Source organism: Neopsephotus bourkii, unplaced genomic scaffold (genome assembly GCF_033783945.1).
Source record: "Neopsephotus bourkii isolate Nb327-2 ecotype Australia unplaced genomic scaffold, CSIRO-AGI_Nbou_v1 NB_1332, whole genome shotgun sequence".
Taxonomy (NCBI): Eukaryota; Metazoa; Chordata; class Aves; order Psittaciformes; family Psittacidae; genus Neopsephotus; species Neopsephotus bourkii.
In genome coordinates this window covers 1-58,585 of record NW_026901812.1, presented here as the reverse complement: position 1 = coordinate 58,585, position 58,585 = coordinate 1, and the positions used below count along the sequence as shown (strand labels likewise).

At 51.3% G+C, this 58,585-nt stretch overlaps 2 protein-coding genes and 2 gene segments (V, D, J or C); 2 read left to right on the top strand and 2 right to left on the bottom strand.

Annotated features, from left to right (window-relative positions):
• Positions 1–13,947: 13,947 nt before the first annotated feature.
• TOX4 (TOX high mobility group box family member 4) lies at positions 13,948–24,045 on the top strand. The gene is made up of 11 exons (XM_061366423.1): positions 13,948–14,055; positions 15,083–15,203; positions 15,333–15,442; positions 16,279–16,575; positions 16,837–16,840; positions 18,079–18,281; positions 21,382–21,453; positions 22,126–22,317; positions 22,399–22,461; positions 23,091–23,242; positions 23,979–24,045. Exons 1-11 carry the CDS (start codon positions 13,948–13,950, stop codon positions 24,043–24,045), a joined length of 1,389 nt encoding a protein of 462 aa, XP_061222407.1.
• Positions 24,046–25,478: 1,433 nt separating this feature from the next.
• LOC133219244 (N6-adenosine-methyltransferase catalytic subunit-like) lies at positions 25,479–34,889 on the bottom strand. Its single transcript, XM_061366422.1, has 11 exons — positions 34,763–34,889; positions 33,335–33,570; positions 32,684–33,076; positions 31,630–31,805; positions 30,995–31,232; positions 28,912–29,099; positions 28,155–28,193; positions 27,482–27,590; positions 26,702–26,767; positions 26,485–26,597; positions 25,479–25,605 (listed from the first exon to the last, which is right to left on the bottom strand). Exons 1-11 carry the CDS (start codon positions 34,854–34,856, stop codon positions 25,494–25,496), a joined length of 1,764 nt encoding a protein of 587 aa, XP_061222406.1. The 5' UTR covers positions 34,857–34,889; the 3' UTR covers positions 25,479–25,493.
• A 9,934-nt stretch (positions 34,890–44,823) lies between these two features.
• Positions 44,824–45,430, bottom strand: LOC133219243 (immunoglobulin heavy variable 3-64D-like). The segment is given in 1 exon segment: positions 44,824–45,430. A coding segment is annotated over 1 exon segment (600 nt).
• Positions 45,431–49,046: 3,616 nt separating this feature from the next.
• Positions 49,047–50,096, top strand: LOC133219242 (immunoglobulin heavy variable 3-23-like). The segment is given in 3 exon segments: positions 49,047–49,106; positions 49,243–49,557; positions 50,032–50,096. Coding segments are annotated over 3 exon segments (426 nt in total).
• The last annotated feature ends 8,489 nt before the right edge of the window (positions 50,097–58,585 follow it).

The window sequence follows — 58,585 nt, the reverse complement described above, 5'->3', positions numbered from 1 at the left end:
TATGGGGCTGGGGATGGGTTCTGGAGGTGGTTATGGGGCTGGGGATGGGGTCTGGAGGTGGTTATGGGGCTGGAGATGGGGTCTGGAGGTGGTTATGGGGCTGGAGATGGGGTCTGGAGGTGGTTATGGGGCTGGAGATGGGGTCTGGAGGTGGTTATGGGGCTGGAGATGGGGTCTGGAGGTGGTTATGGGGCTGGAGATGGGGTCTGGAGGTGGTTATGGGGCTGGAGATGGGGTCTGGAGGTGGTTATGGGGCTGGAGATGGGGTCTGGAGGTGGTTATGGGGCTGGAGATGGGGTCTGGAGGTGGTTATGGGGCTGGGGATAGGGTCTGGAGGTGGTTATGGGGCTGGAGATGGGGTCTGGAGGTGGTTATGGGGCTGGAGATGGGGTCTGGAGGTGGTTATGGGGCTGGAGATGGGGTCTGGAGGTGGTTATGGGGCTGGGGATGGGGTCTGGAGGTGGTTATGGGGCTGGAGATGGGGTCTGGAGGTGGTTATGGGGCTGGAGATGGGGTCTGGAGGTGGTTATGGGGCTGGAGATGGGGTCTGGAGGTGGTTATGGGGCTGGAGATGGGGTCTGGAGGTGGTTATGGGGCTGGAGATGGGGTCTGGAGGTGGTTATGGGGCTGGGGATAGGGTCTGGAGGTGGTTATGGGGCTGGAGATGGGGTCTGGAGGTGGTTATGGGGCTGGGGATGGGTCCTGGAGGTGGTTATGGGGGTGGTTATGGGGCTGGAGATGGGTTATGGGGCTGGGGATGGGTCCTGGATGCACCTCCAGCCCCATAGACACCAATGGGGGTGCTGGAGCCCCATACCTGGACACTGGGCTCCTCCTCCTGGCGCGGGGAGGGCGCGGGCAGGGCCTCGGCATCGGAGGTGTCCGAGGACGCGTTCCGCTTCCGCTTCTTGCCCACCACTGGGGTGATGGTGCTGGGGGGGCAAGGGGGGCAATGGGGGTCAATGGGGGCTATGGGGGTCAATGGGGGCTATGGGGTGCAATGGGGGCTATGGGGACACAATGGGGGCAATGGGGGTCAATGGGGGCTATGGGGTCAATGGGGACACAATGGGGGCAATGGGGGTCAATGGGGGCTATGGGGGTCAATGGGGGCTATGGGGGTCAATGGGGACACAATGGGGGCTATGGGGACACAATGGGAACACAATAGGGTCAATGGGCACACAATGGCATCAATGGGCACATAATGGGGTCAATGGAGCTCAATGGGGTTAATGGACACACAATAGGGTCAATGGAGCTCAATGGGCTCATTGGGCACACAATAGGGTCAATAGAGCCCAATGGGCACACAATAGGATCAATCAACCTCAATGGACTCAATGGAACTCAATGGGCACACAATAGGTTCAATGGAGCTCAATGGGCTCATTGGGCACACAATAGGGTCAATGGACCTCAATGGGCACACAATAGGGTCAATGGAGCTCAATGGGCTCATTGGGCACACAATAGGGTCAATGGACCTCAATGGGCACACAATAGGATCAATCGACCTCAATGGACTCAATGGAACTCAATGGGCACACAATAGGGTCAATGGACCTCAATGGGCTCATTGGGCACACAATAGGGTCAATGGACCTCAATGGGCACACAATAGGGTCAATGGAGCTCAATGGGCACACAATAGGGTCAATGGAGCTCAATGGGGCCAATGAAACTCAATGGAGCTCAATGGGCTCAATGGACCTCAATGGGGTCAATGGAACTCAATGGGGTCAATGGAACTCAATGGGCTCAAAGGAGCTCAATGGAGCTCAATGGGCTCAATGGACCTCAATGGAGCTCAATGGGGTCAATGGACCGCAATGGAGCTCAATGGGGTCAATGGAACTCAATGGACCTCAATGGGGTCAATGGACCTCAATGACCCCACCAACCCCACACCACCCCCATACCCCCCATACCCCCCCTTACCTCGGCTTACTCCTCCCTTTACTCCTTCCCCCACCGTGCCCTTTCCCCTTCCTTCCACGCTCCTCCTTGGCTCCCCCAGTGCTCCCAGTGCTCCCAGTTCCCCCAGTCCGCTCCCCTTTCCGCCTCCTCTTCCTGTCGGCGCCCTCCTCCTCGGGGCGCACGGGGGGCAGCTCGTCCTCATTGAGCACCCGGGGGATGTTCTGCTCCCCGCGGGCCCGCGCCCGGGCGATGGCTTCGGCCACGATGCGGTTGGCTTTCTCCTGCTTCCGCTGGTGCTCCAGTTTGCGACTGGTGTCGGGGCTCGGGCGGACTGGGGGAACTGGGGTAACTGGGGGGATTGGGGGCGGGTCGGGGGTGGTGAGGACTTTGACGACGGAGAGGCCGGAGGTGCTGCCTGGGGTGGTGGTGGCCTGGGAGGGGAGGGGGATAAAGGGGTTATGGGGGACTCAGTGGGGTTATGGTGGAGGCAATGGGGACGTAATTGGGCAAAACCCCCAAATCCAACCCAAAACCCAATAAATTCAACCAAAACCCCCAAAATTCAACCCAAAACCCCATCTTTTCCACCAAAAACCCCCCAAATCCAACCCAAAACCCCCAAATCCAACCCAAAACCCCATCCTTTCCCCCAAAACCCCATCTTTTGCCCCAAAACCCCATCTTTTCCCCCAAAACCCCCCAAATCCAACCCAAAACCCCCCAAATTCCACCCAAAACCCCCCAAATTCCACCCCAAACCCCATTTTTTCCTCCAAAACCCCCCAAATTCACCCCAAAAACCCCATCTTTAGCCCCAAAACCCCATCTTTTACCCAAAAACCAAAACTCCCCCAAATTCAATTAAACCCCATCTTTTCCCCCAAAAACCCCATCTTTAGCCCCCAAAACCCCATCTTTTACCCAAAACTCCCCAAATTCACCCCAAAAACCCCATCTTTTCCCCCAAAAACCCCATCTTTAGCCCCCAAAACCCCATCTTTTACCCAAAACTCCCCAAATTCACCCCAAAAACCCCAACTTTAGAACCCAAAACCCCATCTTTTACCCAAAACTCCCCAAATTCACCCCAAAACCCCATCTTTAGCCCCCAAAACCCCATCTTTTACCCAAAACCCCCCAAATTCACCCCAAAAAAACCATCTTTAGCCCCAAAAACCCCATCTTTTACCCAAAACTCCCCAAATTCACCCCAAAAACACCATCTTTAGCCCCAAAAACCCCATCTTTAGCCCCAAAATCCCCATCTTTTACCCAAAACGCCCCAAATCCAACCCAAAACCCCATCTTTTCCCCCAAAACACCCCCAATTCAACCCAAAACCCCCCAAATTCACCCCAAAACCCCATCTTGTACCCAAAACTCCCCAAATTCACCCCCAAACCCCATTTTTTCCCCCAAAACTCCCCAAATTCACCCCAAAAACCCCATCTTTACCCCAAAAACCCCATCTTTTACCCAAAACCCCCCAAATCCAACCCAAAACCCCATCTTTTCCCCAAAACCCCCCAAATCCAACCCCAAAAACCCCATCTTTTGCCCCAAAAACACCCCCATTCAACCCAAAACACCCCAAATTCAACCCAAAACCCCATCTTTTCCCCAAAAACCCCATCTTTAGCCCCCAAAACCCCATCTTTTGCCCAAAAACCCCAACTTTAGCCCCAAAACCCCCCAAATCCAACCCTAAACCCCCCAAATCCAACCGAAAACCCCATTTTTTGCCCAAAAAACCCCAAATCCAACCCTAAACCCCCCAAATCCAACCCCAGACCCCATTTTTTGCCCCCAAACCCCCCAAATCCAACCACAAACCCCATCTTTTCCCCCAAAACCCCCCCAATTCACCCCAAAAACCCCATCTTTTGCCTAAAAACCCCATCTTTACCCCCAAAAACCCTATCTTTTGCCCAAAAACCCCAACTTTAGGCCCAAAACCCCCCAAATTCAACCCAAAAACCCCATCTTTCCCCCACAAAACCCCATTTTTTCCCCCAAAATGCCATCTTTTCCCCAAAAACCCCATCTTTTCCCCCAAAAACCCCCACATCCAACCCAAAACCCCAATTTTTGCCCCAAAAACCCCATCTTTTACCCAAAACCCCCCAAATTCACCCCAAAAACCCCATCTTTTCCCCCAAAACCCCCATTTTTCCCCCCAACCCCCCCTCACCTGCGGCTGCAACACCACCTTCAGGGGCACGGTCACCCTGTGCCCCCCCCCAGGCACCACCTGCGGCACCGAGGACACGGTGATGGGCGCCCCACTTTGCGTCCCCCCCCCTCCCCCACTTGGGGGGCCCGTTTGGAACACTTGGATCTTCTGTGGGGCACCCCCTTGATGGGCCCCGGGGGGGGGCTGGACCTGGAGCTGGATGGTGACCACCTTGGTAGCGGTGGGGTTGGTACTTGTGGGGCAGGAAGGGGCTTTGCTCTGCCCCATAGCTCCCAGTTGGTTGCCCTGCAGGACCAGTTTGCCGGGGAGGGTGCCCAGTACGACGTGGCGGTGGTTGTGGGGCGCGGTGGGGCCGGGGGGTTGTTGGAGGACCAGGGTGATGCGCTTGGAGTCGGGCTGGGAGGGGGGGAGAGAGGTTATGGGGTGGGGACACCATAAGTCATCATGGGAACCCCATAAGTCATCATGGGAACCCCATAAGTCATCATGGGGCCCCATAAGTCATCATTGGGGACCCCATAAGTCATCATGGGGACCCCATTAAGTCATCGTGGGAACCCCATAAGTCATCACTGGGGACCCCATAACTCATCATGGGAACCCCATAAGTCATCATTGGGGACCCCATAACTCATCATGGGGCCCCATAAGTCATCATGAGAACCCCATAAGTCATCATTGGGGACCCCATAATTGAGCCCTATGGAGGTTCTTCACCATGGCAATCCCATAATGGAACCATAGGGACCCCATAACTCATAATGGGGACCCCATAACTCATAATTAGCACCCCATAACTCAACCCTATGGAGGTTCTTCACCTTGGAGACCCCATAACTCATCATTGGGACCCCATAAGTCAACCCTATGGAGGTTCTTCACTATGGTGACCCCATAACCCATCATGAGAACCCCATAACTCATCATTGGGAACCCCATAATTGAACCCTATGGAGGTTCTTCACCTTGGAGACCCCATAACTCATCATTGGGACCCCATAACTCATCATTGGGGACCCCATAATTGAACCCTATGGAGGTTCTTCACTATGGGGACCCCATAACCCATCATGGGAACCCCATAAGTCATCATTGGGGACCCCATAACTCAACCCTATGGAGGTTCTTCACCTTGGAGACCCCATAATGGAACCATGGGGACCCCATAAGTCAACCCTATGGAGGTTCTTCACTACGGGGACCCCATAACTCATCATTGGAGACCCCATAACTCAACCCTATGGGGGTTCTTCACCTTGGAGACCCCATAACTCATCATGGGAACCCCATAAGTCATCATTGGGGACCCCATAACTAAACCCTATGGAGGTTCTTCACCTTGCAGACCCCATAACCCATCATTGGAGACCCCATAACCCATCATGGGAACCCCATAACTCATCATGGGAACCCCATAACTCATCATGGGGACCCCATAACTCATCATGGGGACCTCATAAATCAACCCTATGGAGGTTCTTCACCTTGGAGACCCCATAACTCATCATGGGAACCCCGTAAGTCATCATTGGGGACCCCATAACTCAACCCTATGGAGGTTCTTCACCTTGGAGACCCCATAACTCATCATGGGAACCCCATAACTCATCATTGGGGACCCCATAACTCAACCCTATGGAGGTTCTTCACCTTGGGGACCCCAAAACCCACCCCTATAGGTCCCATACCGCCCCCCCCCGCCCCCATAATAGCACCCCTCACCTGATTAGCTGTCGCCACCGTAGCTCCTCCCCCTTTCCCGCCGCTCACCCCGGCCTTGACGGGCTGCAGCACCAATTGCTTGACGGGCCGGGCGGCCTGGACCAATCGGTGCACGGTGGCGGTGGGCGTGGCCACCGAAGCACCGCCCCCTGGCCCCGCCCCCACGACCGAGACCCCTGCCCTCAATGGGGCCGCCCCAGCCAGGACCTTGGCCAGGGTCACCTTCGGGCCGCCATTGGTGGAGGAAGGGGCGGGGCTTGTGCCGTCGGGGGCGGGGCTTGCGACGTCAGCGCCCACGTGGGGCTTCAGGAGGAGGAGCTTCGGGGGGTTGGGGCAAGATGGCGGCGGAGGGGGCGGGGCCGACACGGCCGCCCCCGTGGCGCCCATGAAGGGGTTGAGCTGGCCAATCAGCTCCTGCTCCGGGGGGTCCGGGGGCGGGGCTAAGGGGTCCTCGGCGGGAGGGCCAATGGGAGGAGGGGGCGTGGTCAGGGCGTCGTCCGCCATTGGTTGAGGAGGGGGCGGCGGGGCGGGGCCGAAGGCGTCGTCGGCCAATGGGTCAAGGGCGAAGAGGTTGGGGTCGTCGAAGAGGTCCATGATGGGGTCGGCCATGTTGGAGGCGGCGGCCAATGGGAGCGCGGGGGCGGGACTTGAGGCTGCGGGGAGAGAGGGGATTGGTTAGAGAGGGAGCGGGAGGGAGCCAATGGGGGGAAGGCAAGGGGGGGGGCCTTGGGGGGACCAGTAATGGGGCAATGGGGGGCAATGGGAGCCCAGTTATGGGGCAATGGGAGCCCAGTAAGGGGGATACTGGGGTTCCCACTAAGAGGGCAATGGGACCCTCTTAACAGAAGTAAGCGGGGCTCCCAGTAACACGTAACTGGGGGTACTGGGTGTCCCATTAATGGGGCACTGGGGTCAATGGGACCCCATTAATGGTGTGCACCGGGGCTAATGGGACCCCCCAATAGGAACTAATGGGATCCCATTAGTAGTTAATGGGACCCCATTATTGGGGTGCACTGGGGCTAATGGGATCCCCCAAAAGAAATTAATAGGACCACATTAATAGGTACTGGGGTTAATGGAACCCCATTAAAGGTTAATAAGACCCCATTAATGGGTACTGGGACCCCCATTTACAACTGGGGTTAATGGGACCCCCATTAGGAGTTAATGGGACCCTAATAGGAGTCAATGGGACCCCATTAATGGGGTACTGGGACCCCCATTTACAACTGGGGTTAATGGCACCCCCATTAAGAATTAATGGGACCCCAATAGGAGTCAATGGGACCCTATTAATGGGGTACTGGGGTTAATGGGACCCCAATAAAAGTTAATGGAACTCCAATAGGAGTCAACGGGACCCCAATAGCAGTCAATGGGACCCCATCAATGGGGCACTGGGGCCAATGGGACCCCATTAATGGGGTACTGGGGTTAATGAGACCCCAATAGGAGTTAATGAGACCCCACTAACAGTCAATGGGACCCCATTAATGGGGCACTGGGGCTAATAGGACCCCAATAGGAGTTAATGGGACCCCACTAATGGGGTACTGGGGTTAATGGGACCCCAATAGAAGTCAATGGGACCCCATTAACGGGGCACTGGGGCCAATGAGACCCCATTAATGGGGTACTGGGGTTAATGGGACCCCAATAGGAGGTAATGAGACCACACTAACAGTCAATGGGACCCCATTAATGGGGCATTGCGGCTAATAGGTCCCCAATAGGAGTTAATGGGACCCCATTAATGGGGTACTGGGGTTAATGGGACCCCAATAGGAGTTAATGAGACCCCACTAACAGTCAATGGGACCCCATTAATGGGGCACTGGGGCTAATAGGACCCCAATAGGAGTTAATGGGACCCCACTAATAGGGTACTGGGGTTAATGGAACTCCAATAGAAGTTAATGGAACCCCAATAGGAGTCAATGGGACCCCATTAAAGGGGCACTGGGGCTCATGGGACCCCATTAATGGGGTACTGGGGCTAATGGGACCCCAATAGGAACCAATGGAACCCCAATAACAGTCAATGGGACCCTATCAATGGGGTACTGGGGCTAATGGGATCCAATAGGATTAATAGGACCCCAACAGCAGTCAATGGGACCCCATTAATGGGGTACTGGGGTTAATAAGACCCCAATAACAGTCAATGGGACCCCGTTTAGGGGGCACTGGGGCTAATGGGACCCCAATAGGAGTCAATGGGACCCCATTAATGGGGTGCACTGAGGGTAATGAGAACCGCATTAATGAGGCACTGGGGCTAATGGGACCCCATTAACGGCCTGCACTGGGGCAAATGGGACCCCCCAACAGTAGTTAATGGCACCCCATTAACGGGGCACTGGGGCTAATGGGACCCCATTAACGGGGCCCTGGTGTTAATAGGCCGCTATTAATAACTAATGAGCCCCCATTAATTACACGTCGTTATTAACCCCGGTTCCCATTACCGGGGTACCACAAACACCCCCCTCCCCTCTTTACCTCATAAACGGTGGGGGGGGAGGGGGAATCTCCCTGCCCCCCCCCCTTCCCTTCCCCTCCCCTCCTCCCCCATAACCCCCTTACCTGCAATGTGGGGGAGGGGTGGGGGGGTCCCCGGTGCCCACGGGGGGGGGTGGGGGGAGGGGCGGGGGGGTATTTCCGTGTCCGTTTTCCTGCCCCCCCCCCTCTATTTCCTCTTTGGCTTCCTCCTCCTCTATGGCGCGGCCTCACCCCCGGCGCGCTGCGAACAAGGCCCTGATCCGCCCCCCCCGCTTCCTCTCCCGTGATGGACGCGTCTAAACCCCGCCTCCCGCCTCTCATTGGCTGAGCGCGCTGCCCGTCAAGCGCTGATTGGCGGAGAGCGCGCCCGAAGCCGGAACACCCGCCTTGAAGGCGGGGAAAGGGGGGGCGGGAAGGAGGGGAGCAGGCAGCGCCGCGGGCAGCCCGGCCGCCATCTTGTTACCTCAGGCCGCCATTGGCGCGTTAAAAGCAACGGATGGAAAGGGGGGAAGCGGCCCCGAAACCGCCTCGTTTCGGCCCAAAATCAACGCGGTTCGACACAAAAGAGCCTCGTTTCGACACAAAATGCACCCGCGAGCGGTTGGGAGGGGGGGAAAGAGCGGAATAAGCGGCACACCACCCCCCCCCACACACACACATACAATCGGTTTGAGCTGAGGTAAATGGGGTCGGAAAGCACGGAGTAAGTGCGAAAAGCAGCGTTTTCCGTAAGGATTTGTGTGAGAAAAGGGCGTTTGGAGGGGATTTGGGGCAAAGAGGAGCAAGAAGCAGCCGAAATGAGACAAAACCGCCCCAAACCCCCCTTTTTGGAACGAGAAAAGCAATCGAAGTGCACAATCCACTGCTTTCTGTGGTAAAATGCGCTCAAAAGAGGAGTTTTGAAGCCCCAAATGGCACCAAACCCCCCCCAAATGGACTTTTTCCATCAAAACCCCACAAAAGTTGACTTTTTTCACCAAAATCCTCACAAAAAATGGACTTTTCAGTGGGGAAAGTGGAGGAAAGTTCCAGAATTCGCCTTTTATGAGGGAATTCGAGTGGAAATTGCCTCAAGACCACGCTTTTCCACCCAAAAAGCAGCTGCAAACTGCACCCAAGTCCCTCAAAACGCTCGTTTTTGGGACCAAAATGACCAAAACCGCCTTTTTTTACCCATTTTGGAGGGCATCTGGGGCACAATTGAGGGGGAAAAGCTTTTGAAAGGAGGAAATGGCACCAAAATGCCCTAAAATCGTCCATTGTGGGGGGGAATTAAAGGTGGAAAAACCCCAATTCGTCCCAAAAATGACAGATTCGGTCCAAATTTTCCCCCAAATCCCTAAAAAATCCCATTTTCAAGCACCAAAAACGGCTCCAAACAGGCCAAAACACACCAAAATTCACCTTTTTGGGCAAATTTGGGCAGGAAACCTCACAATTAGACACCCAAAGCCCCAAATTCTGATGGAAATTCGGGTCTGAATCACTGAAATTACGGAAAATGGCCTTAAAAAGCCCCAAAATCCACCCTTTTTTTGGGTGAAACTGTGTGAAAAGCATTAAAAATTATAAATCTGGGTGAAATTTGGGGCAGATTTGGTTAAAATTGGGTGGAAATGAAGCAGAATTCACCAAAACTCAGCAAATCCAGCTCCGAATCCATGCCATTCCCTCAAATTCCATAAAATTCACTCTAAAATGCAGTGGATTTACATGAAAATTGAGCAAAATTATCTCAAAACACCAAAAATTTCCCTAAAATTCACCAAATTTCCTCCAAATTCATTGAACTTAATCAAACTTTCACCAAATGCACTGAAAATTCATCAAATTTGCACTAAAAATCATCAATTTCACTCAAATGGCATCAAATTCACTGAAAATTCAGCAGGTTCCCTTCATATTCACTGAGTTTGACCCAAAATTCATCAAATTCGCTGAAAACCCAGCAAATTTGCTTAAAGAATCATCAATTTCATTAAAACTTCCTTAAAATCACTAAAAACTCAGCAAATTCACTCTGAAATTCATGTAATCCACTGCAAAACTCATCAAATTCACTAAAAAGCCATTAAAATACCTCAAAATTACTTGTTTTTTACCAAAATCCCACTTTTTCTTACGCAAACAATGAAAAAACCCTTTTTTTAGCTTTTCTAACAGAAAAACCCATCTCCCTCCCCAAACCAGCATCAAAATGGGGCTGAAAAGCCCGTTTTACCCATTTTGCTGCCTCCAAAACTACCATTTTTTGTTAAAACACCCCCAAATCTTCCCTTTACGCCCCAAATTTGAGGGGTTTTCAACCAAAATTGAGCTTTTTGGTAACAGGGAGAGGAAAAGAGGGAATTTTTGCCCAAAAAGACACATTTTGGGGGGGGAAATGGGTTGGAAAAGGAGGAAAACCCTTAAATTTGGGGGAAAATGGGACATTTTGGTGGGTCTTGCCCAATGGTGATGATGGCCACCCATTGGCCACCAATCCTCACCTCTGCCTGCCAATGACGTCACAGGAGCCAGGACGAGCCATCAGCCAATGGGAGCTCTCGTTCCTATGGAGGGAGGTATGATGTCATACAGGGGGCGGAGCCAACTCCAGCCCGTATATCCCCCCCATAGACCCCTATATACCCCCCTTAGGCCCCTATATAGCCCCTATAGCCCCCCATATCGCCCCATAAGTGCCCTATAGCAAGAGGTACCCCCCTTTCATTGCCCTATATTCCCCATATAGACCCTATATCCCTCTTAAGCCCCACATAACCACCCTATAGACGCCCATATCCTCCCATAGTCCCCCTATGTACCCCACATAGAGCCCCCAAATCCCCCCCATAGCTCCCTATTCCCCCAATACATCCCCTATAGGCCCCTAACCCCCCCATAGATCCCTTATGGGCCCCTACAGCTCCACTAAAGGCCCACATATCACCCCATAGCTCCCCTATGTTATCCCATATTCCCCTTATAGCACCATATAACTCCCCATAGGGCTCTATAGTGCCCCATATCCCCCCTATAGCCCCATAAATCCCCTATATAACTCTCTCATAGGCCTCTATAGTGTCCAATATCCCCCATAGAGCCCCATACACCCCTCTATAGGCCTCTATAGTGCCCCATATCCACTCTATAGCGCCCCATACCCCCTATATAGGCCTTTGTAGTACCCCATATTTCTCCTATAGAACCCTATACCCCCCCATAGGCCCCTATAGTGCCACATATCCCACCTATAGTGCCCCATAGCCCCTATATAGGCCCCTATAGTGCCACATATTCCCCTCATAGGCCCCTATAGTGCCCCATATCCCCCTTATAGTGCTCCATATCCACCCTGTAGTGCCCCATATCCCCCCCATAGGCCCCTATAGTGCCCCAGATGCCCTCTATTGTGCTCTGTATCTCCTATATAGATCCCTATAGTGCCCCATAGCCCCCCTATAGCTCCCCATAGACCCCTATAGTGCCCCATATCCCCCCTATACTGCTTCATATTCTCTCCATAGACCCCTATAGCACCCCATAGCCTGCCTATACTACCCCATATCCCTTCCATAGACCCCTATAGCTCCCCATATCCCCTCCATAGACCCCTATAGCACCCCATAGTCCCCCTATACTACTCCATATCCCCTCCATAGACTCCTATAGCACCCCATAGCCTGCCTATACTACCCCATATCCCTTCCATAGACCCCTATAGCTCCCCATATCCCCTCCATAGTCCCCTATAGCACCCCATAGTCCCCCATACTACTCCATATCCCCCCATAACCCTATAGCACCCCATAGCCTGCCTATACACCCCATATCCCTTCCATAGACCCCTATAGCTCCCCATATCCCCTCATGACCCCTATAGCACCCCATATCCCCCTATACCTCCATATCCCCCCATAGACTCCTATAGCACCCCATAGCCTGCCTATACTACCCCATATCCCTTCCATAGACCCCTATAGCTCCCCATATCCCCTCCATAGACCCCTATAGCACCCCATAGTCCCCCTATACTACTCCATATCCCCTCCATAGACCCCTATAGCACCCCATATCCCCCCCATAGCGCCCCATATTCCCCCCCATAGGCCCCCTCCCTCCCTTTATGTCGCCCTCGATGACGTTACCGGCCGACTTCCCGCGCGCGCCATGACGCCGTCACGCGCCCCGCGGGGGCCGCTCTAGCCCCGCCGGCGGGCGCCGCCTCTACTGCTCCTCCCGCCGGCTTCCGGTCCGGGATCTCCCCCCCCCCCCCCCTTCCTATTCCCCTTCCGCCCTTTACTCACTTCCGCTTTCGGGCGGCGCTCTAGCTCGGTCCTCCAACCACGTTAGTGTACGGGCGCGCCGCATGGTCTCTATGGTATTGAAGGGACAGGAAGAGAAGGAGCGGGCTTCCGGCGCGGCGCGCTGAGGGGACGGAGGGCGGGCGACGGAGGAGCAATGGAGGTGAAGGGGAATGGGGCGGGAATGGGGTGTTAATGGGGGTTATGGGGCTGGAATGCGGGCTATGGGGTGTTAATGGGGGCTATGAGGCGTTAATGGGGGTTATGGGGCGGGAATGCGGGCTATGGGGTGTTAATGGGGGCTATGGGGCGTTAATGGGGGTTATGGGGCGGGAATGGGGGCTATGGGGTGTTAATGGGGGTTATGGGGCGTTAATGGGGGTTATGAGGCGGGAATGGGGGCTATGAGGCGGGAATGGAGGCGGGAATGGGGGCTATGAGGCGGGAATGGGGGCTATGAGGCGGGAATGGGGGCTATGAGGCGGGAATGGGGGCGGGAATGGGGGCTATGAGGCGGGAATGGAGCGGAATGGGGGCTATGAGGCGGGAATGGGGGCTGTAGGCGGGAATGGGCTATGGAGCAATGAGGGCGGGAATGGGGGCTATGAGGCGGGAATGGGGGCTATGGGGGCTATGGAGGCGGGTATGGGGGCTATGAGGCAATGGAGGCGGGAATGGGGGCTATGGGGCGGGAATGGGGGCTGTGAGGCGGGAATGGGGGCTATGAGGCGGGAATGGGGGCGGGAATGGGGGCTATGAGGCGGGTATGGGTGGCTATGGAGTGTCTATGGGGAGCTATGGGGTGGCTATGGGCAGCTATGGGGGGCTATAGGGCAGCTATGGGTGTCTAAGGGGGGCTATGGGGTGGCTATGGTTGTCTATGGGGTGGCTATGGGTGTCTATGGGGCAGCCATGGGTATCTATGGGGTGGCTATGGGGTGGCTATGGGTGTCCAAGGGGGGGCTATGGGTGGCTATGGGTGTCTATGGGTGGCTATGGGTGTCTATGGGATGTCTATGGGTGGCTATGGGGTGGCTATGGGGGGTCTATGGGTGGCTATGGGTGGCTATGGGGTGGCTATGGGGGGTCTATGGGTGGCTATGGGGTGTCTATGGGTGTCTATGGGGTGGCTATGGGGCTGCTATGGGTGTCTATGGGTGTCTATGGGTGGCTATGGGGTGTCTATGGGTGGCTATGGGGTGGCTATGGGGCTGCTATGGGTGTTTATGGGTGTCTATGGGTGACTATGGGGTGTCTATGGGTGGCTATGGGGTGGCTATGGGTGTCTATGGGTGTCTATGGGGTGGCCATGGGGCTGCTATGGGGCACTATCCCAGTGCCGCGCTGCTCTCCCCACAGTTCCCGGGGGGCAGTGACAATTACCTGGCCATCACCGGCACCGGGCACCCCTTCCTCACCGGCGCCGAGGTAAGGCATGGGGCGGGACCCATAGGGACCCATAGAGACCCATAGGGACACATAGAGACCCATAGGGACCCATAAAGACCCATAGATCCTATTGTTTCCTATTGTCTCCATAGATCCTATAGGGAGCCCTAGAACCCTATTAAACCCATTGCCCCACAGACCCCCATTGCCCCCATGGACACTTTAAACCCCCATAGATCTCTGTTGCCTCGTTAACCCCATAGACCCCCATTGCCCCATAGACCCCTAGTGCCCCATTGACCCCCATTACCCCCATAGCCCCCTATTACCCCATAGACCCCCATTGCCCCCTTACCCCAATTACTCCATCACTCCCATATCCCCCCATAGCCCCCATTCCCTCTATACCCCCATTTGCCCTACAGCCCCCATTCCCCCCATATCCCTCCATATACCCCCATTGCTCCCCTATGCCCCAATGCTCCCTATATCCCCCCATATACCCCCCATACCCCCCTATATCCACCCCTATACCCCGATTTCCCCCCATCCCTATATCCCCCCATAGCCCCCCCATAGCCCCCCCATAGACCCCCATAGACCCCCCATATCCCCCCATAGACTCCCATAGAGCACTATGGCGCCCCCTAGCGGCCACCCCGTGCCGCGCTCCCCAGCACCATTGACACTCAATGGAAGCGGCTCCCCATAGACCCCCATAGACCCCCATAGACCCCCCATAGACCCCCATAGCCCCCCATAGACCCCCATAACCCCCCATAGAACCCCATAGACCCCCATAGACCCCCCATAGACCCCCATAGACCCCCATAGACCCCCCATAGACCCCCATAGACCCCCCATAGACCCCCCATATCCCTCCCATAGACCCCCATATCCCCCCCATAGACCCCCATATCCCCCCCATAGACCCCCATATCCCCCCATAGACCCCCCATAGACCCCCATATCCCCCCATAGACCCCCCATATCCCCCCCATAGACCCCCATACCCCCCCCATATCCCCCCATATCCCCCCATAGACCCCTCTATCTCTCCCCACAGACGTTCCACACCCCGAGCCTGGGGGACGAGGAGTTCGAGCTGCCCCCCATCTCCCTGGAGCCCGACCCCTCCCTGCCCGTCTCCGTGGGGCACTTCGAGGACCTGGGGGAGCCAGGAGGAGGGGGGGGAGGGGCACCCACAGGGAGCGGGGGAGGGGCTGCGGAGCCCCCTTTCCCTGCCCCTCCCCCGCCGCCGCCCCCCTCCCATCATCACCATCACCACCATCACCACCATCATCAGCCCCCCCCCCCCAACAGCGGCAGCACCGGGCCCTATGGGGGGGTGCAGGCCTTGGATATGGCCATGGGGCACGGGCTCATGGAGCAAGGAGCGGGGCTGCTGGCGGGGGGGCTGGCCATGGTAATGGGGGCGATGGGTATGGGGGGATAAGGGGGGGATAAGGGGGGGATATGGGGGTCTATGGGGGTCTATGGGGGGTCTATGGGGGGTCTATGGGGGTGTCTATGGGGGGCTATGGGGGGTCTATGGGGGTCTATGGGGCTCTATGGGGGTCTATGGGGGTCTATGGGGAGCCGCTTCCATTGAGTGTCAATGGTGCTGGGGAGCGCGGCACGGGGTGGCCGCTAGGGGGCGCCATAGGGCTCTATGGGGGTCTATGGGGGGAAATAGGGGGTTATAGGGGATATGGGGGGGTTATGGGGGATAAGGGGGGATATGGGATGGGAATGAGGGGGAAATGGGGTGGGATATAAGGGGGATAAGGGGACAATGGGGTGGGGGGGGATATGGCATGGGATATGGGGTGGGATATGGGGAGACATAGGGGGGAATTGGGTATGTGGGGAAATAGGGGGGAAATGGGGGGGAAATGGGTTTGGGGGTCACAAGAGGGATTTTGGGGTGGAAAAAAGGTTTTTGGGGTGGAAAAAAAAACAAAAAACACAAAAAAAAAAACAACCACAAACACAAAAAAACCCACCACAAACCACACCCCAAACAGAAAAAAGCGTTTTTGGGGTGGAAAAAGGCATTTTCAGTGGGAAAAAGCGCGTTTTTGGGGTGGAAAAAGGGGTTTTGGGGTCACAGGCATTTTTGGGGTAAAAAGGGGCATTTTTAGATGCCACAAAGCCGGTTTTGGTGCAAAAAAAGCTGTTTTGAGCACCCCAAAGGCGTTTTTGGCCCCCAAGGGCATTTTTGGGGTGAAAAAAGACATTTTTGGGGTGCCCGTCCCGCAGGAGCTGGAGCACACCATGAGCCCCCAGTACAGCACCGCCCCCCCCGTCACCATCGACGTCCCCATGGCAGCCCTGAGCCCAGGGGGGCTGCTGGCCCCGGGTCAGCTGACCACCATCGACCAATCAGAGCTCAGCTCTCAGCTGGGGCTCAGCCTGGGAGCCAATGGGACGCCGGGATCTAGCGGGGGTACCCCCCCGCCCAGCCAATCAGCACCGGCGGCACCGGAGGAGCGGATCTCGCCCCCCCCATCGCCTGCAGGCTCCGGGCATGAGGAGGAGGCCGAGGAGTTCCGGAGGGTGAGGAGCCCCAAAATGGCCTAAAATTGGCCCAAAATGGCCTAAAATTGGCCCAAAATGGCCTAAAATTGGCCAAAAATGGCCCAAAATTGGCTTTTTTTCGGGGAAAAACGCCCCAGGTTTTGGGGGATTTTCGTTGAAGTGGTTTTGGGGGTGAAAATGATGGTTTTGGGGCCAAAATGATGGTTTTGGGGCCAAAAATGATGGTTTTGGTGCTGAAAATGGTGTTTTGCTGCCCAAAATGGTTGTTTTTATGCCCAGAATTGTGGATTCCTTTATTTTTTGTCAGTTTTCCCCATTTTCTTCTTGTATTCCCCAATGCACTTCAGTTTTCCTCATTTTTCCCCAATTTCTTTTGGTTTTCCCTTATTTCCTTTGGCTTACCTCTTTTTTTCCCCCATTTCCTTTGGATTTTCCCAATTTTCTTTGATTTTCCCCAATTCCCTTCGATTTTCCGCCATTTTTTTCAATTTCTTTGCAATTGACCCCATTATCCCCCATTTCTTCTGATTTTGTTTGATTTTCTTTAATCTTCCCCAATTTTTTTCAATATTTTTGTAATTTTGAGTTTCCTTCTAATTTTTTTATTGTTTTCCGTAATTTCTTTCTAATTTTTTATTATTTCCCCTAAATTTCTTCTATTTTTTTCTAATTTTTTTCTAATTTTCCCCAATTCCCTTCAAATTTTTGTTATTTTCTCAATTTCTTTCAACATGTCATAATTTCTCTCCATTTTCTTCTAATTTTTCATAATTTCGCCTATTTCTTTGTAACATTTTCTAATTTTCTGAGATTTCCTTTTTATTTCCTCCAATTTTTTTCAATTTTTCATAATTTTCGCCAATTCCCTTTTATTTTTTGTTATTTCCCCAATTCCCTTCTAATTTTCCAAAATTTTCCCTGATTTCTTTCTGTTTTTTGTTATTTCCCCAATTCCCTTCTATTTTTTTCTAATTTTGCCCAATTCCCTTCTAATTTTTCATAATTTTTCCAATTTTCTTCTATTGTTTTATTTCTCTTCTTCCCTTCTAATTTTTCATAATCTTACCCAATTATTTCAAATTTTCCATAATTTCCTTTTGGCTTTTTGTCATTTCCGCAATTCTTTTGTAATTTTTCTAAAATTTTTCGTTATTTCTTTCTATTTCTCTTAATTCCCTTCTAACTTTTCATAATTTTCCCTGATTTTTTTTTCTTATTTTCCATAATTTCCTTCTGATTTTTTGTCATTTCCTCAATTCCCTTCTCTTTTTTTGTTATTTTCCCCAATTCCCTTCAAATTTTTCAAAATTTCCCTTAATTTCTTTCTATTTTTTGTTATTTCCCCCAATTCCCTTTTAATTTTTCATCATTTTCCCTAATTTCTTTCTATTTTTTCATTATTCCCCCACTTCCCTTCTAATTTCTCATTATTCCCCACCCCCTTCTCTCCCCTCCCCCCACAGCCCCCCAGCCCCCTCCCCCCTCCCCCCTTCCCGCCCCCTCCCCCCCCTCACCCCACAGACCCCCCCCGCCGAGGGAAGCCCCCCAAGAAGGCCAAGAAGAAGAAGGACCCCAACGAGCCCCAGAAGCCGGTGTCCGCCTACGCCCTCTTCTTCCGGGACACCCAGGCCGCCATCAAGGGCCAGAACCCCAACGCCACCTTCGGGGAGGTCTCCAAGATCGTGGCCTCCATGTGGGACAGCCTCGGGGAGGAGCAGAAACAGGTCCGGGGGGTACTGGGAGGTACTGGGAGCACTGGGAGTGGCGTTCGGGGCATCATTGGGGTCATCATTGGGGTCATGGGGGCCCAGAACCCCAACGCCACCTTCGGGGAGGTCTCCAAGATCGTGGCCTCCATGTGGGACAGCCTTGGGGAGGAGCAGAAACAGGTCCGGGGGGGCACTGGGAGGTACTGGGAGGTACTGGGAGCAATGGGAGAGGGACTGGGGTCATCATTGCGGTCATTGAGATCATTGGGAGCAGCACTGGGAGCACTGGGAGCGGCACTGGGAGCACTGGGAGCGGCACTGGGAGCACTGGGAGCAACACATGGGCATGGGAGCAACGTTCGGGGCCCATTGGCCTCATTGGGACATGGGACAGCATTGGGGTACTGGGAGCAGCACTGGGGCGTCAGGGTCATTGGGTTATTGAGATCATTGGGAGCGGCACTGGGAGCACTGGGAGCAACACTGGGGTCATTGGGGTCATCATTGGGGTCATGGGGGCCCAGAACCCCAACGCCACCTTCGGGGAGGTCTCCAAGATCGTGGCCTCCATGTGGGACAGCCTCGGGGAGGAGCAGAAACAGGTCCGGGGGGGCACTGGGAGGTACTGGGAGCACTGGGAGAGGCACTGGGGTCATCATTGCAGTCATTGAGATCATTGGGAGCAGCACTGGGAGGGACACTGGGAGCACTAGGAGAGGCACTGGGAGCACTGGGAGCGGCACTGGGGTCATTGGGGTCATCATTGGGGTCATCATTGGGGTCATGGGGGCCCAGAACCCCAACGCCACCTTCGGGGAGGTCTCCAAGATCGTGGCCTCCATGTGGGACAGCCTCGGGGAGGAGCAGAAACAGGTCCGGGGGGTACTGGGAGGTACTGGGAGCAATGGGAGAGGGACTGGGGTCATCATTGCGGTCATTGAGATCATTGGGAGCAGCACTGGGAGCACTGGGAGCGGCACTGGAGGTACTGGGAGCGGCACTGGGGGCACTGGGAGTGGCACTGGGAGCACTGGGAGCAGCGTTCGGGGCACCATTGGAGTCATTGAGGTCATTGGGATCAGCATTGGGGTCATTGGGAGCAGCTCTGGGGTCGTCATCGGGTCATTGGGGTCATCATTGGGGTCATCATTGGGGTCATCATTGGGGTCATTGGGGTCATCATTGGGGTCATGGGGGCCCAGAACCCCAACGCCACCTTCGGGGAGGTCTCCAAGATCGTGGCCTCCATGTGGGACAGCCTCGGGGAGGAGCAGAAACAGGTCCGGGGGGGTACTGGGAGGTACTGGGAGCACTGGGAGCAATGGGAGCGGCGTTCAGGGCATCATTGGGGTTATTGAGATCATTGGGAGCAGCACTGGGAGCACTGGGAGCGGCACCGGGAGCACTGGGAGCAGCACTGGGGGCACTGGGAGCGGCACTGGGGGCACTGGGAGCACTGGGAGCGGCACTGGGAGCACTGGGAGCGGCACTGGGAGCACTGGGAGCGGCACTGGGGTCATTGGGGTCATCATTGGGGTCATCATTGGGGTCATGGGGGCCCAGAACCCCAACGCCACCTTCGGGGAGGTCTCCAAGATCGTGGCCTCCATGTGGGACAGCCTCGGGGAGGAGCAGAAACAGGTCCGGGGGGGTACTGGGAGGTACTGGGAGCACTGGGAGAGGGCATATTGGGGTATTGAGATCATTGGGAGCAGCACTGGGAGCACTGGGAGCCACGGGAGCACTGGGAGCGGCACTGGGGGCACTGGGAGCGGCACTGGGGTCATGGGGGTCATCATTGGGGTCATCATTGGGGTCATGGGGGCCCAGAACCCCAACGCCACCTTCGGGGAGGTCTCCAAGATCGTGGCCTCCATGTGGGACAGCCTCGGCGAGGAGCAGAAACAGGTCCGGGGGGGGACTGGGAGGTACTGGGAGCACTGGGAGCGGCACTGGGGTCATCATTGGGGTCATTGAGATCATTGGGAGCAGCACTGGGAGCACTGGGAGCGGCACTGGAGGTACTGGGAGTGGCACTGGGGTCATCATTGGGGTCATCATTGGGGTCATGGGGGCCCAGAACCCCAACGCCACCTTCGGGGAGGTCTCCAAGATCGTGGCCTCCATGTGGGACAGCCTCGGGGAGGAGCAGAAACAGGTCCGGGGGGGTACTGGGAGGTACTGGGAGCACTGGGAGAGGCACTGGGAGCAGCGTTCGGGGCATCATTGGGGTCATTGAGATCATTGGGATCAGCATTGGGGTCATCATTGGGTCATTGGGGTCACCATTGGGGTCATTGGGAGGGATCTGATGAATTTTGGTGAAATTTGGTATAATTTTGGTGGAATTTTGGGGGATTTGATAAATTCTGGTGGGAGCTGGGATTTGATAAATTTGGGTGAAATTTGGGGCAATTTTGGTGGAATTTGGGGAGATTTGATGAATTTGGGTGAGTTTTGGTACAATTTTGGCAGAATTTGGGGTGATTTGATGGATTTGGGTGAAATTTGGCACAATTTTGGTGGAATTTTGGGAGATCTGGTGAATTTTGGTGGAATTTGGTGCGATTTTGGTGGAATTCTGGGCGATTCAATGATTTTGGCTGGGATTTGGTACAATTTTGGTGGAATTCTGTGAGACTGACGAGTTTTGGTGGAGTTTTGGTGAAATTTTCAGCAATTTGACGAAGTTTGGTGGAATTTTGTGCGTTTTTTGTGGAATTTTCATCGATTTGATGCATTTTGGTCAAATTTGGTGCGATTTTGGTGGAATTTCCAGCAATTTGATGAATTTTGGTCAAATTTGGTGCGATTTTGGTGGAATTTTCAGCAATTTGATGAATTTTGGTCAAAGTTGGTGCAATTTTGGTGGAATTTTCAGCGATTTGATGAATTTTGGTCAAATTTGGTGCAATTTTGGTGGAATTTTCAGCAATTTGATGCATTTTGGTCAAATTTTGTGCGTTTTTTGTGGAATTTTCAGCGATTTGATGAATTTTGGTCAAATTTGGTGCGATTTTGGTGGAATTTTCAGCAATTTGATGAATTTTGGCCGAATTTCATTCAATTTGGGTGGCATTTGGCCAAATTCCATCTGATTCCCCCCCTTTTCCAGGTGTACAAGAGGAAGACGGAGGCAGCCAAGAAGGAATACCTGAAGGCCCTGGCCGCCTACCGCGCTGTGCTGGTGCGTCCCATGGGGCCGGGATTTGGGCTGAATTCATCACTTTTTGGGGCTACTATGGATGGAATTAACAGTTTTTTAACACCAATGAGTTTTGGGGTGAATTCATCCCAATTTGGGTCCCCCATTGTTATAACCATTCCTTACCCACCATAGATGCATTGTATGTTAAATCCACCCCAATTTTGGGACAAATTCCCCCCTTTTTGGGTCCCCCATTGTTACAACCACTTCTTCCCCACCATGGATGTGTTTTGTGTTAAATCCACCCTAATTTTGGGTCAAATTCCCCCCTTTTTGGGTCCCCCACCCCCATTTTACCATTAATCTCCTTTTCCCCCCCTTTTTCTCTTCCAGACCTCCGACGCCCCCGACACCGACACCCCTCCCCCACCCCCACCCCCTTCCTCCCCCCCCTCCCCCACCCCATCCCCATCCCCCTCCCCCTCCTCCCCCCCCATCACCCAACTCCTCCTTGCTCCCTCCGTCCTCGCCGTCATCCCGGTCCCACCGCGACCCCCACCGCCACCAGTACAACCAGTACCACCAGTACAACCAGTACCACCAGTACCGCCGCCGCGCCTCCACCCGCCACCATTACAACAGATGCCCCCGCCGGTCCCCGCTCCTCCCATCCAAGGGGGGGCGCTGTTGCAAGCTCCGCCCCCTCTCCAGGCCATGCAGCATCCGGTCCCCGTTGCCACGGCATCCGCGGTTGCCACGGCGACGGCGCCCCCCCCCCGCCTGCGCCTCACGTTGCCCGTGGCAACGCCAGCGCCGGGGACCCCCCCCCTGCACATCAAGATCCTGCCCCCCCTCCGCGTGCTGGCGGCGCCGGTGGTGACGTCATCATCGGCATCGGCACCAGTACCACCAGTACCGGCACTGGGAGGAGGAGTGGGGGGGGAGGGGAAGGATGGAGAGGATGGAGGAGAGAAGAAGGAGGAGGAGGAGGAGGAGGAGGAAGAGGAGGAGGTGGTGGAGATGGTGGGGGGGGAGTTTGGTGGAGAGGTGAGGAATGGGGGGGGGATAGGGGGGAAATTGGGGGATTTTGGGGGGAAATTGTGGATTTTGGGGGAAATTGTGCATTTAAAGGGGAATTTTGGGGGTGTTTGGTGGGATTTTGGGGGAAATTGTGGATTTGGGCGGAATTGGGGGGAATTTGGTGGGATTTTGGGGGGAAATTGTGGATTTGGGAGGAATTTGGGCTGATTTGGGGGGAATTTTGGAGGAATTATGGGGAATTTGCTGGATTTAGGAGGGATTTGGGGGGAATTTGGTGGAATTTGGGGGGAAATTGTGGATTTGGGAGGAATTTGGGCTGATTTGGGGGTGTTTGGGGGAAACTGGGTGGGAATTTTGGGGGGAAATCGTGGATTTGGGGGTTTGCTGGGATTTTGGGGGAATTTTGAGGAATTTTCGGGGTGTTTGGTGGAATTTGGAGGGAAATCGTGGATTTGGGAGGAATTTGGGGGGAATTTGGGGGGAAATTGTGGATTTTGGAGGGAATTTGGGTGGATTTGGGATTTCCATAGGATTCATTGGGATCCAATGGGATTTAATGGGGTTCAGTGGGATTTTAATGGGGTTCAATGGGGCTCAATGGTCCCCGATGCTGTTCCCATCCCCCCCCCCCGCAGGCCGAGTCCCCCCCGGGCCTGGCCGTGGAGCTGGTACCCGAGGACCCCCCCCCCGCACGCTGCATCCGGGCGGGATGCGGGAACGCGCCCGTGGCCAGCGGGGACTGGGATGAGGAATACTGCAGCAGCGAGTGCGTGGTCAGGCACTGCCGGTGGGTACCCAAAACACCCAAAAACACCCCAAAAACACCCCCAAAACACCCAGAAACACCCAAAAACGGCCTCAAAACACCCAGAAACGGGCAAAAATGGCCCCAAACCAGCTCCAAAACACTCAAATGAGCAAAACCAGCCCCAAAACACCAAGAAATGGCCAAAAATGGCCCCAAAACACCCAGAATGAGCAACATCAGGCCAAAAACACTCAGAAACGGGAAAAAATGGCCCGAAATCACCCAAAAACGACCCCAAAATCCCCAGAAATGAGCAAAACCAGCCCCAAAACACCCAGAAACCGCCAAAAACTTGCAAAACCAGCCCAGAAACAGCTAAAAATGGCCCCAAACCACCCCAAAACAGCCCCAAAACACCCATAAATGAGCAAAACCACCCCAAAATGGCCGCAAATATCCAGAAATGAGCAAAACCAGCCCTAAAACCCCCCCAAAACAGACAAAACCACCCCTAAACCACCCAGAAACGGCCAAAAATGGCCCCAAACCACCCCAAAACAGCCCCAAAACACCCATAAATGGGCAAAACCAGCCCAAAACCCCCCAAAACAGACAAAACCACCCCCAAACCACCCAAAAACGGGCCAAAAACCCCCTTTTTCCCCCAAAACCCCCTTTTTCCACCCAAAACCCCTTTTTTCCCCCAAAAAAAAGCCCTTTTTAACCAAAAACCCCATTTTTAACCAAAATCGCCCTTTTTCGCCCCAAACCGCAGGGACGTGTTCCTGGCCTGGCTCGCCGCCCGCAACGCCGGCCCCAACAGCGTCGTCTTCGTCAAGTGAGCCCCTCCCCCACCCCCCCCATAGGCACTCATGGGGCGCCCTCCACCCCCCCATAGACCCCCCCTTTGTGCCCTGGTTCGTATTAAAGGGGTGCAGGAGCCTTCGGGTGTGGTTGGGGGGGAAAAAGGGCCAAAAAAGGGGGGTTTTGACCCAAAAATGGGGCTTGGGGACCGAAAAATGGGGTTTCTCGACCCAAAAATAGGGGGGGTTGAGCCAAAAACGGGGTTTTTAGTCCCAAAAATAGGGGGTTTCACCCAAAAATGGGGCTTGGGGACACAAAAATGGGGTTTTCGACCCATAAATAGGGGGTTTCGACCCAAAATGGGCGTTGGAGGCCTAAAAATGGGGCTCGGGGACCTAAAAATAGGCGTTTTCACCCCAAAAATGGGGTTGGAGACCCAAAAATGGGGCTTGGGGAACTAAAAATGGGGGGTTTTGACCCCAAAATAGGGGGTTTTGACCCCAAAATGGGCTTGGGGACCTAAAACTGGGGAGTTTCACCCCAAAAATGGGTCTGGAAGGGCCAAAAATGGGGGGGGTTGCCCCGAAAATGGGGCTTGGGGGGGCTAAAAATGGGGGAGTTGACCCAAAACTGAGTGGTTTTACCCCAAAAATGGGGCTTGGGGACCGAAAAATGCGTGTTTGCACCCCAAAAATGGGTCCTGGAGGACCAAAACTGTATCTTTTGGCACCAAAACCGGCCTTTGGAACCCCAAAAATGGGCTTTCTAGCCCCAAAACTGCATCTTGGAGGACAAGAAACAAGGTATGGAACCCCAAAAATGGGCTTTTTAACCCCAAAACCAGGTCTTGGAGCACAAAAAACAGGGTTTGGATCCCCAAAAATGGGGTTTTTAGCCCCAAAAATGGGATTTGGATGCCCCAAAACGAGCTTTTTAGCCCCCAAAACATTCTTTTTTACCCCCAAACCAGGCTTTAGACCCCAAAAATGGACATTTTACACCCCAAAATGGGCTTTCTAGCCCCAAAATGATCTTTTTCACCCCTAAATCCAGATTTTATAGCCCCCAAAATGTTCTTTTTCACCCCAAAACCAGGCTTTAGACCCCTACAATGGAATTTCTAGCCCCCAAAAATGGGCTTTTTAGCCCCAAAATGATCTTTTTCACCCCAAAACCCTGCTTTTCTAACCCTAAAAATGTTCTTTTTCACCCCAGAAACCAGTCTCTGAACCCCCCAAAATGGGCTTTTTAGCCCCCCAAAATGGGCATTTTAGCCCCAAAAATGGGCTTTTTAACCCCAAAAATGGGGTTTTTAGCCCCCAAAACGATCTCCCCCCACCCCACCTTTTGTCACCCCAAAACTCTCCTTTTTCCCCCCAAAACCCCCTTCCCCCCCATAACAAACACACCCGGAGCCTTCCCCCCGCATTGCCCTTTATTGCGGCCCCAAAATCGCCGTTTTTTGACCCAAAATCGGGCCCCCAAACTAGAGGTTTTTGGGCTTGGAGATGACGCCGTCGGGGTAGAGCCGCTTGAAGTGAGCGACCACGTCCGGGTCCAGCAGGTGGATCCCGTCCAGCTGGTTCCCCAGCGTGATCCTGGTAATTAATTAATAGCCATTAATAACCATTAACTATCTCATTAGCATCGTTAATTAACTCATTAGGGTCATTAATGAGGTAATTGGGGTCATTGATTCATTAATGATGGTCATTCATTCATTAGGGTCGATCATTGATTCATTGGGGGCATTCCTTAGCTAGGGGCATTCATTCATCTATCAGTCTATTAATAGGTATTAATTAGTCATTCATTAGTTCTTGAATAGCCATTACTGAGCTATTAACAAGCTATTAATTATCCATGAATTAGTTCTTGAATAGCCATTACTGAGCTATTAATTAGCCATTAATTGGTTATTAATTAGCCATTACCGAGCTAATAACAAGATATTAACAATTAATTAGTTCTTGAAGAGCCATTACTCAATTATTAATTTGTCATAATTAGTTACTGATTAGCCATTACTGAGCTATTAATTAGGCATTAATTAGATCTTGAATAGCCATTATTGTGCTATTAATTAGCCATTAATTACTAATTATCCATCATGAGCTATTAGCAAGCTATTAATTAGTTATTAATTACCCATTACTGAGGTATCAGTTACCCATTAATTACTAATTATCCATCTGACCTATTACCAAGCCATCAATTATCCATTAATCACCCATTACCAACCTATCAATTCACCCTCATTAATTATCCATCACCAATCTATTACCGATCCATTAATTCTCCATTAATTCCCTATTAATTCCCCATTACCGCACTATTATCACCCATTCCCAACCTATTTATTACCCACTATAGATTAACCATTATCGCGCTATTAAGCACCTATTAGCGAGCTATCAATCCCCCGTTAATCAGATGCTAATGAGATGTTAATTATATGCTAATGAGATGCTAATTACCAGTTGGGCTGGACGTTGTGGGGCCGCCCGAAGAGCTCGATCTTGCGCGTGCCGGGCGAGAGCCTCTCGATCATCCCATAGATCTCATCCGGCTTGTGGCTCGTCGACCGCACCTGATTGGTCGACACCGACGCCCTCATTAGCATATGCAAATGACGCCGCCAATGACGTCATCAGCGGCGGCGGCTGTGATTGGCTGGGGTTTAAAGGGCGTCACCTCGGCCACGATGACGTCGCAGTCCAAGCCCCGGTTGAAGCCTTGGGGGTTGCCTTTCACCCCGACCTCATAGGGAAAAATGGGGGGTTTTGACCCAAAATGAGACAAAATCTGCATTTCCGAACCCAAAATCTGCCTTTCTGTACCCAAAATCGGCCTTTCTGTACCCAAAATCTGCCTTTCTGAACCCAAAATCTGCCTTTCTGAACCCAAAATAGGCCTTTCGGAACACAAAATCCCCCTTTTCCACCTCAAAACCCCACTCTTGGACCCAAAATCCCCCTTTTCCACCCCAAAAGCCCAGTCCAGGACACCAAAATCCCCCTTTTCCACCCCAAAATCCCCCTTTTCCACCCCAAAACCCCCCTCTTGGACCCAAAATCCCCCTTTTCCACCCCAAAACCCCCTCCCAGACCCAAAATCCCCCTTTTCCACCCCAAAACCCCCCTCCCAGACCCAAAATCCCCCTTTTCCACCCCAAGACCCTAAATCCCCCTTTTTCACCCCAAATGACCCAAAATCGCCATTTTCACCCCAAAAGACCCCAAATCCCCCTTTTTCACCCAAAAGACCCAAAATCCCCCTTTTTCACCCCAAAAGAACCAAAATTCCCCTTTTTCATTCCAAAAGACCCAAAATCCCCCTTTTTTCACCCCAAAAGACCCAAAATCCCCCTTTTTCACCCCAAAAGACCCAAAATCCCCCTTTTTCACCCCAAAAGACCCCAAATCCCCCTTTTTCACCCCAAAAGACCCAAAATCGCCCGTTTTCCCCCCATACCAAGCAGTGCTCCTTGCCGTGGTTGAGCCAGTGCCCGGTGCGGCCGGTGCGGATGATTCGCTGCAGCTGATTGGTCTTCACCCAGATGATCTCATCCACCCGCTCGTACCTGCCCGTTTGGGGGAAAAAACCGCGATTTTGGGTCATTTGGGGTGAAAAAGCGATTTTGGGTCATTTGGGGTGAAAAATGGCGATTTTGGGGTGTAAAAAGGTGATTTTGGGTCATTTAGGGTGAAAAAGGGCAATTTTGGGTCATTTGGGGTGAAAACGGCGATTTTGGGGTGAAAAAGGGTGATTTTGGGTCATTTTGGGTGAAAAAGCAATTTTGGGTCATTTTGGGGTGAAAAAGGGTGATTTTGGGTAATTTTGGGGTAAAAACTGATTTTGGGTCATTTTGGGGTGAAAAATGGCAATTTTGGGGTGAAAAAGGGCGATCTTGGGTCATTTGGGGTGAAAAAAACGATTTTGCGTCATTTGGGGTGAAAAACGATGATTTTGGGTCATTTGGGGTGAAAAAAAGCGATTTTGCGTCATTTGGGGTGAAAAACGGTGATTTTGGGTCATTTTGGAGTGAAAAAGGGCTATTTTGGATCATTTTGGATGAAAAAGCGATTTTGGGTCATTTTGGGGTGAAAAACGGTGATTTTGGGGAGCTCAGAACATCAAAACTCACCCCCAGAGGTTGAGGCATTCGCGGCCCAGCTCCATGGCCCTGTGGAGAGGAGGGATTGGGGTCACCAAGGGGGTTTTGGGGTCAAAAAGGGGGGTTTTGGGTCAATAAAGGGGTTTTTGGGGTGAATAAAGGGGGTTTGGGGTGAATAAAGGGGATTTGGGGACAATAAAGGGGGTTTGAGGGTATCTAAGGGGGGTTTGGGGCCCTGATGGGGTTGGGGGACCCCAATGGAGGCCCCAATGGAGACCTCAATGGAACCCCCCAATGGACCCCCCGAATGGACTCCCCAATGGAAGACCCCAATGGAAGACCCAAATGGACCCCCCCATGGAAGAACCCAATGGAGACCTCAATGGAACCCCCCAATGGACCCCCCCAATGGACCCCCCCAATGGACCCCCCAATGGAAGACCCCAATGGAGACCCCAATGGAGACCCCAATGGACCCCCCCAATGGAAGACCCCAATGGAAGATCCCAAATGGAAGACCCCAACGGACCCCCCTAATGGACCCCCCAATGGAAGACCCCAATGGACCCCCCAATGTAAGACCCCAATAGAAGACCCCAATGGCGACCCCAATGGAAGATCCCAATGGAAGACCCCAATGGAGGATATCAATGGACAACCCCAATGGACCCCCCCATTCTAAGACCCCAATGGAAGATCCCAATGGAAGACCCCAATGGAACCCCCCCATTCTAAGACCCCAATGGACCCCCCCCCCCCCCCCCCGCCATTTCAGTGGGGGTCAGACCTTCCGGTGACCCAGAGGAAGAGGAAGCCCTCATCCTGCAGGCCGGGGATGTTGAGGCGCCGCATCTCATCGTCGGTGAGGGTCCCATAGGGCAGCTCCATGTGGATGTCCCAGGGGGGGTCGGCCATCACCACCGAGAACTTACCCAGGATGCTCACGTCCAGGTACCGGATGTCGCAGCAGATCCACTGCAATGGGGGGGGGGAAATGGGGGGGGGGGGGGGGGAGGGGAAATGGGGTGGGGGAGGGGCAACAATGTGAAAAATACAGAGGTGGTGCGCGGGTGGAATTTTAAGAAAATTACAATGGAAATGGGGGTGGGGGAGGGGCAAAATTTGTGAAAAATACAGAGGGGGTCGTGCGCGGGTGGAAATATTTTAATAAAATTACAATGGAAACGGGTGGGGGAGGGGAAATGGGGTGGGGGAGGGGCAACATTTGTGAAAAATACGGAGGGGGTCGTGCGCATGTGGAGGAATTTTAAGAAAATTACAACGGAAACGGGTGGGGGAGGGGCAACATTTGTGAAAAATACGGAGGGGGTCGTGCGCGGGTGGAAAAATTTTAATAAAATTACAATGGAAACGAGTGGGGGAGGGGCAACATTTGTGAAAAATACGGAGGGGGTCGTGCGCGGGTGGAGAAATTTTAAAAAAATTACAATGGAAATAAGTGGGGGAGGGGCAACATTTGTGAAAAATACGGAGGGGGTCGTGCGCGGGTGGAGAAATTTTAAGAAAATTACAACGGAAATGGGGGTGGGGGAGGGGAGGGGCAACATTTGTGAAAAATACGGAGGGTCGTGCGCGGGTGGAGGAATTTTAATAAAATTACAACGGAAACGGGTGGGGGGGGAGGGGCAACATTTGTGAAAAATACAGAGGGGGTCGTGCGCGTGTGGAAAAATTTTAAGAAAATTACAATGGAAATGGGTGGGGGGGGAGGGGCAACATTTGTGAAAAATACAGAGGGGGTCGTGCGCGTGTGGAAAAATTTTAAGAAAATTACAACGGAAACGGGTGGGGGCGGGGCAACATTTGTGAAAAATACGGAGGGGGTCGTGCGCGGGTGGAAAAATTTTAAGAAAATTACAATGGAAATGGGGGGGGGAGGGGCAACATTTGTGAAAAATACGGAGGGGGTCGTGCGCAGGCGGAGGAATTTTAAGAAAATTACAACAGAAATGGGGGTGGGGGAGGTGAGGGGCAAAAATGTGAAAAATACGGAAGGGGTCGTGCGCGGGTGGAAAAATTTTAAGAAAATTACTATGGAAACGGTTCCAATGCTGATGGGTTCGGTGAAATTACTCGGAATTTATCAATATCCAGCAAAATTTGTCAAAATCCAACAGAATTTCAATAAAGTTACAATAGAAAGCGCTCGAATTCTGATGGATTCATCAAAATCGATCAGAATTTATCAATATCTATCAAAATTTATCCAGAATTCCAACCAAAACCTCTCAAATTCTGACGAATCCATCAGAATTTCTCAAAATCCATCAAAATTTCTCAAAATCCATTAAAATTTACCCAAAATTACAACAGAAACCTCTCAAATTCTGACAGATTCATCGAAATCCATCGGAATTTATAAAAATCTAGCAGGATTTCTACAAATCCATCAGAATTTCAACAAAATTCCAACAAAAACCTCTCAAATTCTAATGAATTCATCAAAATTCATCAGATTTTGTCCAAAATTACAACAAAAACTTTCAAATTCTGCTGAATCCATCAAAATCGCACAAAATTTCTCAAAATCCGTCAAGGTTTCTCAAAATCCCTGCAAATTTCTCCAAAATTTCGATCAAAACCTCTCAAATTCTGACAAATTCATCAAAATTTCTCAGAATATCTCAAAATTTCTTCAAATCTGTCAGAATTTTCCAAATCCATCAAAATTTCCCCAAAATCCGAACCAAAACCTTTCAAATTCTGCCGAATCCCTCAAAATCCCTCCCAATTTCTCCCCAGTTCCAACCCAATCCCCTCCCAATCCCATCCCCATTGATCCCCATTGATCCCCATCCCCATTGATCCCCATCCCATTGATCCCCATTGATCCCATTAACCCCCATTACCTGCGGTGGGAAGAGCCGATCGGCCCCAGCATCGCTCCCCCCGGGGGGCCGGACCAGCTCCTTGGGGGGGGGGCTCCGGGTCTGCCGTGGGGCAGAGGTGTGGGGCGGGCTATGGGGCGGCGCTATGGGGCCGGCGTCGATCTCGTAGTGCACGTACTTGCAGGTGTCCATATGGAAGCAGGTGTTGAGGAAGGAGCAGTCCCCAAGGGACTCGTCCGTGTGCTTGTTGATGATGCGGCTATGGGGCAGGAGGGGGGGTTTTGGGGTGAAACCAGGGGGTTTTGGGGCCGTTTGGGGGTGTTTGGTAATAGGGAGATGGAGCTGTGGGTCTGTGGGTGGAGAATGTGGGTCTATGGGTGGAGAACATGGGTCTATGGGTCTATGGGTGGAGAACATGGATCTATGGGTCTATGGACATCCCTATGGACATCCCTATGGGTCTATGGGTGTCCCTATGGGTCTATTGGTGTCCCTATGGGTCTATTGGTGTCCCTATGGGTATCTCCATGTCGTTATGGGTATCCCTATGGGTCTATGGGTATCCCTATAGGTCTATGGGTGTCCCTATGGATCCCTCCCCATAGATGCCCCTCCCCCCATTGCTGCCCCTCCCCCCGTCGCCCCTCCCCCCTCACCGGAAGTGCAGCCTCGGGCAGGGCCTCTGCCCCCCGCTCCCCCTCACGCACTCCTCCTTGGTCCCGTGCTCGCAGAACTCCTGGACCTGGGCCCGGCCCCGGGACCGGAACTTGTCCACCATGGATTGCTCCTTGGCCGTGGTGCTGTGGAGCAGCTCCAGGATCTCCTGGCTCACCTGCCCCATAGGGAGACACAGCCCTGCCCCATAGACACAGCCCTGCCCCATAGACACAGCCCCAGAGACCCCATTCATGGATCCCCATTGATGGATCCCCATTGACCATGTATCCCCTTCCCATGGCGGCCATCTTGGATGTGTCCTCCTCATGGCAGCCATCTTAGATATGTCTGCCCCCCATGGCTGCCATCTTGGATGTGTGTCCCCCGTGGCGGCCATCTTGGATATGTGCCTCCCCCATGGAGGCCATCTTGGATATGTGTCCTGATGGCAGCCATCTTGGATATGTGCCCCCCCTGGCGGCCATCTTGGATATGTGCCCCCCCATGGCGGCCATCTTGGATATGTGCCCCCCATGGCGGCCATCTTGGATATGTGCCTCCCACATGGCGGCCATCTTGGATATGTGCCCCCATGGCGGCCATCTTGGACCTGTGTCTCCCCCATGGCGGCCATCTTGGATATATGTCCTGATGGCGGCCATCTTGAATATGTGTCTCCCCCATGGCGGCCATCTTGGATATATGTCCTGATGGCGGCCATCTTGGGTATGTGTCTCCCCTATGGCGGCCATTTTGGATATGTGCCTCCCCCATGGCGGCCATTTTGGATGTGTGTCTCCACGGCGGCCATCTTGGATATGTGAGTGTGTGTCCCACGGCGGCCATCTTAAATGTGTGTCCCCATGGCGGCCATCTTGTATATGTGTCCCCCCCCCACGGCGGCCATCTTGTATATGTGTCCCCCCCACGGCGGCCATCTTGTGTACGCGTTCCCCCCCCTCCCCGGCGGCCATCTTGTATATGTGTCCCCCCCACGGCGGCCATCTTGTATACGCGTTCCCCCCCCCCCGGCGGCCATCTTGTCCCCCCTACCTTCTTGCTCTGCTGCTCCTTAGTGGACTGCTGACTCAGGAGGCTCTCGATCTCCAGGTCCACGTCCGACGCCATCTTGCGCGCTCTCTTCACCCCCTCCTTCCCTTCCCCTCCTCCTCCTCCTTCCCCCATCGTCGCCGTGGCAACGCCGCCATCTTGCTCCGCCTTCCTCCTCCTCCCCCCCGCCGCCGCCGGCGGTGACGTCATCATCATGGCGCTCAGCTTGGAGCGGTCGGCGTAGGTCACCACCATGATGGGGGCGGAGCCGGAAATGACGTCATCGGTGGGCGGGGCTAAGAGCCCCCGGCGCACCTCGATGAGCTCCTGGGCCGCAAACTTCTGCAGGAGGCTCTCAACGGCGTGCCGGGGCGGGGGCGGGGCCGTGACGTCATCCTGTGGGCGGGGCAATGGGAGGTCATCAGGCCACGCCCCCCTTTGAGGGAATGGCGGCATCCTATGGGGACCAATAGAACCCCATCTATGGAGGTGATGTCATCCTATAGGGACGAATAAACCCCATCTATGGAGATGATGTCATCATACATTAACCACGCCCCCCCCATAGACCCCTTCTATAGCTGCCTATAAGACAGGAAGGCAGGAAGTGGTGACCCCAAGATGGCCGCCGCGGCAGGAAGTGACGTCACTCACGGCGGCCATGACGCGGCAGAGGGCCTCGGCGTCGGCCGGCAGCGGGAGGGGGGGGTCGGCGAGGAGGAGGAGGAGGCGGCGCTCGAGGGCGGGGTCGCAGGCGGTGACGTCATCGGGGGCGGGGCGGCGCGAGGATGACGTCAGCGATGACGTCACTGAGGAGGAGGAGGAGGGAGGGGGGGAGGAGGAGGAGGGAGGTGGAGGGGCCGGGCTGGAGGTGCGAGGGGGGGTGGGGTCTGGGGGGAAGACGGGGAGGGGCTCATTAATAGGGGTTAATGAACACCCTCATTAAGCCAGGACCCCCCAGTGAGGGCATTTAAGCCTCATTAAGGGCCATTAAGCCCCTAATTAAAGCCATTAACCCCCTTAACCCCCCTAATTAACCTTATTGACATTAAACCCCATTAATGGCTATAAACCCTGTAATTAAAACCACTAACCCCCTTAACCCCCCAATTAACCGTATTAATTGCCATTAAACCCCATTAATGGCTATAAACCCCCTAATTAATGCTATTCAGGGCCATTAACCCCCATAATTATCCTTATCAATTGCCATTAGCCCTCATTAATGGCCATTAGCCTCTTAATTAATCCTCATTAATCCCATTTACCTCATTAAACCCCTTAATTAACCCCATTAACCCCATTAATTCCCCCCTTACCCCTCATTAACCCACTTAATTCCCCCATTCCCCCTCATTAACCCCATTAATTACCCCCTTACCCCTCATTAACCCCATTAATTGCCCCATTCCCCCTCATTAACCCCATTAATTCCCCATTCCCCCTCATTAACCCCATTAATTCCCCATTCCCCCTCATTAACCCCATTAATTGCCCCATTCCCCCTCATTAACCCCCTTAATTCCCCCATTCCCCCTCATTAACACCATTCCCCCTCATTAACCCCATTAATTACCCCATTCCCCCTCATTAACCCCATTAATTGCCCCATTCCCCCTCATTAACCCCATTAATTCCCCCATTCCCCCTCATTAACCCCATTAATTCCCCATTCCCCCTCATTAACCCACTTAATTCCCCATTCCCCCTCATTAACCCACTTAATTCCCCATTCCCCCTCATTAACCCCATTAATTCCCCCATTCCCCCTCATGAACCCCATTAATTACCCCATTCCCCCTCATTAACCCCATTAATTGCACCATTCCCCCTCATTAACGCCATTAATTACCCCCTTACCCTCATTAACCACATTAATCACCCCCTTGCCCCTCATTAACCCCATTAATTCCCCCATTCCCCCTCATTAACCCCATTATTTGCCCCATTCCCCCTCACTAACCACATTAATCACCCCCTTACCCCTCATTAACCCCATTAATCGCCCCCTTACCCTCATTAACACCATTCCCCCCTCATTAACCCCTTAATTACCCCTCATTAACCCCCCCCGTTAATCACCCAGCGGGTCCTGCTTCCTCCGCCGCTGCAGCCGCTCCCGCAGCGAATCCAGCTGCTTCTTATGGGCCTGGATGGAGCTCCACGTGTCCGACATGGCGCCGGCACCGGGATCAACGGGATCGGGCACCGGGATCAACGGGATCGGGCCTCTGCGATCCCGGGATGCGGCCTAACCGGGGTAGGCCCCGCCGCCTTCCCCTCACGGAGCCGGAAGCGGAAGTGACCGCTGGGGAAGGCGGATCGTCATGGCAACGGGCCGCCATCTTTAGAGCTGGCAGCGCCTCAGTAACGGCAGCCGCCATCTTGAGGGCTGGCGCTTATCGTCATAGCAACGACCGCCATTTTTGAAGCTGGCGCTTATCGTCATGGCAACGGTCGCCATCTTTAGAGAGGGTGCAGCCGCTTTACGCCGTCTCTTTCGCGACAGCCGCCATCTTGAGGGCTGTCGCGTATCGCCATGGCAACGGCCGCGCTCCCCTATCTCCATAGCGACCGCCGCCATCTTGAATGTTATCGCCTGTCTCCATACCAACCGCCGCCATCTTGAATGCTATCTAGAGCTCCATAGCGACCGCCGCCATCTTGAATGCTGCCTAGATCTCTATAGCGACCGCCGCCATCTTGAATGTTATCCACTATCTCCATAGCGACCGCCGCCGTCTTGAATGCTACATAGATCTCCATAGCGACCGCCGCCATCTTGAATGTTATCCCCCATCTCCATAGCGACCGCCGCCATCTTGAATGCTACCTAGATCTCCATAGCGACCGCCGCCATCTTGAATGTTATCCACTATCTCCATAGCAACCGCCGCCATCTTGCGCATCGTCTCCGTGGCAACGGCCGCCATTTTGTACCCTGAGAAGCCCCCCCCCACCCCCAAAATAAGCCCAGCGGGGGGGGAGGGGCTGTTTAATGGCTTTAATGGCCTAATCTATGGTTATGGGGGGGGGGATGGGGTGCAGGGGGGTCTCCATCACCCCCCATTGTCCTACTGGTCCCCTTCCACATCCATGGGGGGGTCCTGCTCCATTGGGGCCTGTGGGGAGAGGAAGGGGGGGGTCAGTGCTGCTGTGCCTCAGTTTCCCCCCATTGCCCCCCCTTTTCCCTTTATTCCCAAGGGATTTTCCCGAAATTTCACCATTTTCCCAGTTTTTTCCCAATTTCCACCCAAATTCCTTCATTTTCCCCACAATTTTCCCGAAATTCCCTCCAATTCCCCACAATTTCCCCAATTTCCCTTAGATTTCCACCCGAATTTCCCCCAAATTTCCCCCCAATTTTCCCCAAAATCCCACCCATATTTCCCCCAAATTTCCCCCAAACTCCACTCAAATCCCATCCAAATTTCCCCCAATTTTCCCCAAATTTCCCCCAAATCCCACCCATATTTCCCCCAAATACCACTCAAAACCCACCCAAATTTCCCCCAAATTTCCCCAATTTTCCCCAAATCCACCCCAAATTCCCCAAATTTCCGATTTCCCCCAATTTCCCCCAATTCCCACCCAAATTTCCCCCAAATTCCACTCAAATCCCACCCAAATCCCCCAAATTTACCCCAATTTTTTCCCCCCAATCCCCCCCCACCCCCCTTCCCCTCCCCCATCCCCCTCTTACCTCCCCTTCCTCCTCCCTTCCTCCTCCTCCTCCTGGTGCCTCCTGCCCCTCCCCCCTCTCCGGGCCCAGAGGGGGGCAGGGGGCGGGGGGGGGCCCCCCCCACGGCTGCCATTGGGCTCCCATTGACGTCAATGGGGATGATGATGGGGGGGGGGAGGGGAGGAAGAGCGGCCATGATGGGGTGGGGGCAGGGCCCCCCTTGCACCCATTGGCCCCCGACAGCAGCCGCAGCTTGGGGAAGGCGGCGAGGGTGAGGGGGGGGCTCCCATTGGCTGGAATGGGGCTCCCATTGGGTTGAATGGGGATCCCATTGGCTGGAATGGGGCTCCCATTGGGTTGAATGGGGCTCCCATTGGGTTGAATGGGGCTCCCATTGGCTTGAATGGGGCTCCCGTTGACTTGAATGGGGCTCCCATTGGCTTGAATGGGGCTCCCATTGGCTTGATGGGTGCTCCCATTGACTTGGGTGCTCCCATTGGCTTGTTGGGTGCTCCCATTGACTGGAATGGGGCTCCCATTGGCTTGAATGGGGCTCCCATTGACCTCATGGGTGCTCCCATTGACTTGATGGGTGCTCTCGTTGACTTGAATGGGGCTCCCATTGACTGGAATGGGGTTCCCGTTGACTGGAATGGGGTTCCCATTGACTTGATGGGTGCCCCCATTGACTGGGGCTCCCCCATTGACCTCATGGGTGCTTGGGTTGACTTGTTGGGTGTCCATATTGACTTGATGGGTGCTTCCATTGACTTGAATGGGTCTCCCATTGACTTGTTGGGTGCTCCCATTGACCTGTTGGGTGCTCCCATTGACTTGCTGGGTGTCCATGTTGACCTCTTGGGTGCTCCCATTGACCTGCTGGGTGCTCCCATTGACTTGATGGGTGCTCCCATTGACTTGAATGGGGCTCCCATTGACTTGCTGGGTGCTCCCATTGACTTGAATGGGGCTCCCATTGACCTGCTGGGTGCTCCCATTGACTTGCTGGGTGTCCATGTTGACCTCTTGGGTGCTCCCATTGACTTGCTGGCTGCTCCCATTGACTTGCTGGCTGTCCCCATTGCCTTGTTGCTTGCCCACGTTGCCCAGTTGGGTGCCCCCATGGCCATGGCCGGCCCCACCATGATGCTGGGCACCCACCTTCACTTCCTGGGGGCTCCCATTGACCTCTTGAGCAGCCACAATGCCACGGTGAGGGGCCACGGTCACCTCTTGGTTGCCCCCATTGACTTGCTTGCCTCCATTGACCTGTTGGTTGCCCCCATTGACTTGGTTGCCCCCATTGAGTGGTTGGTTGCCCACACTGACATGTTGGTTGCCCCCGTTGATTAGGTTGCCTTCATTGAGCGGTTGGTTGCTCCTGTTGACTTGGTTGCCCCCATTGAGCGGTTGGTTGCCTCCATTGACTTGGTTGCCCCCATTGAGCGGTTGGTTGCCTCCATTGACTTGGCTGCCCCCATTGAGCGCTTGGTTGCCTCCATTGACTTGGTTGCCCCCATTGAGTGGCTGGTTGCCCCCATTGGCCTGTTGGTTGCTCCTATTGACTTGGTTGCTCCCATTGACTTGGTTGCCTCCATTGACCTGTTGGTTGCCTCCATTGACTTGGTTGCTCCCACTGACTTGGTGGCCCCCACTGAGTGGTTGGTTGCCCCTGTTGACTTGGTTGCTCCTATTGACTTGGTTGCCCCCATTGAGTGGCTGGTTGCCCACATTGACTTGGTTGCCCCCGTTGACTTGGTTGCCCCCATTGAGTGATTGGTTGCTCCTGTTGACTTGGTTGCCCCCATGGAGTGGTTGGTTGCCCCCGTTGACTTGGTTGCCCCCATGGAGTGGTTGGTTGCCCCCATTGACTTGGTTGCCCCCATTGAGTGGCTGGGTGCTCCTATTGACTTGCTTGCCCCCATTGACTTGGTTGCCCCCATGGAGTGATTGGCTGCTCCTATTGACTTGGTTGCCCCCATTGAGTTGCTGGTCGCTCCCATTGACTTGGTTGCCCACATGGAGTGGCTGGTTGCTCCTATTGACTTGGTTGCCCCTATTGAGTGCTTGGTTGCCCACATTGACTTGCTTGCCCCCATGGAGTGATTGGTTGCTCCCATTGACTTGGTTGCCTCTGTTGAGCAGTTGGTTGCCCCCATTGAGCGGTTGGTTGCTCACATTGACTTGGTTGCCCCCATTGAGCGCTTGGTTGCCCCCATTGAGTGGCTGGTTGCTCCTATTGACTTGCTTGGCCCCATTGACTTGGTTGCCCCCATTGAGCGCTTGGTTGCCCCCATTGACTTGGTTGCCCCCATTGAGCACTTGGTTGCCCCCATTCCCCTCCGCCCCCTTCCCCACCCCCCCCCCCAGTCCCCCCCGCCCCCCGTGCTGCGCAGGCAGCGGCCCCAGCCCCACAAGCGTGGGGCGCTGTCGCTGACCCTTGCCAGCGGCGCGGGACGGGGCGCAGCGGCTGTGGGCTATGGGGCAGCGGTGGGGCAGGAAGGGGGCCTTGTGGGGCAGGGCGTGCAGGGTGCCCAGGAGGAGGAGCTGGCGGGAGATGTCCTCGGTGAGCTGGAGCTGGTGGAGCTGGCGCTGCTGCAGGACGCGGAGCTCCTCCAGGATCAAGGGCAGGTTCAATGGGGAGGGCAAGGGGTGGGGGGGGCTGTGGGGCGGGCGCTGTGGGTCCGAGTCCATGGTGGGGGGGGGAGCTGGGAGCATGGGGGGGGGGGAATGGGATGGGGGAGACAGGAAAGGAGGGGGGTTAGGCCCAAATTTAGGTGGTTTATACCCGAAATTAGGTGGTTTAGGCCCAAAAGTAGGTGGTTTAGGCCCAAAAGTAGAGGGTTTAGACCCAAAATTAAGGTTTCCACCCCAAGAAGCAGTTGTTTGACCCCAAAATTAGGTGGTTTAAGCCCAAAAGTAGGGGGTTTAGGCCCAAATTTAGGTGGTTTAGGCCCAAATTTAGGTGGTTTATACCCGAAATTAGGTGGTTTAGGCCCAAAAGTAGGTGGTTTAGGCCCAAAAGTAGAGGGTTTAGACCCAAAATTAAGGTTTCCACCCCAAGAAGCAGTTGTTTGACCCCAAAATTAGGTGGTTTAAGCCCAAAAGTAGGGGGTTTAGGCCCAAATTTAGGTGGTTTAGGCCCAAATTTAGGTGGTTTATACCCGAAATTAGGTGGTTTAGGCCCAAAAGTAGGTGGTTTAGGCCCAAAAGTAGAGGGTTTAGACCCAAAATTAAGGTTTCCACCCCAAGAAGCAGTTGTTTGACCCCAAAATTAGGTGGTTTAAGCCCAAAAGTAGGGGGTTTAGACCCAAAATTAGGGGGTTTAGGCCCAAAATTAGGGGGTTTAAGCCCAAAATCAGGGGGGTTACCCCCCACATTAAGGTTTCAACTCCAAAAAGCAGTTGTTTGACCCCGAAATTAGGTGGTTTAGGCCCAAAACTAGGGGGTTTAGGCCCAAAATCACCAAAACCACAATTATCCCCCCCAAAAAAACTGACATTTTCCACTCCAAAATCACCTTTTCCCCCACAAAAACCACCATTAACCCCCAAAATCCCTGTTTTTCGCCCCAAATCAACATCACTGCCCCCAAAGCACCACTAAGCCCCAAAATCACCTTTTTTCACCTCAAAAATCACCATTAACCCCCCAAAATCACAGTTTTCCCCCCAAAATCACCATTTTCCCCACAAAAAAGCATCGTTTCACAGCCAAATCACTATTACACCCCCAAAAACAACGTTTCCCCCCCAAAATCCTCATTTTTCACCCCAAACGACATGTCCAGCCCCAAACTCCCCCTTTTTCACCCCAAAACGACCATCAACCCCCAAATCCACATTTCTCCACTCAAATCCCCATTTCCAGCCCCAAAATCCCCCTTTTTCACCCCAAAACGACCTTCCCCCCCCCCAAAAGGGATGGATAAGGGGGGGTCCCACCTCCAGGCTCAGCCATTCCTATGGGGGTCCCCTGGGTGCCCCCCCCCACCCCATAGGAGGAAGAGGAGGGGACCTAGGCGGATGTAAAGGGGGGGGGAGCCCCCCCTATGATGACGTCATTAAGGGGAGGGGGAGTTTTGGGGTGAAAATGGGGGGAAAAGGGGTTTTGGGGGGGTCTAAAGGGGGTTTTGGGGTAAGAAACATCATTTTGGGAGATTTAAACCCACTTCCGGGGTATTAAACTTGCAGTTTTGGGGTGAATAAGCTTCTTTTGGGGGTTTTAAATGAATTTTGGGGGCATTTATCCTTATTTTAGGTGTGTAGATCTTTATTTTAGGTTTATTCAGCCTTATTTTAGGGTGATTTGTCCTTATTTGAGGCTGATTTATCCTTGTTTTACTTATTTTAGGGGAATAGCAACTTCTTTGGGGGCTTAAATACCGTTTTGGGGGGAATTAGTCTCATTTTCGGGGGGTTTCAACCCCTATTTTGGGGATAAAACCCCTATTTTGGGGATAAAAACCCTATTTGGGGAGGTTTAAATCCCTATTTTGGGGGTTTAAATCCCTATTTTGGGGGTTTAAATCCCATTTTTGTGGGTTTAAATCACTATTTTGGGGGTTTAAAACCCATTTTGGGGAGTTTAAATCCCTATTTTTGGGTTAAAACCCCTATTTGGGGGATAAAAACCCTATTTTGTGGGTTTAAATCGCTATTTTGGGGGTTTAAATCCCTATTTTGGGGGTTTAATACCCTTTTTTGGGGGTTAAAATCCCTATTTTGGGGGTTAAAAACCCTTTTGGGGTGGTTCAAATCCCTATTTTAGGGGTTTAAATCTCTCTTTTGGGGTTAAAAACCGTATTTTGGGGATTAAAATCCCTATTTTGGGGTGCAAGGCCTACTTTGGGGGTTTAAACCCCTATTTCTGGGTTAAAAACCCTATTTTGGGGGTGTTTAAATCTCTATTTTGGGGGTTAAATCTCAATTTGGGGGTTTAAAAACCCTGATTTGGGGTTAAAAACCCTCTTTTGGTGGGTTTAAAACCCCATTTGGGGGTTCAAATCCCTATTTTGGGGGGTTTAAATCCGTATTTTGTTGTAAAAACCCCTATTTTGGGAGTTTTAAACCCAATTTGGGGTCAAAACACCTATTTTGGGGGCTTTTTAGGCCTATTTTAAGCATTTATAGCCATTTTCTTGAGGGGAGCTGATTTTTTGGGGTGGTATCTTTATATTTGGGGGGCACCTCTTTTGTTTTGGGTGCTTTAGTCCCTATTTTAGGGCACAAACCCCTTATTTTGGGGCACAAACCCCTTATTTTGGGGCCTAAATTCCCTGTTTTAGGGCATTAAATCCCTGGTTTGGGGCCTTAAACCCTTTTAAGGTAAAACCTGAGGGTTTTGAGGGTTTTTTCATCATTTGGCCTTCATTTTTGGGGCTAAACCACCTCTTTTGGATACTTTTACCCTTATTTTGGGGCTGGTTATCCTGATTTGGGTGGGTTCAACCCTTGGGGGGGGGGGTGTTAATCAAACAACAGCCACAACCAAGCTTATTTCGGGGGGTTACCCCCCCATTTTGGGGCTGAAAACCACAATTCGGGGCGATAAATCCCTCGCTTTTGACGTAAATCCCTCCCTTTTGGGTTCAAACCCCTTATTTTTGGGGCACCTTTCTTACCTTAATGACGGGGGGGGGGGCGTCTCTCTCAATCGGGGCTTCTTTAGAGCACCTAAAGCAAGGCGTGAGGTAAACGGGGTGACCCCAACATCCTCTTAACCCCCCCCCATAGACCCCAAAGGACCGCGGCCCCCCCCACAACCCCGCGGCCTACCTGGGCCTACCCCCCCCAAATGAGGCCTACGACCCCCAAGTGAGTCCTAGGACCCCCCAAGTGAGGCCGGGACCCCCCCCCAACCCCATCTTCCCCCCTCACGAACCCCCCCAAACCCCCGTCCCCCCTCACCTCACGCCCACCCGGAGCCCGTTGCTAAGGGAAATGGCGGCGTCGCTAAGGGCGAGCCCCGCGGTTGCCACGGGCGACGGCGCGGTTGCCAAGGAGACGGGGAGGAGGGAGGGGAGGCTCTTCCGGCTTCCCCGCCGAGGCCACGCCCCTCGCCGCGCCCCGCAGCCAATCGGAGCGCGTTGCTAGGCAGATTAAGGCGCCATTTTGTGAGGCGAGCCGAGCGCCGCTCCCCACAGCCCCCCCCCTCCATTTTAACGGTAAATAATGATAAAATTCCAGCTAATAAACGCCTAACACACCTATAAAATAGCGAATAAACGCCAATAATGCAGGCATTTTCCTTCTAAGAATCGCCATAAAGGGCAATTCCTCCTCATTAATTCCCATTAATAAAGCGAGATCGCTTTCTAACGCTAATAAGTGCTTCTAATAATTAATAGAAACCTAATGATGTACAATAGAAACGAATCATTTCTAATAGAAACCTGTTAATTCCTCATGTAAACCCCGTTATTTCTAATATTATAATAATAATAATCTTTATTATTGATAAAATAACGATATATCATTGTTTTAGTGCTATTAATGAAAATATCGCGATAAAACAGGGAGATTAATGGTAATTAAACAATTATTTAACACTGTTAACGATAATAATGCTAATAAACGGTACTAATAACGCAAACACTAATACCGATGCTAATATTAATACTAAAACCAGAATAAGAGCAAGAAAAGAGACTAATGGAGCTAATAATAGTTATTTTCGTACCCAAATAATCGGCTAATAAGTAGAAATAATAGATTAATACGCTAAAAGAATAGGGAATAAAGGAGCGGGGTCATAGGAGGACCGGATAATGGGTCTAAATCCGGCGAATTGGTGAGTATTACCCCTAAAAAACAGCGATTCCCATCAAATAAAGCGAAAAACAGCAATTAATACCGTTAATAATCAACAAAACCCCGTCGATTTATGGCAATTATTAGCATTAATCGAGCCCAATTAATAGCGCTAATAGCGATCACCCAGGAGCGACGGTCCCGTCCGCGCCGGCCCCTTTTTGGGGCCAAACCCGCCCGTTTTGGGGTTTTCCCGCGCAGCTGCTGCTGCCAAAATTAACCACGAAGGGCCCCGAAACCCCAAAAAGGGCCTTTTTCAGCCCAAAAATAGGCCCCGGCTGCGGCTTTCGGCCCCTTGGTCCCAGCACCTGCTCTCGGCACCTGAGTTTCGGGGGCAGGACAAGCGTGAACCCCCCCATTAGGGCTAATAATGGAGTCTATTAGGGCTAATAACGGCCCCCGGCCCCCTAACTGAGAGCTAATAACGGGGGTCATTAGGGCTAATAATGGAGTCTATTAGGGCTAATAACGGCCCCCAGCCCCCTAACTGAGAGCTAATAACGGGGGTCATTAGGGCTAATAATGGAGTCTATTAGGGCTAATAACGGCCCCCGGCCCCCTAACTGAGAGCTAATAACGGGGGTCATTAGGGCTAATAATGGAGTCTATTAGGGCTAATAATGGCCCCCGGCCCCCTAACTGAGAGCTAATAACGGGGGTCATTAGGGCTAATAATGGAGTCTATTAGGGCTAATAACGGCCCCCGGCCCCCTAACTGAGAGCTAATAACGGGGGTCATTAGGGCTAATAATGGAGTCTATTAGGGCTAATAACGGCCCCCGGCCCCCTAACTGAGAGCTAATAACGGGGGTCATTAGGGCTAATAATGGATCTAAGGGCTAATAACCCAGCCTAATGAGAGCTAATGGGGGTCATTAGGGCTAATAATGGAGTCTATTAGGGCTAATAACGGCCCCCGGCCCCCTAACTGAGAGCTAATAACGGGGGTCATTAGGGCTAATAATTGAGTTCGTTAGGTTTAGGGTGCGATTTATCCCCCATGCCCACCGAATTAGGGCTGATTATTGAGCCTATTAGGGCTAATAATTGGCTTTATCTGGTTCCCAAGTACATTCGTCCCCCAACCCCGCTAAACTGGGGGCAATAATTAAGCCTATTAGGGCTAATAATTAACTTTATTAGGCTTGTCATTCGTTCTCCACTGAATTAGGGCTAATTATTAAGCCTATTAGGGCTAATAGTTAAGTGTATTAGGCTAATGATTCGATTTATCCACCATTCCCACCGTAGTAGGGCCAATAAATAAAACCATTAGGGGTTGTTATTACATTTATCCCTCACCCACACTCCATTAGCGCCAATAATTAAGTCCATTAGGGCTAATAATTAACATTTTTAGGCTAATAATTCCGTTTATCCCTCATTACCACTGTATTAGGGCTAATAAATACGAGCATTATGGCCTATGGTTAATTCGTCCCCCATCCCCGCTATATTAGGGGTAATGATTAAGCCTATTAAGCCTAATGATTGACTTTATTAGGCTAATAATTCTATTTATCCCCCATTTTTGCTGTATTAGGGCTAATAAAGAGAAACATTAGGGCTTATAATAAATTCATCCCCCATCCCCGCCATATTAGGGCTAGTAATTAATCCTATTAGGCCTAATAATTAGCATTATTAGGCTAATAATTCGATGTATTCTCCATCCCTGCTATGTTACGGTTGATAATTAAACCTATGGTGGTTATGGTGATGGTTATGGTGCTGATTATGGTGATTATGATGGTTATGGGGGTTATGGTGCTGGTTATGGTGGGTATGGTGCTGGTTATGATGGTTATGGTGGTTCTGATGGTTATGGGGGTTATGGTGGTTATGGTGCTGGCTATGTGTACACCATCAGCACCACCATAACCAGTACCACCAGTACCACCAGCACCACCACCAGCACTCTTCCCACAGTAGTAAGTGCCCGTGTCCTGCTCCGTGAGGCCGCTCATCTGCAGCGTGACCGTGCCCTGGGGGTTGTCCCTGCTGATGCTGGCTCTGCCCTTCACCGATGGCGCGTACCAGGTGCTACCTCCATTGCTGTTAATGCCAGCGACGAACTGGAGCCCCTGCCCCGGTGCTTGGCGCATCCATCCCATGCCGTAGGAGCCGAAGGGGAAGCCCGAGGCCTTGCACAGGAGCCTCATGGAGCCCCCGGGCCTTTGGAGGCCGCCGCCGCTCTCCTCCAGCGTCACGGCCGCCCGCAGGGCTGCGAAGGGACAAGGAGGAGGCATTGAGGGCACGGGGACCAATCACAACCCTGCCCGCATCCCCGCGGACCAATCAGATCCCTGCCCGCATCCCCATGGACCAATCCCATCCCCATCCCCATCAGCATGGACCAATCCCATCCCCATCCCCATCAGCATGGACCAATCCCATCCCCATCCGCATCAGCATCATCATGGACCAATCCCATCCCCATCCCTATCAGCATCCCCATGGACCAGTCCCATCCCCATCCCCATCCACATGGACCAATCCCATCCCCATCCCCATCAGCATGGACCAATCCCAACCCCGTCAGCATCCCCATGGACCAATCCCAACCCCAACCCCATCCCCATCAGCATCACCATAGACCAATCCCACCCCCATCATCATCAATGGGTCCAGGTCCTACCTGGGGGGGAGGGTGGCTCCGTGGATGTGGGGAAGGGCCCATAGGGAGCCAATGGGGGCTGTTGGGGGGGAACCTGTGGAGGTTTGGGTCCATGGATGGAGATTGGGGTCAATGGATGAGGATTGGGGTCCATGGATGGAGATTGGGGTCCATGGATGGAGATTGGGGTCCATGGATGAGGATTGGGGTCCATGGATGAGGATTGGGGTCCATGGATGAGGATTGGGGTCCATGGATGGAGATTGGGGTCTATGGATGGAGATTGGGGTCCATGGATGGAGATTGGGGTCCATGGATGGAGATTGGGGTCCATGGATGGAGATTGGGGTCCATGGATGAGGATTTGGGCTTCCCCTTTGGCTCCTACGCCATGGCCTGGATGCGCCAAGCACCGGGGCAGGGGCTCCAATGGGTCGCTACCATTAACAGCAATGGAGGTGGCACCGGCTATGGGGCAGGGGTGTGGGGCAGAGCCAGCATCAGCAGGGACAACCCCCAGGGCACGGTCACGCTGCAGATGAGCGGCCTCACGGAGCAGGACACGGGCACTTACTACTGTGGGAAGAGTGCTGGTGGTACTGGTGGTACTGGTGGTACTGGTTATGGTGGTTATGGTGCCCCATACCAGGTGCTACCACCATTGCTGTTAATGCCAGCGACGTACTCGAGCCCCTGCCCAGGTGCTTGGCGCATCCATCCCATGCCGTAGTTGCCGAAGGGGAAGCCCGAGGCCTTGCACAGGAGCCTCATGGAGCCCCCGGGCCTTTGGAGGCCCAATCACAACCGCAGCAGCATCCCCACGGACCAATCAGATCCCTGCCCGCATCCCCATGGACCAATCAATCACAACCCTCCTGTCCCCATCCCCATCAATGGGTCCGGGTCCTACCTGGGGGTGAGGGTGGCTCTGTGGATGTGGGGAAGGGCCCATAGGGAGACAATGGGGACTGGTTGGGGGAAACCTATGGAGGTTTGGGTCCATGGATGGAGATTGGGGTCCATGGATGAGGATTGGGGTCCATGGATGGAGATTGGGGTCCATGGATGGAGATTGGGGTCCATGGATGGAGATTGGGGTCCATGGATGAAGATTTGGGGTCAATTCATGAAGATTTGGGTCCATGGATGAAGATTTGGGTCAATTCATGAAGATTTGGGTCAATGGATGAAGATTTGGGTCCATGGATGCAGATTTGGGTCCATGGATGAAGATTTGGGGTCAAAGGATGAAGATTTGGGTCAATGGATGAAGATTTGGGTCCATGGATGAAGATTTGGGTCCATGGATGAAGATTTGGGGTCAAAGGATGAAGATTTGGGTCCATGGATGGAGATTTGGGTCAATTCATGAAGATTTGGGTCAATTCATGAAGATTTGGGTCCATGGATGAAGATTTGGGTCAATGGATGCAGATTTGGGGTCAATTCATTTAGATTTGGGTCCATGATGAGGGCCCTGCACTGATTGCAATTAAGGGTCCCTATTAATTAATGCATTAACGAAGGCAGCCTCAGGCTCTATATTAAGGCTTGTTGTGACCCACACCACCCCCCATAGGGCCCCATGGGGCCTCCCCATTCGTCCTTTAATGAAGGAAGCAGCTGCCACGAAGCCCCATGGGGCCCCCATTAATTAATTAATTAATTAATTAATTAATTAATTGACCCATATAAAAGGCATCGCAATCATAAACAGCTGCGATTCAAATGTCATGTGTCAAAGGGTCAGATATAAATTAATATCGGATTAGTATTGATATCAATTAATCGGGAATTTAATGAGAGTAAATAATGTATTTAATTAATGAGTGTAAATAGATTAATAAATAGAATTAATGAGAGGAAATGGATTAATGTATCTGCTCAATGAGTGTAAATACATGAAGTTTCTATTAATCAACCGTGTATTATTAAGCATTAAACATTGTTAATAATGATTAAACGTTGGTAATAATAGTAATTGGTATGTCTTAATAATGGTTAATAAACGGGAATTAATTAATTATGTTATTAAAAATAGATTAAGGGGATAAAAAGCAATATAGGATCGAATTAAATGTATAAATATTTGAGGCAAACATAGGGATTTTTGTAAAATACAAATACTGAATCAATCAATATATAAAATTATCTAATTAATTAATTAATTAGGAGTTTATTAAGACCCATTTCCCAAAACTCCCTGAAATTCCCATTAAACCATTAAAACTGGTGAATAAATCACTATTAATTGATAGCTAGTTTGATAGCTAGATTGATCATTGCTAGATTAAGGAGTTGTGATTAATTAATGAATTAATCCGCAATTAATACCGCATCGATAGCACAATCCATTAATTAATCGGCAATTAATCCCACATCCAGATCACAATTAATTAATGAATCCACAATTAATCCCTTGTTGCTATCTCAATCGATTAATTAATCTGCCGTTAATTCAACGTCGAGATCGTAATCAATTAATTAATTAATTAATATGCCATTAATTCCCTGGCGTTATAACTGTCAATTAATTAATTCACCCTCAATCGATTCCATGTCGTGATCACAGTCGATTAATGAATCTGCAATTAATTGCATGCCCATAGCATAATGAATTAATTAATTAATCTGCTGTCGGCTCCACATTGCTATCACGATTAATTCACTAATTAAACTGCAATTAATCCCATGTCGATACCACAATTAATTAATTAATTAATCTGCCATCGGCTCCATATTGCTATCACGATTAATTAACTAATTAAACTGCAATTAATTCCACATCACAATCACAATTAATTAATTAATTCATTAATTAAACTGCCATTAGTTCTGTGTGGACACCACAAATCATTAATTAATTAATTTCCCATTAATTCCACGCTGCTATCACCGTTAATCCATTAATCTACCATTAATTCCATGTGGATTTCCCAATTAATCAATTAACGAATTGATACTTCCATACCCGGTCCCAATTCATTGATTAATCAATGTGCCATCAACCCCATGCCTATTTCCCAATCGATTCCAATCCCAATTAATGGATTAATCAATGTGCCATCAACCCCATGCCTATTTCCCCATCAATCAATTAATTAATCCACCATTAATCCCACATGTAATTAAACGATTAATCACCCCCCCCATTAATCCCACCCCATTACCCCACAACCCCGCCCCCTTTCTTAACCCCCCCTCCCCCTATGCAAACCCCATTCCCTTCATAACCAGTGCTCCCCATCACCACCACCACCACCACCACCATGGCCTTCCCCATCCTCCTCCTCCTCCTGCTGGCCTCCATCCCAGGTAACACCCATCGACGGCGACTGGCTTGCGATTGGTCCGCGGGGATGCGGGCAGGGATCTGATTGGTCCGCGGGGATGCGGGCGGGGTTGTGATTGGTCCCCGTGTTCTCAATGCCTCCTCCTTGTCCCTTCGCAGCCCTGCGGGCGGCCGTGACGCTGGAGGAGAGCGGCGGCGGCCTCCAAAGGCCCGGGGGCTCCATGAGGCTCCTGTGCAAGGCCTCGGGCTTCCCCTTCCCCTCCCACCCCATGGCTTGGATGCGCCAAGCACCGGGGCGGGGGCTCCAATGGGTCGCTACCATTGACCCCAATGGGGGTGGCACCGGCTATGGGGCAGGGGTGTGGGGCAGGGCCTCCATCAGCAGGGACAACCCCCATGGCACGGTCACGCTGCGGCTGAGCGGGCTCACGGAGCGGGATGCGGGCACTTACTACTGTGGGAAGGGTGGGCACGGTGGGGATGGGGTACGGGGGGCCCCGGCATTAATGGGGGGGTGCTGGAGCGTGGTGCCTGGGGGGGGGGGGGGGGGAGGGGAAATGGGGTGGGGGGGGCAGTGGGTGATGATGGGGACCCATTGGAGGGGGGTCAAGACCCATTGGAGGGGGTTCAAGATCCATTGGGTGGAGATGGGGAGCTTTTATCCCCATTTCCCCTCCTTTTATCCCCATTTCCCCTCCTTTTATCCCCATTTCCCCTCCTTTTATCCCCATTTCCCCACCTTTTATCCCCATTTCCCCTCTTTTATCCCCATTTTCCCCCTTTTATCCCCATTTCCCACCTTTTATCCCCATTTTCCCCCTTTTATCCCCATTTCCCATCTTTTATCCCCATTTCCCACCTTTTATCCCCATTTCCCCACCTTTTATCCCCATTTTCCCCATTTTATCCCCATTTCCCCCCTCAATCCTTATCTTCATCCCTTTCCAGATGCCCTCCTCCTCCTCCCCATGCTTCTGATGGAGAAACGGGTTAAAACCTCCATCCGGACCTAAAACAAGAGGGATTTTGGGGCTAAAAACCCCATTTTCTGCCCATTTTGGGCAGCTTTGGACCCTTTGGATGCGCTTGAGGGTGAGCTCGGCCCCATAGAGGGGGATATTGTCCCAGTCTGTACCACTGTGGGTGCTGGTACTGGTTGGGGTGCTGGTGCTAATCACAGTGGTGCACACCATGACAAAAATCGGCCCTTTTTGCCCCAAATTTTTGCCCATTTTTGCCCCTTTTTGCCCCAAATCAAACCCAATTTCTCCCCTTCCTCTCTAATTCCCCACCAAACCCATGCCTTTTTTGCCCTTTTTCCCCTTTTTAGCCACTTTTAACCACCAAAATGCTGATATTTCACTCCCACCCCCCTTTTTCACCCCAAAATTGTCATTTTCTTGCAGTTTAAACCCATTTCTGCCTTAATTTCAGGGTTATTTTCCAAGTTTTGGCCAATTTTCCACATTTTGGCCAATTTTCCGTCCAATATCCTCTTAACTGTCCCATTTTTGCCCTTTCCCCCCCCCAAATTTTGCCCTTTTTTCCCCGTTTAATTTATGCCTCATGACCAAAAATATGAAGTTTTGTCTTATTTCGATCGATTTTACCCCCATTTTGGGGCTTATTTCACCTTTTTATTCCAATTTTTAGGGGGAAAACCACTAAAATCTCGATTCTTTGGAGCATGAGGTGGGAAAACTTCAAATTCACCATAAAATTCTCACGTTTTGGACCAAATTTGACGATTTTGGCATCCGGAACAGCCGGAATTTCGTTCTTTTTGGTCTTTTTTTAGTGAAAATCGGCCCGAATTGGTTAAAATGGAGGTTTTAGCCCCAAAATGAGGCAGGGGAGGGGTTTTTGTCTGGGGGGGCACTGGTTTCCTATCATTGGGGTACTGCTGGTTGGATCGACTCCTGGGGCCAGGGCACCGTCGTCACCGTCTCCTCCGGTAAGTCCTCGTCCCACCACCCCAGTTTGACCAATTTTGCCCTTTTTCACCCCAAATTTCACCCGGGGGGGGGGGGGAATGTTCATTTTGGGGTGAAAAAGTCCGGTTTTGGGTGTTTTTTGGAGGGAAAGGGTGATTCGAGGGGCCAAAAAGTCCGTTTTGAGGTGGTTTTGGCCGGGAAATAGGCATTTTGGGCTGAAAATGGCCATTTTGGGGGTGTTTTAAGAAGGGAAAATTGATGTGGAGGTGATTCAGTGGCAGATTTAGGGTAAAAAATGTCGATTTTGGAGTGTTTTTTAGGTGAAAAATCAATTTGGAGACGATTTAAGGGTCAAAAATGGGCTAAAAAGTCCATTTTTAGGGTCTTTTTCAGGAGAAAAACCGTTTTGGAAGTGATTTAATGGTCAAAAATGGGCTAAAAAGTCCACTTTTAGGGTCTTTTTTAGGAGAAAAATGATTTGGAGGTGATTTAATGGTCAAAAACAGGCTAAAAATCCGCTTTTAAGGTCTTTTTTTAGGAGAAAAAATGATTTGGAGGCGATTTAAAGGTCAAAAACAGGATAAAAAATCCATTTTTAGGGTCTTTTTGGGGAGAAAACTCATCCAGAGGTGATTTAATGGCAGATTTGGGCCATAAAAGGTTATTTTTAGGGTATTTCCTTTTTTTTGTGGAAAAAAAACAGAACTGAGGGCAATTTGTTGGCAAAAATGTCCCAAACCCCCAGATTTTAGTGGTTTTTTTGGGGGGGGGGGAATGAAATTTGGGGTCAAAAAGGCAGAATTTGGTTGAAAAAGGAGAAATTCATATTATAGATAGATTTTTGATCAGAAACGAGCCAATCTCTCCATTTTTGGGTCGTTTTGGGGGTAAATTCGCTGTTAAAGCCCCACTCCCTCCTTTTTTAGCCCAGATTTGCTTTAAAACGGGGGATTTGGGGCCATTATGAATTATATCCCAGTTTTCCCCTCTTTTTACCCAAATTTCCCCATTCTTCTGCTTATTAATGAATTTTCCATCGTTTTATTGCATTTCTGAACGGATTCTAACAGGGAATTGGGAGTTTTGGGGCAGCAAAGTGAGGTTTTAAGGGGAAATCCTCAAATCAGGCGATTTTCCCCCGAAAAAACCCAATTCTTGCCCAAAATCGGGGCGAAATGAAGTTATTGGAGGGGTTTTAGGGCAAATTCTGGGTAATTTGGGGCTGTTTGATGGATTTAATGTTATTTTTAATGATGGGGAAATATACATATGATATAATATATAATATATATTTAGATGTAGATTAAATAGAGGTGGAAATGCAGTGACAAAAACGGGGTCAAAATTTAGGTTAAAAAAGGGGAAATTAGGTAAAAATGAGATTTAAACTGATATAAAATCGGGTAGATAAAGGCTACAGATGAAAATAGATAGAAAACAGGTAGGAAAATGGGTTAAAATCGATGAAATAGGTTAAAATGTGTGAAACTACACAAACTGATGGAAATTGAGAAAAAGGGGTGAAATGGGTCGAAAATTCGGTAGAAAATGGATGAAACGGAACAAAAACAGAGGGAAAACAGGAAAATGGGTGAAAAAATGGAAAATTCGGTAAAAAAAGGATAAAATAGGTAGAAAAATGGGTATAAAATGGACATCAAACCTAGATTAAAATGGATCTGAAATTGATAAAAAATGGACATAAAGATTGATTGAAATAGGTAAAACTGGTTGAAAATGGGTTAAAACTGACTGAAAACGGGTTAAAACTGACTGAAAACGGGTTAAAACTGACTGAAAACGGGTTAAAACTGATTGAAAAGGGTCAAAACAGATGGAAAATGGGTTAAAACTGATGGAAAATGGGTTAAAACTGATGGAAAATGGGTTAAAACTGATTGAAACGGGTTAAAACTGATGGAAAAGGGTTTGAAAATTGACAGAAAAGAGAAAATGTGTGAAATATTGACGGAATAATAGTTGAAAATAGGAAATAGGTAAAATTTATAGAGAGAAATAGGAACTAGGTAAGAATAATGTAGAAAAATGGGTCAAAATCAGGTTGAATTGGAGAAAAAGGCTTGAAAATGCTGAAATTTGGGTAAAACGAGGTGAAAACCAGAAATATATTAAATATTGATGTAAAAAAAGAGCATGTTTTAATGTCAGGGCTTGAAATTCGAACTAAACCCCAAAATCGTGCTTTTTGCCCCAAAACGGTGCTCAAACGAGACAAAACCACCCCGATTTTTGCACTTTTTTGGCCACAAAGATAAAAAAGGTGTAAAAATATAAAGAAATAGGATTAAAAGTTGGGTTTTGCCTGTAAAAGGGGGGTTTAGCCCTAAAATGGCCGCGCTGGGCCCCGCAGGTGCAGCTTTGGGTTGTTTTACACCCAAAACCGCCTGTTTTCGGTTTCGAAAATAGCTAAAAACGAGAAGCGAGAATTGGGCAAATTCCTCTTTTTTTTGGGGTTGTTTTTGCATAAAATCGTTTAAATGGAAGGCGATGGAGCGGAACGGGTGAAAAACAGCAGCTGCGGGGTGAAAAACAACCCTGTTTTGGGGTGAAATCAGGCGGGTTTGGGTAAAACCCCCCCTTTTCGGCCGACGCTAGGAGCAAAACAACGTTTTGGGGTGAAATGGGGTGGTTTGGGGCAAAAGAACGCTTATTAAAGGGGGGAACAGCGTTTTGGGGTGAATTCAGGCGGTTTTGGGCTAATGGATCTCTGTTTTATATGAAAACCTCTATTTTATGTCAAAATAGGATAATTAATAGCGATTTATTACCATTAATGGATAGATTTTTGACATAGATGGGTATAATTAACAGATATATTAAATATTTAATATACATTTTTATCTCTTAATAAATAGACCATTAAATTAATGAATAGACTATTAAATCAATAGGCTATTAAATTAATAGACTCTTAATAGACTATTAAATTAATAAACAGGCTATTAAATTAATAGGCTATTAAATTAATAAATAGGCAATTAAATTAATACTGACATTAATAAACAGGCTATTAAATTAATAAATGGGCAATTAAATTAATAAATGGACTAATAAATGGACTATTTCTCATAGATAGCTTAGAAAATGCCTTCTAATAATAGGTATTTTTAATATCTCGCTATAAAACAGGATTTAATAGGTGATATTGGATTATAATGTGATTATTATAGATATATTTAATAGATTCATAGATATCTAAGCTAATAATATCTATTTATCTGCAATTTATTGTATTTAATAGGTATATCGATGCCTATTTTAACAGTTCATTCATGTTAATTAATGATTTATTAATATATTAAATGCGATATTTTACGTGTATCATATATTAAATATTGCATTTACTATATTAATCATTAATTATATTAATCATTATGTGATATATTCAATATTAACTATATGTTATAAGCTATATATTATAGATATTAGATATTAGATTGACCTATTGATATCAGTATTAATCGATATAAAATGGAACTGCTCCTAAATAGCACACCAAATATTAATATAATATCTATTAATATCAATCAGTGCTGTTTAATAGCGATTTATATTAATTAATACTCATTAATATCCATTAATATTAACCCAGATTAATGTAATACTGATGAATCCTCACATCTATAATCGATATTATCGATTAATGTCCAGTTTGGGGGTTGAGATCTCTAATATCCAGCAATTAATAGAGGAATATTGCCAATTAATGGGTATTAATAGATCGATATTGGTTCAGATAGATAAATATATTGATTAATAGGTATTAATATATGAATACAGGTTTCTCTATTGATTAATAGCTATTAATTCGGCTCCATTGATAGGGATAATATAGGTTTATCTATTGATTAATAGCTATTAATTAGGCTATATTGATAGGGATAATATATGTTTATTTATTGATTAATAGCTATTAATTGGGCTCTATTGATAGGGATAATATATGTTTATTTATTGATTAATAGCTATTAATTGGGCTCTATTGATAGGAATACATCGATTTATAGCTATTAATCCATTAATAGTGATGTATTCATCCATTCATGTGCATAGATCAGGGTAGATGGGCCCATACTGGTCCCATACTGGTCCCATACTGGTCCCAGTACTGCATTAGCAGCTATAGCACAGCTGGGGCTACCGGTACTGCTCCATACTGGTCCTATACTGGTCCTATACTGGTCCCAGTACTACATTAGCAGCTATAGCACAGCTGGGGCTACAGGTACTGCTCCATACTGGACCTATACTGATCCTATACTGGTCCCAGTACCGCATTAGCAGCTATAGCACAGCTGGGGGTACCGGTACTGCACCATACTGGTCCCATACTGGTCCTATACTGGTCCCAGTACCGCATTAGCAGCTATAGGGCAGCTGGGGGTACCGATACTGCTCCATACTGGTCCTATACTGGTCCTATACTGGTCCCAGTACCGCATTAGCAGCTATAGCACAGCTGGGGGTACCGGTACTGCTCCATACTGTTCCTATACTGGTCCTATACTGGTCCCAGTACCGCATTAGCAGCTATAGGGCAGCTGGGGCTACCGGTACTGCTCCATACTGGACCTATACTGGTCCTATACTGGTCCCAGTACTGCATTAGCAGCTATAGGGCAGCTGGGGGTACCGGTACTGCTCCATACTGGACCTATACTGGTCCTATACTGGTCCCAGTACTGCATTAGCAGCTATAGGGCAGCTGGGGCTACCGGTACTGCTCCATACTGGACCTATACTGGTCCTATACTGGTCCCAGTACTGCATTAGCAGCTATAGCACAGCTGGGGGTACCGGTACTGCTCCATACTGGTCCTATACTGGTGCCAGTACTGCATTAGCAGCTATAGGGCAGCTGGGGCTACCGGTACTGCTCCATACTGGTCCTATACTGTTCCTATACTGGTCCCAGTACTGCATTAGCAGGTATAGGGCAGCTGGGGGTACCGGTACTGCTCCATACTGGTCCTATACTGGTCCTATACTGGTCCCAGTACTGCATTAGCAGCTATAGCACAGCTGGGGCTACCGGTACTGCTCCATACTGGTCCTATACTGGTCCCAGTACCGCATTAGCAGCTATAGCACAGCTGGGGCTACCGGTACTGCTCCATACTGGTCCTATACTGGTCCTATACTGGTCCCAGTACTGCATTAGCAGCTATAGGGCAGCTGGGGGTACCGGTACTGGTCCCTTCCCCAAACCCCAATATATTCCCCCAAAACCCCCATTTACCCCCCAAAAAAACCCATTTTCCCCCCAAATCCCCCATTTCCCCCCGAAAACCCCAATATCTATGCCCAAAACCCCTGGTTTTCACCCAAAACCCCTCATTTCCCCCCAAAAAAACCCATTTTCCCCCCAAATCCCCCATTTCCCCCCGAAAACCCCAATATCTATGCCCAAAACCCCCGCTTTTCACCCAAAACCCCTCATTTCCCCCCCAAAAAAGCCCATTTCCCAAAAAAAACCCTCTTTCCCCCCAAAAAACCCTTTTTCCCCCAAAAAACCCCATTTTTCCCAAAAATCCCCTATTCCCCCCCCCAAACCCCAATATATCCCCCCCCATTCACCTCTCCCCTCTCCCCCCACAGCCTCCCCCTCCCTCTCCCTGCTCCCCCTCTCCCCCTCCCCCTCCCCCCTCCCCCCTTCTCCTCCCCTCCCCCCTTCTCCGTCGCCTGCGTCGCCATCGGGGCCCCGCCCCCCGGCGCCGCCATCACCTGGAGCGACCGCCACGCCCGGCCCCATGGCGCCAACGCCTCCTTCCCGGGCCCCTCCCCCCGCACCCGAACCGGAACCGGAACCGGAACCGGAACCGGAGCCGCCTCCCTCCTGCTCATGGAGGGCACCGAGGGCCGGGCCCTGCAGCCCTTCCAGTGCCGACTGGGCAGCGCCACAGCCACCGTCAGGGACAGAGGTATGGGGGGGTCTATGGGGGGCTATGGGGGTCTATGGGGGTCTATGGGGGTCAATGGGGGTCTATGGGGGTCTATGGGGGTCTATGGGGGTCTATGGGGGGCTATGGGGGTCTATGGGGGTCAATGGGGTCAATGGGAGTCAATGGATGATGAGGTAATGGGATCAATAGGGGTCAATTGGGGTCAATGGCGGTCAATGGGATCGATAGGGGTCAATCGGGGTCAATGGCGGTCAATGGGATCAATAGGGGTCAATCGGGGTCAATGGCAGTCAATGGGATCAATAAGGGTCAATGGGGGTCTATGGAGGTCAATGGGGGCCTATGGGGGTCTATAGGGGTCGATCGGGGTCAATGGGATCAATAGGGGTCTATGGGGGTCGATTGGGGTCTATGGGTGTTGATCAGGGTCAATGGGATCAATAGGGGTCTATGGAGGTCTGTGGAGGTCAATGGGGGTCAATCGGGGTCAATGGGATCGATAGGAGTCTATGGGGGTCTATGGGGGTCTATGGGGGTCTATGGGGGTCTATGGGGGTCTATGGGAGTCTATGGCATCAATAAGGGTCAACGGGTGTCAATGGGTGTCAATGGGATCAATAGGGGTCTATGGAGGTCAATGGGGGTCTATGGAGGTCAATGGGGTCTATGGGGGTCTATGGGGGTCTATGGGGGGCTATGGGGTCATTGTGGTGTTCTCCATGTGTGCTGCTTAATGATTGTCCTTCATCCTTCATCCATCTCCATCCCCATCCATCCCCATCCCCCCCCCAGGCTCCACCCCCCCCACCCTGACCCCCCCCACCCCCACCATCACCCTGTACCCCCCCCCCCGCGAGGCCTTCCAAGGCCCCTACCGCAACGCCTCCCTCCTGTGCCACGTCCGAGGCCCCCCCTCCCCCTCCGTCCGCTGGCTCCGCAACGGCCTGGACCTGGGCACCGGTGACCCCGACGCCATCACCACCGAGACCTCGGCCAATGGCGTCACCCACAGCCTCCTGGTGGTCACCGAGGCCGAGTGGGGCTCCGGGGCCGTCTTCACCTGCGGGGTGGGGGGGGAGATGAGGAACATCAGCAAGGCTCTGGAGTGCGGATGTGAGTACGTGGGGGGGGTGCTGGGGGGGGATATGGGGGGTCTATGGGGCGCTATGGGGGGTCTATGGGGGTCTATGGGGGGTCTATGGGGCTGGGAAGGGCTTGGGATGGGGCAATGGGAGGGAGGGGGTGCTGTGTAGACCAGAGGAGAGCCATAGAGTCCATAGGAGATCCATAAAGTCCATAGGAGAAGCTCCATATTGACCATAGTGTGTCCATTGGTGGCCATAGATTGGAGACCAAGATGTCCCCTTAAATCCTCTATAGGTTGACATCCATGGCCAACATGTGTTGATGACCATGACCACCATACATTGACCTCCATGACCACCATACATTGACCTCCATGCCCACCATACATTGACCTCCATGACCACCATACATTGACCTCCATGTCCACCATACATTGACCTCCATGCCCACCATACATTGACCTCCATGCCCACCATACATTGACCTCCATGACCACCATACATTGACCTCCATGCCCACCATACATTGACCTCCATGCCCACCATACATTGACCTCCA

What these genes read in the sequence shown, in the direction of transcription:
- LOC133219244 (XM_061366422.1), bottom strand. Translation starts at nt 34,856, where the DNA reads ATGTCGGACACGTGGAGCTCCATCCAGGCCCATAAGAAGCAGCTGGAT. An exon ending in TCTGCCGCGTCATGGCCGCC is followed by an intron (nt 33,077 to 33,334) that starts GTGAGTGACGTC and finishes CCCCGCCCACAG; the next exon opens with GATGACGTCACGGCCCCGCC. An exon ending in TTCCTCTGGGTCACCGGAAG is followed by an intron (nt 28,194 to 28,911) that starts GTCTGACCCCCA and finishes TCCTCTCCACAG; the next exon opens with GGCCATGGAGCTGGGCCGCG.
- TOX4 (XM_061366423.1), top strand. Translation starts at nt 13,948, where the DNA reads ATGGGGCACTATCCCAGTGCCGCGCTGCTCTCCCCACAGTTCCCGGGG. An exon ending in CCTGGGGGAGCCAGGAGGAG is followed by an intron (nt 15,204 to 15,332) that starts GGGGGGGAGGGG and finishes AGCCCCCCCCCC; the next exon opens with CCAACAGCGGCAGCACCGGG. An exon ending in TGCGTGGTCAGGCACTGCCG is followed by an intron (nt 23,243 to 23,978) that starts GTGGGTACCCAA and finishes CCCAAACCGCAG; the next exon opens with GGACGTGTTCCTGGCCTGGC.